General features: G+C 41.5%; 1 protein-coding gene across 2 annotated transcripts; it reads right to left on the bottom strand.

Moving 5' to 3' along the window:
- Positions 1–26,294: 26,294 nt before the first annotated feature.
- Positions 26,295–60,606, bottom strand: SH3BGRL2 (SH3 domain binding glutamate rich protein like 2). 2 transcript variants are annotated; one of them, XM_081941072.1, is made up of 4 exons: positions 60,359–60,606; positions 46,289–46,474; positions 30,361–30,441; positions 26,295–28,774 (listed from the first exon to the last, which is right to left on the bottom strand). In XM_081941072.1, exons 1-4 carry the CDS (start codon positions 60,401–60,403, stop codon positions 28,760–28,762), a joined length of 327 nt encoding a protein of 108 aa, XP_081797198.1. In that variant the 5' UTR covers positions 60,404–60,606; the 3' UTR covers positions 26,295–28,759. The 2 variants fall into 2 exon arrangements, with proteins under 2 accessions (XP_081797198.1, XP_081797199.1); XM_081941073.1 differs by lacking the exon at positions 60,359–60,606 and adding an exon at positions 58,740–58,796.
- Positions 60,607–72,089: the final 11,483 nt, after the last annotated feature.

Genomic DNA, 72,089 nt, shown 5'->3' with positions numbered 1-72,089 from the left:
TCAAGGCTTATCATGCTTTTAAATACATTCTTACAAGGAGGAAAAAAACTGTCATAAATTAGATGTGAGAACAGCTCTATCTTTTATTTAGGTTAATCAGCTGTGAACCGGTAACCTCTATCTGAATCTGTCCCGAGAGGACATTTCCAGAGTCAAAAAGGTTTCAGCTACCACCATTTCCAAGTGGTTAAGGGACTGCGTTGGTAAGTGGGTTCCTACCCGTTCGGACCGGTTCAGCCAAACTGGTAGTGGTTTGATGGCCTGGGTCGCTGGAACCAGCAGCGACCCAGGCCTGCCACGCCTCAGAACCAGTTCTCCTACACTGGCGCCATCTTGATTTTTGGTTCTGAACATATGCAGAACAATTTTCATTGCACAGTTATTTTTTTTCCATTTTTAACTTTTGTGCACGCACAAACCCAATTATGAGCAAATGCACATACGTGCAGAGTGCATGTCTGGCGTGCGCACGCGTGAAGCAAGCATGAACATGCAAAAATTTTGTGCGCACTGAACCAGCAGTAATGACGGGAGAAACCCATCCCTGGACTGCATGCTGAAGGCCTGAAACAGAAAACAATTTTCCACTTGAGTGACCCATTCTACCAGGAAAACAGCTACATTGTCACTACTTTGAGGTTTAGCATTGTGTCAGAAAATCTGGCCAGCAATCTTGAGTAACTGACCAGACTTTTGCCTCATATCACCAAACAAATATTTTCTCTTCTGCTGCTGTCGTTTTTCTTGTGTATAATTTTTATTAAGGATTTTGATTACAATAGCAAAAACTAATACAAACTAAACTTAGAAGAAGAAAGAAATAGTAAGAAAAAATGTGCTAAAGAAAAAGAAAAGAAAAATATAAAGACGTTATTTCCAACCTTCATTATAATAAGCATAAACATATTTAGTAATTTCTAGCTACTTTCTAGCTACTAAAAGATTATAAGCACATACGTACCTCTTTATCCCCTATTTCACCACTTATTTATAAGCAAATCCATAAAACATCAACTTTTTAATCGTGGTATTAAAAAGTTTGTAAAGAGTTGCCAGAACTTTGCAAATAAACTATTTATTTTAAGCTTAATCAAATAAAACAACTTTATATTCCTTCCTCTTACACCTCAATCTTAATCTTTAGTTCATTCATATTTGTCATTGGATTTGATTTCTTTTTCTTGATCTCATTTTAGAAATTACTTTAAAGTTTTAACAAGTCTCCTTTGTAGATCGAGTAAGAAAACATTTTCCAGGTTATTCTCTTAGTTCATTATTTCTATTTCCCTTTTTTTAAAACGTGATCCTGTTTCATTTGTAGATCTAATAAAGCAACCCCTTTCCATATAATTCTCTTGATCTGTCATTTGTAGTTGCACTTCTGGTACATTTTCTGTTTTGTCAAACAAAATATTTCTCCACATCTATCATTTCCTTATTGACATATTTTGGATATTGTCTGTCCATATAATCAAACTTCATAACTGACATTGTTGGTATTGTAATTACTAATTAATAGGTCCATCTTTCAAAAATTTACTTTAATATTTCCAGTTTTATGACATTTTGTATCTTTTTGTAAGTCTCAGAAAACTAGCACCAAAAATTGGCTTGAATTTTTTGTTGTACTTGAAATCATTAATCTCTTGTAGTGTCTAAAATCATAGAATTGCTTGTCTTTGTTATGAAGGAAGTCTGTTATTCATAGGTGAAGTTCAGGGGTGGGTTCCAGCCGGCACTACTGCTGGTTCACTCATGTGCACTCTTTGCGCACAAGCATGTGCATTACAATAAAAATTGTTCTGTGCATACGCAGAACTGAAAAGCAATATGGCAGCGGCGACAGCGGCGACCAGGGAACCAGTTTGGAGCCATGGCAGGCATGGGTCACTGCCGGTTCCTGAGACCCAGCCCGCCAAGCCACTACCGGTTCAGCTGAACCAATCCGAACTGGTAGGAAACCACCACTGGTGAAGTCACACAGAAGAATAAAGATTCTTTATCTTTAAACATAATTTAAGGGGGAAAAGCTTCATTTTCAAATGAAACTCCTCCTATGAATATATAACTTCCTTTAGATATGTCCCTGTGATAATGATCTACTTTTTATGTGCGTATAAACAACTTAATATCTCTCTCATGTTAAGATTAGCCGCTAGGCTTTTTAGCTTGACTGCAATGAAAAAGCATTTTACTTTTTTAAAAAGATGCATAGAAATTAGGTAAAGAAATCAGATAAGTTAGTTTGGAAAGAAGGTTTTGTTTAGAGGAGAGATTAGAGTCAGGAATTTCTGATAATATGGTTGGAGATTACAGACTAGGAAAAAGGTGAATAAAATGTTGGTGTGGGAGAGTGTGGAGGAGAAAGGAAAAATGAACAGAACATATCAAAAATTCTCATCAGCAAGGAGGTTTCTACAACAAGGGAATATCAACAACGGGGACCCTGGGAATGAGCCTTGCTGATGGTTTATCTTCTTAGATCTTGGAGATAAGGATACCCTCTCTCCAAGTAGTATTGACGTAGCCTTCTAGAATGGTTTAGCGAGATGGAATGTATGATTCTCTCAAAGTGACTTTATGGATTAGTGGGAACATGTGGTTGAGAATATTGCAATTTAGGGGAAGGTTGCATATTTTCAACCTAAATTATCATGTTGAAATTTTGTACGCCATTCAAACCTGAAGGATTGGACCCAATATGCCTTGTTTCTCCAAAAATAAGACCCAACCAGAAAATAAGCCCTGGCATGATTTTTCAGGATCCTCGTAATAAGCCCTACCCCCAAAAATAAACCCCATTTAAGATTGTCAGCCAGCCACATGCATTTAGTACCATGTTTTCCTAAAAATAAGACCTAACTGGAAAATAAGTCCCAATGCATCTTTTGGAGCCAAAATTAATATAAGACCCAGTCTTATTTTGGGGGAAGCATGGTAGAAGTCTATGTGATGAATTATAAATAAACATATAAATTGAAAGTTATCTTTATGGTAACCAATCTGTGATCGAGCATGCACAGATCATATGGCTCAACATTTAAAACAGTAAGAATGAAACCATACTCTAAACCATGAGTGTCCAATCTTTTAGCTTTCTTGATTGCATTGAGTGATGAGGAATTATCTTAGGCCACATATAGCCATTTTAACATTATTATGTCATTTATATTCATTAACTATATTATATATTATAGTATATATATACATACATATGTATGTATGTATGTATGTATGTATGTATGTACGTACGTACGTACTGTGTCACAACCCCTGGTATGTGTCACAATCCTGGTGTGTGTGTGTGTGTGTGTGTGTATTTGTGTTACAACCCCTGGTATGCCCAACACAAATGCATACCTATTTCCCTGGCTCAGCTGATAAGGAGGAGAGCCTGTGGCTTAGTGGCTAAGACTCCTGCCTAATATGTAATACAGCCCAGATTCAAATCCCAGTAAAGGTATGGCTAGCTGATGAGAGCTAAATAGCTTGAAATAGATCTATACCAGTCTCCCTTTATTTATTTATCAGCACAAATACAACATACATATATATATATATATATATATATATATATATATATATATATATATATAGATAGATAGATAGATAGATAGATAGATAGATAGATAGATAGATAGATAGATAGATAGATAGATAGGGAGGGAGGGAGGGAGGGAGGGAGGGAGGGAGAGAGAGAGAGAGAGAGAGAGAGAGAGAGAGAGAAGGGATTTGTCATTGTTGTGGTTAAATCTTTCTCCTCCAAAATATGCAAGTGACTAAAACCTGTAAGAGCAGCTAGTCAGGAATGTTCTACAACAGGCTTTGATTGCAGTATTCAAAAAAAAACTTCATTTCCCACCTTGTCACTCCATACTTAAAACTTACCAAAATCTGACATTTCCCATCCAGGGATGTGTCCTTCTGAGTTTTGAATTTTTTAGCATGCTTGGCTCTTTGGGCATAGAAATAGATGAAAATGATTATGAGACATTTTACCTATGAACAGTTTCTTTGGTCAGAAAGTACCAGTGTGAAATTGGGCCACGAGCAGGGGTGGGATTCAGCTGGTTCAGACCAGTTTGGGCAAACCACTAGCTCCAACGATCAGCTGAGAGCAAACCGGTTAGCTCCAATGATCAGGTGGGCCCTGCGCAGTATAGCGCAGGGGCCCACCTGCCCCTGCGCTATACTGACCTATATTTCCTTTGTCTGAAGCTACTAGGCATGGCAAAGAGGATTGCTGCGCCTCAGCTGTTTTACTCACTGGGGCTGCAGTAGAAGGTAAGTTTTTGAGCTGCTTTAAAATGCATTGTTCATTGCATTTGTGAACCGGTTGTTACACCGGTTGAATCTCACCACTGGCCATGAGGATAAGACCATGAACTAAGGACCATGAAAAGGTAGGGCCCTCAGGGCACAAAGGAAATAGGAAGCAGGGAAGGGATGCGTAGCTTCCTTGCCTACTTATCGTGGTTCTCATAAGTTCATCAAATGATTCCTGCCCCAAGTTCCTACATGCAAAGAGGAATGAATCCTTCTAACATGCCTAGCATGTTTTCCTAACATCCTAGCCAGAACCGGTTTCTCAGGTACATGTGTTTATTTAGACTTCATTCTGTGATTGTTAAATAAAAAGATTGACACCATTTTCCTCAGGCTGGCTGTTCTAGATATACTGAACTTCAACTTCTACCGATCCAAATGGACCAAGTAGTAAAAGTGAGCTGTCTGCAATAAAGTATATTAAAATAAATGTTAATCTAGTAGAATTAATTTTGCCTCTGGAATATTCTAGTATCTGAGAAGTGAGGAAAACTTCTGGGTCAGAGCAAGAAAGGTGGTTTAAGATAAGGGGAAAGAAAAAAGAGGAAAGGGAAACTTAGAACCAAAGAGGAACAAAATAAGGGAAAAGAAAAATAAGACACATAGAAAGCCGGGCATCATAGGATTAGTTTAAACTATAAAATATTCCATTAATTTGTTGTGTAAGTAACCATATCACTTTTGTTATTGTTAGTTGCGAACTCGTGTCTGACCCATCGCGACTCCATGGACAACATTCCTCTAGGCCAGCGATAGCGAACCTTTTTTGGCTTACATGCCATAATGCAATGTGTGACCCCCCCCCAGTGCGCATGCGTGCATGAGAGGTGTTCGCCCCATTTTCTGCATGCTTTTTTCGCCCTCCAGAGGCTTTATAGGAGCCTGGAGAGGGCGAAAACAGCCTCCCCTGCCCCCCCCCGGAGGCTCTCCAGAGGCTTCAGGGACCTTCAGAAGGCTTCCCTGAAGCCTCCGGAGAGCAAAAAACGACCCTTCCGGTTTGCTCATAGGGTCATTTTTAGTCCTCGGGAGCCTTCAGAGGGCTTAAACCGACCCTACAAGCAAACCAAAGTCCGTTCCCAAACTTCCGGTTTGCCCATAGGGCCGTTTTTTTGTGCTCTGGAGGCTTCAGGGAAGCTCCTGAAGCCTCTGGAGGGTCTCTTTTCGCCCTCCCCAGCTCCTATAAAGCCTCTGGAGCCTGGAGAGGGCGAAGAATGCCTTTAAAAGAGGGTGAACTCAGCTAGCTAGCACATGCATGCACGTTGGCCAGCTGACAGGACAACACCTCGCGTGCCCTGACAAATGGCTCCGCGTGCCACCTGTGGCATGCATGCCATAGGTTCGCCATCCCAGCTCTCGGCCTTTCTGTCCTCCACCATCCTCTGGAGTCCATTTAAGCTCACCTCTACTGCTTCGGTGACTTCATTCAGCCACCTCATTCTCTGTCGTCCCCTTCTTTTGCCCTCAATCTTTCCCAGCATTAGGCTCACTTTAAAAGCTACTAATTATTGCTATTAAACTCCAAGTAATATATGAAAATCAGCAGCAACAGGCAATGCATATAAATAATAAAGTGAGATTAGGAACCACAGTATTTGCTGTCCAAGCAATGAAGTCTTGATGTTAACAGAACCCCAAATTTCAGATTTGGTCGAAGTGTATATGACATTATAAGCGTTTTCCAAGCCGAATTACATGTCTGCATGTATTTTCAGATTTACATTTCAATACAAGTTTGTTTTAAACATAATCCAGGAATTCAGCCATTCTTCTTCAGAAGTAAATTGATTGTACTTTTCAATAAGATGAATAGAATATCTTTGCAGCAGTTACCATGCAGAGAGCTAATTCAGTGCACTTTGCAGGAATGTGACATTTTTGCAGAAATAGGATTTTTCTAAATTTAGAAGCTTGCCTTCAAAAGTTGTGGGTGCTTCACCGCTGGAGCTTTTAAAGAAGAAACTGGTTAGTCACTTGTCTGGAATGGTATAGGGCCGTGATGGCAAACCTATGGCACACGTGCCAAAGTGGCATACATAGTCCTCTCTGTGGACACTCAAGCCGTCGCCCCAGCTCAGTTCCACTGTGCATGCGTGCGTGCCTCCCACTGGCCAGCAAATGTTTTTGTCTCTACCACACATGTAGAGGGCGGGGTTCATGTGGGAGGTGCGGGGGAGCCACACACACATGTGCGGGGGCAGGCGAAGATGGGGGTTGCAGCATTTCCCCCCTCGTGGCCTGTTTTTGCTCACAGGAGGCTGCAGGGAGGCCTACTAGGCCCAAAATGGGGTACAGGGTTGTGCGTGCACATGCGGGGGCTGGGAGGTGTTGCACGCACATTGCATTATAGGTGCAGGCACACATGCACGCACTTTCGGCACGTGACAACAAAAAGGTTAGCCATCACTGGTTTAGGGTCTCCTCCTTGAACAGGGGCTGGAGTAGAAGATCTCCAAGATTCCTTCCAGTTCTATTCTGGTTGTAAGGAGTTGATTGTAAGGAGGTTGGAAAGGAAATTCAGCCTTTAACGTTTTGTTTCATTCTATTACAAATCACTCTCCAAAATTCAGGTTTACAGCAATGCAAGCAAATATAGAAGAATGATCCCGTCTAACCATGGTATTTTCAACCATTTTTAGAATACAAACTGTCCATTTTAGCAATTGATACAAGTGTAATAAGCCAGTCCTTGCTTACCCACTACAACTGGGACCAACAACTCCATCACTAAGCGCTGCAGTCACTAAGCAAAACATCACATGAATGCATCAAAATTATAACCTTACTTTGGCTGTCATTATTAAATGAATTACTACTGTAGTTAAAGGAAACATCACAAGATCATAACTTGTTATTTCACTTCCACATTATCCACTAATTCTGCTTGTGGGCAGCTAGCAATGAAACGTATGAATGATGATTGCCAAACATTACAACGGTCATAATTGCAAGAAGTGGCATAACTTCAAATGGTTATTAAACAAAGTAGTTGGTAAATGAAGACTGACTGTATACCAACAGTAAAATACCTTATATCATTACATTTAATACTCTTCTTCCAAAAGAATCTACTTTGTTTTTTTCATTTGACTTCACAGAGAAGTCCACGCCCCAATTCATTATGAGATCCCTTGTGTGTAAATTATGGATTATGATTTGATCTTAAATAACCAAAATGTATGCAAATTAGAGGGTACAACTTGCTAATACTTTTGTTGAAACTTGAAGTCAGTGACAGACAGACTTCATGCCTGCTTTTTTGAAATACACTTCAAGATTTAATGGAAACTGGTCTATAAGGCACATGCCTTCAAAGAAATTCTGAAGCTCAAGAATGCATTTTTATGTCCTGAATAGAGTTCTCTCTCTCTCTCTCTCTCTCTCTCTCTCTCTCTCTCTCTCTCTCTCTCTCTCTCTCTCTCTCTCTCTCTCTCTCTCTCTCTCTCTCTCTCTCCACACACACACACACACAACCACACACAGAGACACACTCATCCCTGGTTGCCCCAAATTTTCTTCTTCTCAAGAGTGTGATTTAGAATTCAGGAATCATTCTACTGATGATCAGAATAAATGTCCATTTTATTGCAAGTTGCCTGAAATTTTACCAATACAGAACTAGTGTCTATGCATTCCATCTCTAGAAGACCAGATAGACCAGTCAAGCGATTTAATTTCCGTGAAGGTAAGTATTCATTTCAAGCCTCATTTGAATTCTGGGAGAAGTTAAGTAAATCAAATCATTTGTACAAGTCTAGACAATCCTTTAATGCAGTTCCTTACTCCCTGGCTTCCTTCATTGCTTAAGAACAGGACAAAGCGTGTATTTAATGTTCAAGTGACAGTTACACAATTGCATGTCCAAAAGCTGGTTTTCTGATAATCTTCATGCAGATATTCTTGTCCAGCCTTTTTATATAAGATGATGCCATCATCAGACACCCTGGGAAAATTTTTGAGCACAACATCTAACGTCTTTAAAAGATGTGCAAACATAATGTACACACACACACACACATCCTGTTTCCCCGAAAATAAGACCTCCCCGAAAATATTGCAACACAGCAGGCGCCATGAGGTGACCACGTGTGGCACCTCCTGTACCTCAAAAAAATAAGACCTCCCTGAAAATAAGGCCAAGTGCTTATTTCGGGGAAGTAAATAAAATAAGACCCTGTCTTATTTTGGGGAAAACATGCTATTCAGCTGAGGCACAGTTTCACATTCATCTTTTTTTTTTTCTGGTCCCTTGCAAATTGCCTTCATTGAAAATAATTGTTTTTGGTAATGGAGATAAGATATCTCTGGTATATCAAGATCCACAGTCGCATTCCAATGTTCAAATATGTCAGTCAACCAGCTGACACCACTTTATGATGCTGATGAAAATGCCCATTTCTATCCAGGGCTGTACAAAATTACAAACATTGCAAGTTATCACCTAACGAAGCACTGGGACAAAGCTTGTGAGCGGATGTCAATAAGAGTAATTCTGAAACATCTGGTTTTGGTGAGCAATCTGTGATGACTGAATTGTATATCATCTGATGCTCAATGAGCAATGAACATATAAGGCAGAAATGACCTCAGGGTGAAGCATTTTATACCTATCTTTCCTCTGGTTGTGCAAGCTGGAAGTGGATTAACCAGTTAATAAGTTAACTGTCAGTCTAGTTGTGCCCTGCCCCCAAGCTTCAAACCAGGGGTGGATGAGCATCACTGGAAAAAAACCCAAAAAACGTACACACCAATGTTATAGTTCAATAAAACAATAAAAAAGATAGATAGATAAATAAATAAATAAATGAAATCCAGGGAAAGAATTGAATAATTGCAGTGTGAACTCTGGCAAATCTCAATTACACTTACTAAAAGTCTGAATTTTCTCCCTCAGTTTTCACTCTCCACACCATGAGTTCCCAACAGTGGCCCAGTAAAGAGTCAAGTCCTGCTACCAGAGTTTTTAATGTCAGTTCTGATGGCAGGGTAGAACGTTAGCACTCACCTTTCTCCTAGAAGAATGAAATATTATAGGAAATATTTTTTAAAAAGCAGAATATTATACCTCCCTGGATGAAAAAAGGAGATGCATGCTCTTGGAAAGCAGCCCCTACTTTTGTTAATAGCCCCAGAAAGACTGATGTCAACCTATCTACAAGACAAATACTTGGCCATCTTATCTACACCACAAAAGATCTTCACCCTCAGGGACATAATAGGATTAGCCTTCTACCCATCTTACATGGCACCTGGGAAGATTACATCTCCCAGAAAGATTCAACCAAGCCCGGGACTCAAGACAACCTATGAAGTTACCCCTGCATGGCCCCATGGGAGTCTGACAACCAATCAGAATACATTTCTTACATAGGAACAGGAAGCTCCAAGGTGGGCCCAAGAGAGGGTATAAATCTCTCTCTCTCTCTCACACCCCCATGTACTCATTTTGCCCAGGACCCAAAAAACTCATGTGGTCCTGTCCACCATTAAACCATCTTTCCAAACAGCCTCCATGTTTCCAGTGTCTTTCTTCCCACTTGGAACTGAACCCAGATAGACCTTTCTTCCAACAGCAGTGACTGCTACACTGAACCAAAGTAGAGACATTTCTTCATCCTTTCATCCCCTCTTGTGTGTTCTTTCTTCTACTCTCCTAAAGACTTACTGTATACAGTCTCTTGGTTATCTCTCAGTTCCAAGCGATACAGAAATCTTGATTTTATAGGAGCTTCTGGCTTGTGTTATATTTCATGAATGCCAGCTATAATTATTTAATTACTTGTTAAACTTACATGCCACCCATCTTGCTATTGAGAGCAGCTCTGGGCATCTTACAATGCAATAAAATAAGAATATAATATCCAGTTAGAAATATTTTTAAAAATTAAAAATACAGGAATTGCAGGCACGCAAAGTGGGGTGGTGCTTTCTTCTGTTACAGTCCAACCACTTCTAGCTTGCAACATCTCGACTGGGGCCTTTCACCAGCTAACAAAGATAGAAGAGCCAAGGTGGTGCAGTGGTTAGAGTGCAGTACTGCAGGCTACTTCAGCTGATTGCTAGCTGCAGTTCAGCAGTTCAAATCTCACCAGGCTCAAGGTTGACTCAGCCTTCCATCCTTCCGAGGTGGGTAAAATGAGGACCCAGATTGTTGGAGGCAATAGGCTGACTCTGTAAACCACTTAGAGTGGGCTATAAAAGCACTATGAAGCAGTATATAAATCTAAGTGCTCTTGCTAGTATCACTTCTGTCAATGATCAGATGAAGTGGTGGAGCTCTTCTTCCCAGGTGGGAAAATGCAAATAAATCAGATGAGCCTGGGATGGGATGAGGAAAAACTAGAATTTGCAATCTTACTCCTTCCCCTTAGGCCAGTATTTAAAAACAGGAACTGCTTAATTAAAAACACTCCCACTGGAATCAATTAAAATCCCCAAAGAACAGTCACCTTCTACTCTACCAACCACTCTGGATGCTAATGTCCTTGGTTCATTGTCAGTCGAAGCAGAGCATAAAAAGCACAACTTTCAATCAGAGCTCATACATTATCTGTGGCATTGAGCTACCTCATTGAGCTCTAACAGCCATAATCCCAGGGTTACCTGAAAGTACCTGGGAATTTGGGGATAGAGAACTTTGGTGAAAGGGAATATTTATTGCAAGCAATGAGTAGGCAAAGCTTGTTAAAAGCACATTAATAATGCTTGCCAGCTTGGATCTCCTCTAGATTTCCAGTCTCAGGATGCCAAATCAAAATACAGTGAGTCCTGTGGTCTAACAAACACAGTTGTATCAAAGCTTTATGAATCTTTTAGCTTATGCCTCACAATGAAATATGTGAATCCTAAAGGACCAACCTCTGGTATAAGAAGAATATCTATTAATTTCTGAGGTTGTCTATCTGTTGTTTTCCCAGCAATGTTGGGCAGGTGTGTGACAAAAGGGGAAGGATTTAGGGAAAACATCCATAAATTGTGCTGGTTCCTGATCATTGGCTTCAGATGGGGACAGTGGTGGGATGCATCTTGTTTAACAACCGGTTCGGTGAGTGTGTGCTTTGCACACACAGCGTTCAAAAACCACCCATTTTAAGCTTAAAAACGTACCTTCTATGTCAGTGCCAGTGACTAAAACAGCTGGCGTACAGCAATCTGCTGTGCCGCGTGAATCAGCTGAGGTAAAAAGCAGGGAAATATAGGACAGGAAAGGTCAGGGGCAGGTGGGCAGGGCCAACTGCTCACTGGAACTACCGGTTCACCCAAACCAGTCCAAATTGGCTGAATCCCATCTCTACATGAGGGCCTTCCCAGGCAGTGATGAAGATGCCAGACTGAGCTAGCTCACTTTCTTCTGCTTTTCTGTTGAAAGCAGCCCAAATGCACTTGGGTTCCTATTGGGTACAGAGAAAAACAACAGGACAGGGAGAGGGCATCAAATATTCTTCTTGAAGTTACCAACTTAATTTGCCTGGCTCATTCTTTCTTATAAAATTGGAGGCAAAGCATATGTCAGCAGAAGACATAGGAGCTGGAGACAGGTTCCAGTAAGACTATGTATTGGATGACTGAGCACTGTTTTAATAATAATCATAATTCTAAACAGAGACATGAGAACAACTCTGAAAGTCCACACCCTTCAGAAGACTAAGCTGTAGTATGCAGAATGAAAGAGACACTTTAGTGACAACTGCAGATCTACCTCTAGTGCCTTGCTAACCCTGACACAGAGATAGTAGTATATGGCTATAATGGTAGGTGAGAATGACCTTGGGAGACTGGAGAGATGCTGTTGAGGAAAGGGTCAGATAAGAGACAGCATAGCCCAGGGGTGTCAAACTGGTGGCCCGCGAGCCAGATATGTCATACACAGGCCATGTCCACCCAGTGCCGTGAAGGGGGGGAATGTTGCATAACATCACATGATGGCAACATGACGCAGTGTGTTTGACACCCGTGGCATAGCCCACAGTTAAATCATGGATGGGAGAAGAAGTTATGAAGAAACCCTCCCTAGTTTTTCAGACTGTAAAGGAGACCGGGGGGACTGGGGGGGTTGTTGAATTGTAACGTTCATACTTGCAAGATTCTGTCAACATAGCTTACAATAAAATAGAATTAGCTCATCAGATTGTGATTCCTATCTGGTTTCTTGTCAGTATGAAAATACCGTCCCCCCTCCTTTACAGCGCAAGAAGCTAGTGAGAGTTTCTTCTGAGCCTCTTGCCCCACCCACAATCTCACTGCGAGCTATACTGTCTCTAATCTGACTCTTCCCTTGGTAGCATCTCTTTACTCAGTCTCCGAAGGTCTTTCTCATGTACCATCACAATGGCAGTATTGATTTACCAGCTCTCCCATGACCCAGTAGTGGCCATAGAAATGACCCGTGAGAACCCAACTCAACTCTTCCAAATATAGACACATTTTCTATTGTCAGGCTTCATATGACTTCAGAAACTGTTTGATGTACAGCTTTACCAGGATATAATTGCCTATTAAAACCAGTAAATGCAGGTATCAAGTGGCATCTCTTTTTTATTTTGTAGATGTCACCACCATTACTGAAATTCAAGATAAGACACCTTTGATAGTCAGCAGTGTGAGCTGCTTATAAAATAACTTGGTCATAAAAAGGTAAAATGTGAAAACAACTCACCCCAATATATTTAATAATATATTATTAAATTGCAAAAATACCTGCACAGCCTTAAGTCATAGCATCCTGATTGTGGCTAGGTACCATAAGCATTTTAACCCATATTCACCTACACAGCAAGCCCACTGATTATAATATGGCTCACTAGCACACCCTACAGCATTTGTGAATTTATTTATTTTTATTTTTATTTAGTTAGTTAGTTTGTGAAACATGTACAAGATAACAGGTGTAAGTATAAACATGAACAAAGGAAATGAATACAAATAAATGGGGACAGTAGGACAGAGACGGTAGGCACGCTGGTGTGCTTATACACACCCCCTTTAGGGACCTCTTAGGAATGGGGTGAGGTCCACGGTAGACAGTTTAAAAGTTGGAGCTGTGAGGGTTTGAGACGTCAGGTAGAGCATTCCAGGAGTTGAGCACTCTGCTGCTGAGGTCCCATTGCTCCAGTATTAGGAAGCTGAAATGAATCTTCTGTTTTGATTTTGATTTTTCTATTATTTCTACTTCTATGCGAAACTCATTCTTTTTGATGAAACAGCTCATCTAATTTGAAGTGGGACGTTATTTTGTCATTTTGATTTTCAGTCATTAAATGTGTTTCCCTATCTTCTTATTGGTTGTCTGTTGCTCATGCCATTAGAAAATAGGAAGTATTCTGCTATTACATGAAGCAAAGGTCACTGGTCTCAGATTCCCATGGGGGGAAAAAAAAACATTTACAAAACTTTTTCATTTGGGCTGCGTTTACTGCCAAAAATAGCAAAAACACATTCTCTAGGTATAGGTGGAATAAAAGGGAAGTCAGGATACCAGTTAGCCTGTTATTTGAAGAAGAAGGTAAAGATAGTGACAATTGACAGCCAGAAGGATGAAATATAGAAGAGCTGGCTATTGTCCTAGGCCCTGGGGCAGGTTGAGAGTAGAGTCCTTCTATATCTTGCTGCTTCTGAGCCACAGAACAGTAAGGGGTCTCTCAGCTGTGCAGTTGTTGGCCAGCTTGTTGCCTTTTGGGGAGGCCAAATGGGCAGAGATGGGGGGGGAGATAAGAATTTAGGGGAGATAAAGGGGAGGAAACCCCTTACTTTGGAAGAACTGAAGCTCGAGCTCAAAGGGGCCCGTAGGTTAAATCTTATGATGAACATCTAAGGGAACTAGGTCAGAGGTGGGTTCCCACTGGTTCGGACTGGTTTGGCCAAGTAGGTAGTGGCTGGCCATGCCCCCAAACCAGTTCTATTGGCGGCGCCATAGGCGGCACTATCTTGCTTTTTATTCTGCACATGCACAGAAGCATTTTTTACTACTGCGCATGCACATGCAGTGCACATCAAGCACACATAGTGCGCATCAAGTGCATGTAGCATGCATTAAGTGCACATGCGCCTAAAGCGCGTCACTGAGCAAACCGGCAGTAACAGAAGCCGGAACCCACCCCTGAACTAGGTATGTCTATCCTAACAAAGAGACGGATTAGGAGTGGAGTGACAGCAGTCTTCCAATACTTGAGGAACAGTCATAGAGATGAGGTTGACTTATTCCCAAAAACACCTGAGGGCAGGACAAGGAGTAATAGGTGGAAGCTCACCAGAGGAAGATCTAGCCTAGAAATGAAGAATTTCCTGACAGTGAGACAATTAATCAATGGAACAGCTTGCTTCTTGAAGTGGTGTTCCATCACGGGAGGCTTTCAAGAAAAGATTAAACAACTATGTGTCCTGGATGGTATAAGGACTCCTGCCTTCGGTAGAGGGTTGGACTAGAAGACCTCCAAGGTGACTTGCAGCCCTATTTTTTTTTTAAAAAACTCCTTTTTTAAAACCTTGTAATTCCTTAATTTGGGGCAGAGTCAGGGCAACTGAGCTGAGTGCTTACTTCCTGACATCACGCAAAGTTCGCAGTAGGTTTTGTTTTTTCTTTGCGCCCTAGGAGGGAAATATCTGCTGTTACCCAGAATTGAAGTCTCAACCTTCCAAGTGGGAGATGAGGGTCTTAAGTATGTATATATCTTTTTAAAGTATTTGTGTATGAGTGTGTATACAGGGCATACCAGGTGCTTTGACAAAACACCTAATGTGTGTGTACACACACACACATACACACACTTTAAAAAAGAATCTTAAAGAAGGTTAGACATCTTCATCACCACTTGCCCCTGACTGTATGTTCAGGAAAAATAAGATGACCTTAAGTTAGAGCTAAATTGCAGTCAGAATGTCATCTCCCTTTCAGATAAGTAGCAAATGTGCATTTTCATACTTTAATTATATATTGTTTTGAAAGGGAGATGGGCTTAAGTGGACCCATAAGACGCCATAAAGATCTTCGGAGCCTCCCTAGTGGCATAGTGACACTAACTGGTGAATATAATACCCTGCAACTTCTTTGTAGCCCTCTAGATGTCAGTAACATGCAAAGAAAGGAACAAATAATACACCGATTACCGCTTTCCCATCTTGGTGTTCTTGAGGAACGGAAGAACACATTCTCCAAAGTGGCCCTAGGCTACACTGACCAGGAATTATGGGACTTGTAATCCACACTGAAGACGGGGATGGGCCTAATGCAGTGTCTTTGAGTAAATTGTGCAACAATTGTTATGTAAATTCTAACATTTTTTTTTTATTTATTTATTTATTTATTTATTTATTTAATTTGTCAATCATTTACAAGATAATAGGTATAAGAATAAACATGAATATGAATGAAATGGGTACAAATAAATGGGGACAGTGGGACAGGGACGGTAGGCACAATGGTGCGCTTATGCATGCCCCTTACAGACTTCTTAGGAATGGGGGTGAGGTCAATAGTAGACAGTTTCTGGTTAAAGTTATGGGGAGTAGAAGATGTAACAACAGAGTCAGGTAGTGCATTCATTGTTGTTGAATTGTCCAGAAACAGACATGTGCAGTTCCTTGAATGGCTTATTCATTCAGAGTGGACTTTTGTTTGTTGAAAGAAATGTCCTTCTGGGTTCGGCTCCAAGTGGGGAAAAAGACACTGGATACATGGAGGCTGCTTGGAAAGATGGTTTTAATGGTGGACAGGACCACATGGCTTGAGTCCTGAACAGAAAAGTTGATCACATGCTTTGAAATTGGGGAGAAGAAGAGAAGGAAGGCCTGAGATGCTGAGTCCCTGGTTTTATGCCCTCTCTGGCCTTTGATCTTGAGCTAGTATTCCTATTTGGTTGTCAGACTTCCATGGGGCCATGCAGGGGCAACTCTCTAGGCTGCGTTTTGAATCCAGGTTTGGTTCAGTTGTCAAATGCCATGTGGGGAGTTGGGTAAAGGGCCAATATTATCATGCCTTAATCCCAACCCCCTGGAGCTGAAGGGGAGAACTCTTTATTATGTAAAGGGACTGGCTTGGCCTTCTTAATGGCCCGTTGACAAATGGGTGGAGGCAGGAAGCTGCAGGGAGCTATTCGGTCTTTATAAAACATGTTTCTTTCTTTTCACATCCAGAGAAGTATTCTGCCTTTTCAATATTTCCTAGGATATTTCATTTTTCTGGGAGGGGGCTGGGTGATAACTTCCTACATGCTGAAGCCCTGCTGTGGAATAAATTCAGACAACTGTTTCTTCCTTTAACTAATAACAGGACCTCAGAAATCCTGAGTACCTGACTTGTCTGAAGGAATACATTGTTATATCCCAGTGTTGAACCTTTTCAGCACCGAGTGCCAAAACAGGAGCATTTGCGTTTGTGTGTCCCGGAAAACGGAAGAGCAGCTGCCTGGTGCACATGCACCGGGAAGATGATCTTCTGGTTTTCAGCACATACATGTGCACTGGCCAGCTGGTCTTTGCACACGCGTGTGCACCAGAAACTGAAATACTAGGTGGTTGGTGCCCATGCACACCGGAAACCGAAAGAGCAGCTGCCTGGCACATACATGCACGCTAGGCGGCTGCTCTTTCAGTTTCCGGCACTCTTGCGTGCGTGAAGACCACGCCAGAACCCAGAAGGGCGATGGCTCGCATGCCCGGAAAGATGGCTCTATGTGCCACTTCCGGCACACATGTCATAGGTTGGCCATCACAATATATATTGGCTATGCAGGGATGCAGATTCCAAGGAAAAAACATTTTCAAAATGCAGCGGATCTGCCTGTCAGAAGCACCTGCTGAGGACACCTTAAAACAGACATAGATAGTCCTTGACTTACAACCTTTTGTTTTGTTTACGATCATTTGAAGTGGACCCTTTGCTTACAACGGCACTGAAAAAAATCGACTTACCACTGGTCCTGGCACTTGGAATGGTCACAGCATTCCCCACGATCACATGATCAAAATTCAGATGCTTGGCAATCGGCAGTTGGTGATTGTATTTGCCACAGTGGCAGCATCCCTGGTCATGCGATCGCCATCCCCATCACCGTCCCTGCCAGCTTCTATCGAGCAGTCAATCAGGGAACCTGGATTCTGTTAGGTAAGGCTCCCTGTTTGGAGAGCGAGTGTGCAGAGAAGCGTAATGAGAGTGGTGTGGAAGAACACGCACAAACCAGCATACAGGGACACTAAATAGTAAAAGTAATAGTATTTTACTATGTGGAAAAATAGAGGTATTCAGAGTTCAATTTACACACGGTTCAGTCAGTCAGTTATCAATGTTCTCAGTTAAGGAGTGATTCATCGAACACAGTCCACTATCATATAATCAGTTCAGCACACAAAGTCGCTAACAGTAGCAAAACTCACAGTAACTCACGATAGCAATATCCACCGATCAGCATCTAACAAAATAGAGACCTAACGGTCATTCTGGCTCCATCTTATGGCTGCTTGAGGTAACAGCAACCAATCCCATTAGAGCAGTACTTAAAGAAACAGTACTACTATCCTGGCTTATATATTGCTGACCCAACCGTTAGCTTACATTCCTAACAGATTCATTTAATAATTTCATAATTCACTTAACAACTGCAGTGATTCGCTTAATAAGAGTAGCAACAGTAGCAAAAAAAAGTTATAAAATTGCCTTGCTTTGCAACGAAATTCTGGTTCTGGTTGTGATTGTAAGTCAAGAACTATCTGTAGACTCTTCCGTGATTTGTGCTAATAGCCTCTGCAGGATAATTTATATCCCACACAACAGTGTATTTGGGTGATAGCCTTTCCCAAAGGCAATAAAAACACACACACATACAAGTATGCTCTGAATCACATTTGCCTCTCAGATGCAGATCTCCGCACAGCCCTAATATAAACATGGTTGTTTCATGGCCCCATGTATTCGCTAATTGCATATTTTATGGTTACACCAATAAATTTTCTTTTGTTCACAAAACAAAAGAAACTCCATTTCCTCCAGGCAAAGCTAAAGGTTTCCCCTGTCCCAGCCAGCATGACTTTACGCCAAGGTGCCTGGCGTCTTACCTTCACACTGAAATGGTACCTATTTATCTACTTACATTTACATCAGGGGTGAATTTAACTTACCTTCGTTACTGGTTCGCAAATTTCAGTGCGCCGTGCGTGCCCACCTCCGCGCATGCACAGGACCTTCAATTTTCAACAATCAGCTGTGACACACAGTTTAAATTAGCTAGAAAGCAGGAAATCTGATGATTCTAGCTAATATAAATTGCACGTCACAGCTGATCGTTGGAAATACCAGTTCGTCTGAACTGGTAGCATTTTTTTACCTCTACTTTGGGCGAACCGGTAGCATTTTTACTACTGGCTTAGGCGAACTGGTTCGAACTGGTAGCATTTCACCCGTGATTAACATGCTTTTGAACTGCTGGGTGAGCAGGAGCTCACTTAATGGGAACTCACCCCCTCACATGTTGCTCTGGTTTTGAACCTGGGGTTTTGGTTTTGCAGATGACAAGCTCAGCATCTATAACCACTGAGCCATTGCACCCCCTCTTCCTTTGGGAATTCAAGCCATCATCTGGAAAGCCTTGATGGCTTTCATAATCCTGCTACACAGATAACTGGATGTGAGATTCTCTGATTGAAGTTAGAGAGTAATTGGATTTATTGTTGCTACACTGCCTTCCCTGATATAGAATAACATAACTGCTTGAATTACTGGATACTGTCACCAGTTTGGTGATGGAGTTGCAGTTCTTTTTCATGGCAAAATCATTTTCTGATAGCTTTTCAGCTGTCTAGCTTCCCTTCTTTCCCACAGAGAGGTAGAGCCATGTATTAGAGCCATGATGGTGAACCTATGGCATGCGTGCCACAGATGGCATGCAAAGCCCTCTCTGCGGGCACGCGAGCCAAAGCATGCACATGCACAGAGGGGAGGGGGCATGGGCAGGGGACAGCCACACATGTGCAGGGGTCACATGTGCATGCATGAGGGGTGGGCAGAGCGATGGGGGAGCATGGGGGTCATTTGGGCAGGTGCAGGGGGTGGGGTGCATGCAAGGGGTTGCACATGCATGCACAGGGGTGAGGTGCATGGGGGGGTGGCACACAGAATGCATTAGGGGGGATTTGAGATTTCCTCCCAGAATCTAATAGGTAATTTGACCAAGACTTTAGTCCTAGCCTGAAATGGACCCTGGATTAGATTACTCCTATGAAGCTGTCTGTGTACCTCAATTCTGGGAAGTTCATTGGTTTTCTGAAGCACTCTCAGAAATGGAATGCCAAAGGAGTACCTAATGCACTGTTAGAAATACTGTAAACCAAAGAAGGGAGGAAAAACAAGAAAGAATCCCAACTAAACTTGGGCAAGAGCCTGTATTAGGGATTACACTGCGGTAATAAATGCAATAGGGACATGGTGACCCTGGTGGCTAAGATGCTGAGCTTGTCGATCAGAAAGGTTGGCAGTTCGGTGGTTCGAATCCCTAGCACCACGTTACTCGTCCCAGGTTCTGCCAACCTAGCAGTTCGAAAGCACGTAAAAAATGTAGGAACCACCTTTGGTGGGAAGGTAACAGCGTTCCATGCGCCTTCGGTGTTTAGTCATGCCAGCCGCATGACCACGAAGATGTCTTTGGACAGCGCTGGCTCCTTGGCTTAGAAGCAGAGATGAGCACCACTCCCTTGAGTCATGAACGACTAGCATACAGTATATGTGTGAGGGGAACCTTTATCTTTATTTAATAAATGCAATAAAACACCAGGGGTCTTTTTTTTTCACTGTTATTGCATCTGCGGATACCGTCCAGCAACTTTCTTCAAATGACCCATTCTTTGCTGGGGAGGGTTGAATCACAGGAGCATCTGCAGTTCCCAGCCATCTGGTGAATAAAGCCACTCAGATTCTGAGTTGATTTTGGCAAATCCTATCAAGTGACAGAAGCATCTTCTTGCATGATTAGCTGGAATCCGTTTGAACCTTTAACTCCTAAAGAGGTAGACAGGTCCTTAAGCTTATTAACAAGCTACCTGTTCATTAGATCTATGCCCTCCCTGACTGGTAAAGCTGCCAGAGGTGTGACATATGGTTGGGACCATACAATGTTATTAGTCTCTCTAAGGGAGGGGGTGATTCTGCCCACCTTGAAGGAAGTGCTTCCCCCTCAAGAGGCCACCACTAGACACACCCGTCCTGGACAATTTTCATCCAGTCTCCAAGCTTCTATTCTAGAGAAGGTTGTTGAAAAGGTGATTATGCTGCAACTTCATAAGACCTTGCAGGAAACAGATGATTCAGACCTTTTTCAGTTGTTTTTCTTCTTAGACAGTCCAGTATTGAGTAAATGCATGCATCTCCAGCAATAAATTGCTCTAAGTAGGCAAAATAGCATTAAGTCATTGGAATTAGTGCTGAATCTAAATCTTCTACAGCCCTCAAATTACTGTAATTCCCTTTTTTGGCACTCCAGTAAATTCGCTGGGAATTACTTTGCTGGGCCCTCAACTTGATATAATGTTTCATCAGGCCCAAAACCAAGAATGACACATGGCAATTTTTCAAAGCTGAGGGTTTTTTTGTTAATTGTTTTGCCAGACTGAGGACATGATATCTGAGTTGAGTTGCCTCTTATTCTTCTGGAATGCACCCCTTTCCTTCTGGGTATCTACCTTTTCACTACATTCCATCATGTTTGATCCAGAGGTGATATTCAGCAGGTTCTGACCAGTTCTGGAGATCCAGTAGCGGAAATTTTGAGTAGTTAGGAGAACCGGTAAATACCACCTCTGACTGGCCCCGCCCCCATCTATTTTCTGCCTCCCGAGTCCCAGCTGATCAGGAGGAAATGGGGATTTTGCAGTAACTTTTCCCTGGAGTGGGGAGGGAATGGAAATTTTACAATATCCTTCCCCTGCCACGTTCACCAAGCCACACCCACCAAGCCATGCCATGCCCACCAAGCCACACCTACAGAACCGGTAGTAAAAAAATTACTGCCTCAATGCGGCGTGGCGTGGAAGCTATCAGCCTGTGGCACTGCTGAGGTGTTATGGAAGACCAGGATGCTTCAATAGCGGCCTTCAGCTCTTCTGCATTGTTCGGTCTCATGTCTCTCATCTTTCTCTTGGCAATGCCCCATAGATTCTCTATGGGGTTCAGGTCAGGCGAGTTTGCTGGCCAGTAATCCCATAGTCATTGAACCAGGTTTTGGTGCTTTTGGCAGTGTGGGCGAATGGAAAATGAAGTCAGCATCCCCATAAATCTCGTCTGCAGAAGGAAGCATGAAGTGCTCCAAAATCTCCTGGTAGACGGCTGGGTTGACCCTGGTCTTAATGAAGCACAGTGGTCCAAAGTCCTGTTGCTCCTTGGTCCAAAGTCCTCTTTTCTGATGACAGCAACTTTTGCCAAAAGCACCAAAAACTGGTTCAATGACCGTGGGACTTCTTTGCTTGATTGGCCTTTCCATTCTTCCTCCATACTCTGGGTCCTTGATTTCCAAATGAGATGCAAATGTTGCTCTCATCAGGAAAGAGGACTTTGGATCATAGAGACCGAACAATGCAGAAGAGCTGAAGGCTGCTATTGAAGCATCTTAGTCTTCCATAACACCTCAGCAGTGTCACAGGCTGATAGCTTCCATGCCACGCCGCATTGAGGCCGTAATTGCTGCAAAAGGGGCCCAAACCAAGTACTGAGTACATATGCATGCTTATACTTTTCAGAGGTCCAATATTGTTCTATGTACAATCCTTGTTTTATTGATTGCATGTAATATTCTAATTTTCTGAGATGGTAGATTTGGGGTTTTCATGAGCTGTACGCCATAATCATCACAATTATGACAAATCACGGCTTGAACTATCTTGCTTTGCATGTAATGAATCTATCTGATATATTAGTTTCACCTTTTAAGTTGCATTACTGAAATAAATGAACTTTTGCACGATAGTCTAATTTTTCGAGCTTCACCTGTATAGCCATGGTTGTGGAAATGCTGATGAAGCATCTGAGTGTTGAAGTGTGCTAAGCCGAGAACAAGCACTCTGCAAAGTATTCCAGGAAAGATTTATGCTATTAATTAAAAATTAATAATTACCCTTGATTCAACAGTCCGGAACAGATAATAAATGCGAGGAGGCTGGTGCTGGTGAATGCCTCATTACACTTAAAAGTCTTGGTTTGATCTCCCACTTTAGAGGTTTGGAAATCATAGCAACATTTACATTGGCACCCCAAGTTTGTGACAGCAGACTGCATATGACTCCTAAGTGATGAGATGTTGACTAAACTGTATCTCTAAATTAAAAACCGTAGATTGTATAAAAGAGCCTAAATCTGGCTTTGGTTGCACTTTGAGCTAAAGTGTGACTGGTGTTATCTTTTCTCTTATCATAGAACAGAATTTGTATCCTGCATCATGGATACAACAAAGGGTGATATCTAGTCTATTCCTTCTCTTTCTTACTAAAAAGGTATTTCAATATGCAAAAATCCAAGCCATCATGGGTTCTAGAGGCTAGTATCCAGTAGTGGGATTCAGCCAGTCCGGTTTGGTCAGGTTTGGGTTCAGGCAAGCGAGGGAGCCAGACGGAGAGCAGCAACAGCTATGCCGGACAAGTTGAGGAGTGACTGGGCAGGGCAGGGGGTGGAGGCAGGCAGAATGTTTACTACCAGTTTGCTCAAACCAAACGGGACTGGCTGAATCCCACCACTTCTAGTATCTATTGTTTGATGACTATAGCATAAGCCTATGGTGAGGAAGGAAGGAAGGAAGGAAGGAAGGAAGGAAGGAAGGAAGGAAGGAAGGAAGGAAGGAAGGAAGGAAGGAAGGAAGGAAGGAAGGAAGGAAGGAAGGAAGGAAGGAAGGAAGGAAGGAAGGATTGTTGTGTGCCTATGAAACTAAGAAAGGGGAAGGATATAATAAAACTAAATGAAAGGAGTCTGATTTTATGAAATAAAATTGATTTAATACATGCAGAGATGTTGAACTGTGAATAAAAGAGCTAAAGTGTATATCAGAAAATGACATCCAGGTGTTGTGGCTGTATATGGAAGTAGAAATTCACAGGTTGGTGATAGTTTTACCCTATTCTGTAGTGAAAGGAGGTAACAGAAGAACTATATTGAGCCAACTAAGGAGGAAATTGTTCTGTTAAGTAATATAAAAGGATGGGTGGGAATGAAAAAAGAACAAAGTGATTGAGCCATTTGGAGACCCAAGAATAAATGAGACTGGCTGCCGAGTATCTCAGAATAGTCTGAGTATCTGCTTAGAAAAAGTTGTTTGTTTTAGTTATGAGGTTTAAGTAAAAATATAGTATTCATTCAAACACATAATGAAGTACTATATAGTAATTTAAAAGCATTATTGGTTTGATTATGATGAAAAGTTCATAGAATGAAAATGAGGTTATAAATGGTGGGAGAATGTTGAAGAATGGGAAGCTTCCTTCATAGATGGTACATCACTGCAGGAATATCAAAACACGGGTGTAGTTTTTTTTCTTTAGTTTATTCAATGTGCCTTACAAATCTTTGGCAGAATTCTCATTAATTCTGTGTGAAAGGTAAAGGTGGACTGTATCTGGATGGGCAACCTGGATTTATACTGGGGCAGATATGCAGCCAGATTTTGGTACTTCAGCAAGTCATTGAGAATATTGGGGGGCGGGGTGGAAGGCGTATCTGCTAGTTTAGAGAAAGCACGTGAAGTGAGTAAGTATGAATAAAGGAATGCTTTGTTCAGATATGGAGTTGGTTCAGTTGTTGAAATAAGAACTGTTTTTAATGGAAATACAGCATGTGTCTGAATGAAATGCTTATTGACTGGTTCAGCACTCAGCAGGATTGTTTCATGTATAAATGGATACTTGTAAATGGACGGTTGTGGTGATGTTAGAGGTGTGTCCCTTGGAGACGTGAATGTATGCACACTTCTATGATTATATGTATTTAACTGAGAACCCAAATCTTGGCTTTTCCAAATGTTTCTCCCCTCTTTCCCTCACCAGGCAACATTCCTACACCTTTTTTTTGTACACTAGCCGATAACCCGGCGTTGCCCAAATATTTATTTATAGGGGGGAAATGTCTGGACCAAACGTAATTTCTAGGGGAGCCCCCTTGCAGAGTTCTGTGAAGCCGTTACCATGGCAATTCCACTGCACTGTATAGTAGAGGCCATTTTATGGCAGTACAGTAGAAGCCATTTTAAGGCACAACAGGCTATATCATCCCCCCCCCACTTTCTGCTACTAGCAATTTAAGCAGGACAAATTAAAAATAAAGAGATGTGCTTGCAGTCTTTCTGAAATACAAAATAAATGGAATTCAGTCTTTAAACTGCGTATAGAAATCCTATAATTGTCCAACCTTCACATTTGTGATGTAGGAGGTCCTTTCTTTTCTGCCTGTTCAGAATATTCCCCTTCTATGTTGGAGAAATTTGCTAAAGGGCGGACTTTTCTTGAAAGATTGAATACTGGAGTTAATCTTTGGTATATCTTAATATATTGATCCTGGAAATGATTTCAGAAAGAGGTGCAATCAATGCAGATCTTTCCATATTGGACTGTTTGATCTGAATACCAGATACCACCTGCAGTTAATTGAGTGCCTTTTGCATCAGTTGAAGCTTGTTGGATCATTGCAATTGACCAGCAGAGAGCACATGCTATAGCTAGAGACAGGGTTGATTATTTAAATTTCAAAGGAAAACAAGAAGAGGGGGGAAAAAATCAGCTATATTTGAAAACGTGTGAAATCCTTCCAAGAAAAGGTAACAGTCCACAAGGAATAAAGAGCATAAATATTTTGCATTGATTAAATTTGATATTTGTTAAGATGGATTCTATAAGTTTCTTTCATAGAATATATTAGACAACCTAATGCTTTTTATAATAATAGTTGCCAATTTTAATCTGTTTTGTCAAAACTATCTCACTGAAGGCACTTCCTGACAGCTAATTTAACACACACACACACACACACACACACACACACAGTCTTTCTCTGTGGTATTTCCCCACTTCCATTTAGCAGTAATAACTTTTACTTAAAAGTACTATTTTAAGGCAATCTTCTCTAAGTGATGCTCTCAGATTTACTGAATTTTAATTTCCACCATTCCTAGTCATAAAGTCTTGCTAACTGGGAATTTCATGAAATGATTCTGGGCACCTCTGAGGAGAGAGAGAAGAGAAAGACACATTAAAGTCAAACTCAGCAACTCCAAGCACCTGCATCCATGCACTTTCATTGGCAACTGAGATTTGATGCAGCTTTCTAGGAATGTTTTTGATACCACACACGTACACACACTCTAATGTTAACACTATTCATTTATTATCTGCAAAGTCATTTTGATTCCCCATGTAAGGAATATTGCCTTCCTGGAGAAAGGCAAGATACCAACTAAAACAAGTAGTTCATCTTCTATTCCCACCCCTGACATATTGGCAACATGTAAGAAGAGTTTCTAGGGATGCGGTGGCTCAGTAGCTAAGATGATGAGCTTGTCGATCAGAAAGGTCGGCAGTTCGAATCCCTAGTGCCATGTAACAGAGTGAGCTCCCGTTATTTGTCCCAGCTTCTGCCAACCTAGCAGTTTGAAAGCAAGTAAAAATGCAAGTAGAAAAATAGGAACCACCTTTGGTGGGAAGATAACAGCATTCCATGCGCCTTTGGCGTTTAGTCATGCTGGCCACATGACGATGGAGACGTCTTCGGACAGCGCTGGCTCTTCGGCTTAGAAGCAGAGATGAGCATCACCCCCTAGAGTCAGGAATGACTAGCACATATGTGCAAGGGGAACCTTTACCTTTACCTTGGCAAGTGCGCCAAGGTGTAGAATGCTTGAATGAAGCATCCCAAAAGAATAACTTTAAAGAACAGGTAATATGTACATTGTAATCATTAATAATTTTTAAAGAAAAAAGGATGGGAAATCTAATAGCAAGCAAAATGAAAGACTGAGCAATTTTTAATTTAAAAAAGCCGAACATTTAATTACAGAATAGCATTCACTAGTGAGTTTAAGTGATCTGATTCATACATGAAGACACTTTTTGCAACTGCATTCTTATAATATGCTCCCTCTTCCAAAAAACCCCGAATCCAAAGCAACAATAAAATCTAAATGTACATCATCTTATCATTAAAATTAGCTAAAATCTCATCCTATTTTAAGTATGACAAGGGTTTGCATGTATACAGTAGAATGGATAACACAGTGGATTCTTAAAAGCTTCCCACTCCCTTGGAATGCCTGTACATAACAAATACTTCAGAAACTTCCCTGAGCTTTGAGTGAGTAACTGAATACAGATCATGCTTACCTGGTTTCACTATTAAATATAGGCTTTCCCCTGGATGCAGCTATCTGGGCTGAAAAATCAGTGACCACCAGATGGCAGCCAAGGGCTAGGGTGATTTTTGTGGCGGCCGCCTTTTTCTAACATCTATGGCAGCAGTCCCCAATCTTTTTGGCACCAGAGACCGATTTCATGGAAGACAAGTTTGCCATGGACCGGGGAGAGGAAGGGGGGAGAATTGTTTTGGTTTCACTCACTTGCCCGCTGCTCACCTCCAGCTGTGCGCCCCGGTTTCTAACAAGCCATGGATCGGTACTGGTTGGGAACTCCGCCTGATCTATTGGTCATCCAGACTTTTTCACCCCTAATCTACTTAAACAGAATCCCTGAATTTATTGCCCTAATCAAGAGGCTCATAAAGAGGACATCTTGATGAAAGATAAGACATAACTCTTAACAGGTGGGAAACTCTGTGTATACAATAAAGTTAACACAAGTCATCAAGTCATTTAGTCCCAAAGATTACATGTTGTTCTAGAGTGCAAGACTGGGATGGAACACATCTGGATTTTTAAAATGAAACAGGTCCTGGGTGCTCCTATTACAAAGTGTGTCTGTGATGAAGGAGCTTCTCTAAACACACAGTGGATGCTACTGTGCTGGGACCAATCACAAGACATGCACATTTGTCAAGACAAACAAAAGAAGTTGCTTTCTGCCATGTCATCAGGACCCCCCCCCCCCCCCGCTCTCTCAGCTTCCCGTGTCATTTTTAAATAATTATAAAGAAGTCCTTGGGGTAATGGTAGATATGCCCAAACAGAACATGCCCAATTTTAAACCAAAGCATGCCTTTGACAAGAAGGCAGCCCATTTCCAAAACTAGCTTTTCTGATGAAGAGGCGTGATGCCTTTATAAGAATTTGGGAATCTAAATAAGATGTGTGCACTTGTCAGGGGCTAAATTTAATTAAATGTAATAGGACTTACTTCCAAACAGAATGCCCTGGCTGAGCTATTTCTCTGTAGTCCCCACCCATTTAGAGATGTGTATCTCTGGGTTGTCTGTTTTTATGTGCTTTAAAAGTGGAAGATACCATATTGTCTTCACCCAACACAATCGTATGAAATACCCCATTTTATAGGCAGATTCTTGAAGAATCCGTCCTTTCGCCCCATTAAAGTGAATTAAACATGGCTTCCGTCTTGTACAGGTGTTGCTCACCACGTTGCTCAAGTCCATGTTTTGAACTTGACTCTACAATTAATTGACAGCATTAACTGTTATGAATGCTTGACACTGAAGGCTGAAGGCAGAAGGCATATGGAAATACAGAATTTGGCAATATTGTTCAGAATGACACAGACCGCTGATACTTCTTTGCTACTTTGGTTGATCGGTTGATTTGGGATTGTTCTTGAACACCAGAATTTAGTCTCTCTTGGGTTCAGAGACTAAAGAGATCATTCTTAGATAGCCATCAAAGCAAAAACATCCTTGCTCGAATTAGGCATTTATGCAGAAAGGCTTATACGCTGTACGGCTGAATCCCAACCATATATTGATGCTCTTCCTTCTACCAGGAATACATATTAGGCCCACTTATGGCAATAAAAGCACATTAGCACATATAGCACAACAATGAGATGTTCTGCAAGGAGAATTATTGGAAATTTTTTGGTATTTTGGAAAACGAGAACTTTGTAAGCTCAAGATGTTTGTAATCACAATTAGAACAATAAGTCATCCCTGCAGTAATGATCAATTCAGCAAAGTGTAAACACTTGAATCTCTGATATTATATAATGCATGATCTGATTCTGCTGCCATTTGCCATTCCTGAGACTCGTAAGTCATCATTTAAATGGAATAATAGTGCATATCAGAACAATGATCCACAGGATTAACTACAGATATATTTGCAAAGAAAGAAGAGCACCCGACACAACCAATCACCCCATTTTTTTTTTGCATCCGTTGTCTTATTTTCACCTCTTCAGCAGCAAGCAAAATACCAATGGTGCATATTGGCTTGTATCACAGTGATCCACGAGGGAAGGTGTAGCGTGCCAAACATCAAAGAATTCATTTGCCCAGACAAAGTGCTTCTGGAATCTTTACGGAGTTTTCCTAAGGTTCTGATTCCTATTTTTTTTTGTAAAAAAAAATGTATATGAATTATTACAGTCTTTTTTTTTTTTTTGAAGCTTACAAAAGTAACCTAATGTGTACAATGTGAATTAGGGAAACAATAAAACATTAAAATAAATAATTAGAAAAGCATCATTATGGCAATGGCTTAGTAAAAATCATATAGCTAAATTTAAAAATATTGATCGGGAGAAATTAAAAATACAAGGTAACAGAAACTGCTGCCAACAAATCAAATACAGTTCATATTTCAGCCTTCTTTTCTTTTTATTACTGTTTTGCTGTTACTGTTATAATAAATTCTACTTTATTATAAAGTTACATTAACAGAACTTTGCAAGTCTGAAAGTACATATCTCCCGCTCAGGGGTAGGTTCCAGCAGCCGCTACTGCCGGTTTGCTCGTGGTCACACAGTATGCATAGATCTATAAAAATGCTTCTGTGTATACGCAGAAGCCAAAACCAAGATGGTGCCACCTATGGCACAGCCGGGAGAACTGGTTTGGGAGCGTGGCAGGCCTGAGCCGCTGCCGGTTCCAGCGACCCAGGTCACCAAACCATTACCGGTTCGGTCTACTACCAAACCTGTAGGAACCCACCACTGCTCCCACTGTCTCTTTTACAGCCTGAGAAACTGAGAAAGACTTTCTCCACCCATTGTACACCTATGGGTTATCTTAGCTGACTGTCCCTTGTCTGACTGCTCCCTAGGCAAAATTTCTTTACTCTCTGTCTCTAGATCTTTCTCACATATCATTACAAGCACACACCCTCCAAATCAATTAATGACAAAGTTCTTCTTTAAAAGCCAGCATTGTTGCAATGTTCCCTTCAGAAAATGATCTCTAAAACTGGTCTTACCACATAAGAAGTCTTGTTTCTAATAAATACCTGCTGAATATTCAGCAGAGTGACAAAGAGAAATTGTCAGATAAATAAGGGAACATGTAGCCATTTAGATTTATGTTTATCTCTCTCCATCTCTATCTATCCATCTGTCTATCTATCTATCTTCATTTGCACTAAATCTCTTTCAAATTTTTAAGGACACCCAACACAACTATTCCACTCAAATTCACAAAGGCAATTTTTCTTCTTATGGGGGTTCCAGATTATTTACCTAGAGAGATCTAACCAGGGAAAAGTTCCACTATTTTCCCACTGAGATCAATAAAGTCATAACAAATACCAGGTGAAAAAGGGCCAATTTATTTGAGAATCTATTAGATCTATTAACCCTCCCAAAAAAGCCAAATGAAAATCAGCTGAATTACGTAGAGCTAATGAAATGGGGCTAATGTGTGTGGATGACTAATATATGGCATCAAAAAGATACAGAAAATTTTAACACTTCGCTCCCATCTAGGGGCTGTCTGAATTTTTGCAGCTCAGTTAACCTTATAATTGTCTTCACTTCTTCATGACTGACAGCAATACCCTATGGAGGTTACCTGTTTCAGCCTCAGGTGCCTAAAATTGCTTACGCTGCTTCCCTATTTCACTCTGATTAAACAAGAAAAATAAAATACACTGAAACACCAAACGCAAACACTTTAAATTTTAGTTTATAAATATTCACCTGTGAGGCCAAACTAGACTTCCAGCGAAGAAATGTAAAGACGGTGTTACTTTCCTTGGATTCAAAAAACGAGTCGTAATCCTAAAGATAAAAAAAGGATTTTTGAAATGTGTACTTTTAAAATGTTCATCCATCAACACATTAATCAAGGAGAGAAGCAACTTAGAACTGAGGAGAAATTTCCTGACAGTTAGAACTATTAATCAGTGGAACAGCTTGCCTCCAGAAGTTGTGAATGCCCCAACACTGGAAGTCTTTAAGAAGATGTTGGATAGCCATTTGTCTGGAACGGTATAGGGTTTCCTGCCTAGGCAGGGGGTTGGACTAGAAGACCTCCAAGGTCCCTTCCAACTCTACTATTGTATTGTATTGCATTGTATTGTATTGTATTGTACATAAATATACGTTTGTGTGTGGGGGTGTTTGGGTGGGTGTGGGTGTGCCCTCCAGATGTATGATTAATTCCCACAATCCTTTGCCAGTATAAGTTAAGTCAGTGTTTCTTTTACTCTGGCAACTTTAATATGTGTGGATTTCAACTCACAGAATTCCCCCAGCCAGCCATACTGACTATAGAATTCTGGGACTGAAGTCCACATCTTCAAGTTGCTGAGGTTTAGAGACAAGGATTATAGGAGTTAGTCTAGTACAGCATGAAAGTGGTGTATATACTGGGGTGAAATCCTACTCAGTCGGTTCGGTTTGCCCAAACCGGTAGTAAAAAATATTTAACAAAGTAAAAAAATGTTCAGATTATCAGCTGTGCTGCACGATAGTAGGAACTTTTTTAAAACTATTTTTTTTTAGCATTTGGGGTTCGTTTTTACTCCCAAGAGGCTTCCCTGAGGCCTGCTAGGCCAAAAACGGGGGTGGGTGGGGGGTTGGGGATGTTGAGAAAGAAAGAAAGAAAGAAAGAAAGAAAGAAAGAAAGAAAGAAAGAAAGAAAGAAAGAAAGAAAGAAAGAAAGAAAGAAAGAAAGAAAGAAAGAGGAAAAGGCGAGGGAGGAAGGACCACAAACCTGGCACTAGACACAGCTTCACCTTGAAAGAGCACAGCAATCCACGGCTAGAAGGGACCTGGAGGTCATCTAATCCAACCCCCTGCTACAGCAGGATATTGTTAAGGTGAGTTTCTGTATTTTGACCCGCCAGTCACATGACTACATAGCCATGCCCATCCAGTCACATGACCACCCCCACCAAGCCACACCCACAGAACCGGTAGAAAATGTTTTTAGATTTCACCACTGTGTATATAGTCAAAAAATGCAATTTGATCAACCAGTTAAGATATATAAACAAATAACTAATAATGTCCCCCTGGAGATACAATTGTGCTCACTTTCCTAGAAAGCGCTTGAGAATTGGCTCTGTTCCCAGGTCTGGGCTTCATGTATTAATGTATTTGTAGGGCCCCTGCTGTATTTATTCAGTTTATTTCTTGTGTGTGTTTGTTTTTGTCTTCTGGGTTTTGTAGGCCATCTAGAATCTAATAGAATGGACAACTATAACATATTTAATAAGCTAAATTTAGAGTTGAAAATAATTCTATTTTGTTTATCCACCTAAGTGTCTGGTAGAAATACAACAGAATAGTTTGCAGCATTTGTCACAAAAAAATTACTGCTTTCCTTATGATATGAAAACAGGGGACTAGAAATTAAAAGGGAACAATTTAAGTTATAGGCCTTTGCGGACGATCTAGTGTTTGTGTTAGAGGATCCTATGAAGTCTGGTATGAAACTTATTGAGGAATTGACAGAGTATGGGAAAGTAGCGGGTTTAAAGATAAATATGACAAAGACTAAAATGCTGGTTAAAAATATGACATCAAAATCGAAAGAGGAGTTAACGAAGAAATTAGGTATCCAAACTGTCAAAAAAGTCAAATATCTAGGTATACATTTATCTATGAGGTGTGTGTCCATCAAAGAAGTTAACTATACTAATTTGATCAATAAAACTAAGAAAGACTTAGAAAGGTAGAAAAACCTACAATTGTCCCTGATGGGTATGAATGTATTACCAAAATTTCTTTTCCTATTTCAGAATATTCCCATTAAATTAGAAAAAAAAAGTTTTTTAAAGGATTTGAATCAATTGGTTTCGAAATTTATTTGGCAGGGAAGAAAACCAAGAATAAAACTCAAGGCTATGCAAGACACTAAGGAAAAAGGAGGATTTGGCGTACCAGATTGGGAACTTTATTATACTGCGGCCACTCTAACATGATTAAAAGAATGGATAATGTTGAGAAATAAAAGATTACTCAAATTGGAAGGTCATGACCTCCAAGTAGGATGGCATGCCTTCCATTGATATGAAATACAAATATTTCAATAGACACTACATCATACAGTCCCTGTTATTAATATGGAAAAAAATTAAACACAACCACCATACCAAAACACCCATTTGGCTATCTACGATGGAGGCATACATACACCCAAATTTAATTAATATGGAAAATATAGTTACACATAAAGAGTTATTGAACAGACAGGGGGAGATCAAAACTAGATTATAATTGGCATCACAAGGGGTATAAGTAGAATGGTGGTCCTACTTACAGATACAATCAAGGTTTGCACAGGATAGGAAGAAGGAAGGTATTGCCAAAGATTACACAATATTAGATAAACGTTTGATACAGACAGAAAACAGGCTGATCAAAGTGTTGTATAAATTTTTGTTGGAATATAAGCTAGAGGAGGAACATGTCAAAGAAACTATGGCTGCCTGGGCGAAAAATTTCGGTTATAATATGGAATTGGCTAAGTGGGAAAAACTTTGGATACTTAATCAGAAACTAACAATGGCTACGGCGTATATAGAAAATCTTTATAAGATGTTCTACAGATGGCATCTCCTCCCAGCACAGTTCTCCAAAATGTTTAAAAATCTGGCCCCAAATTGTTGGAAGTGTAAAAAAAACACCAGGCACTTTTTATCATATGTGGTGGACGTGAGGCAAAAAAATATTGGAAAATGATTCAATCATGGTTAGAACAAATGGTGGGAGACCAAATCTTGTTTAAATCAGAAATTTTTCTCCTAGGTATAATACCGGAGGGTTTAAGAAAGATACACTTTATCAAATTATAAATGTACTAACTGCGGCTCGCATAACTTATGCACAATATTGGAAAAAATAAAATACACCATCAGAGCTAGATATAATCAGAAAAGTGTTGGCCTGTGCGGAAGCAGATAGGCTCACTCTTGAACTTAAAAATAAAGGGGAATCAGAATATTTTAAGTCTGGAACAGATTTTATGATTGGTATAAGACAAGGTGACAAGACTGGAACGAACTGTAAATATTGTGATTGGACAGAAGGATAGACAATGTATTAAGTAGGCCCGTGATGGCGAACCTATGGCACGCGTGCCACAAGTGGCACGCGGAGCCATTTGTCAGGGCACGCGAGGCGCTGCCCTGTCAGCTGAGTTCACCTTTTTAAAAGCTATTTTTCGCCTTCCCCAGGCTCCAGAGGCTTTATAGGAGCCTGGGGAGGGCGAAAAGAGCCTCTCCCGCCCCCCCGGAGGCTTCAGGGACCGTCCCTGAAGCCTTCGGAACGCTTAAAACCACCCTCCGAGCAAACCGGAAGTGACTTCCCGGTTGCTCGGAGCGTCATTTTAAGTGTTCCGAAGGCTTCAGGGACCGTCTGGACGGCGGAGGGAGGGTGGACTCTATAGCCTTCCTGCCATGCGTCCCGCACAGGAATCCGTCCCCTCGGGGCTTTGCGCAGGCGTCGCAAGGATTAAGCCGAAAGGGAGGGGGACGGGGAAAGTGAAGGGGGGTTTGTTGTCCTCCTTCTCCTTCTTTCCCCCTCCGGCTCGAACACGGCGCCGGGACCCGGCAGGCAGTGAACAAATCGGAGCCTGCCGACTGGAGGAAGAGGGTGAGAGGCGGGTCCTGTGAACGGCGGCAGCAGCGGCGGCAATAGTCGCAACTCGGCGGCGGGCCGCCCCGGCTGGGAGACAAAGGAGGGGAAAGGCGGCAAGCAGCTGAGTTACGACTATTGAGCGCGGCACCACGCCGCCTGAGGCAGGGATCGAGGCGGCTGCGTGGCGTGCCTGGAGTGGCATGGCTAGAGGAGGAGGAGGAGGAGGCGAGGGCGGCGCGGCCGAGGCCTGACGGCTGCGCAGCCGCCTCGATCCCTTGCGCCGGTCCGCCCAGCCTCTGTGTGCTCGCCAGGGCCCGGCCTTCACATCGCTGCCGCCGCCGCCGCCACAATGGGCTCGGCCAAAGGGAAGTCTGTCAGGCCTCGGCCGCACCCGCCCTGGCGGCGGCAGCGATGTGAAGGCCGGGCCCTGGCGAGTGCGCAGAGGCTGGGCGGAGCGGCGCAAGGACGCCGGGCCCGAGGCGCCGTGCGGCGGAGGCGATCCGGGCCCGGGCGATGGAGACGCACGTCTCGTGCCTGTTCAGGGACCGTCCCGAGGCTTCCCTGAAGCCTTCAGAGCGCTTAAAACGACCATCCGAGCAACCCGTAAGTCACTTCCGGGTTGCTCGGAGGATGGTTTTAAGTGTTCCGAAAGCTTCAGGGAAGCCTCCGGACGTTCCCTGAAGCCTCCGGAGGGTCTCCGGGGGCCGGGGGAGGCTCTTTTCGCCCTCCCCAGGCTCCTATAAAGCCTCTGGAGCCTGGGGAGGGCGAAAAAAGCATGCAAAAATGTGCGTGTTGTGCGTGCATGCGCACTGGGGGGCGCGTTGCATTATGGGTGCGGCACACCCGCACACGACCCCCCTGCGCTCCCCCCACTTGTGGCACGCGAGCCAAAAAAGGTTCGCCATCGCTGAAGTAGGCTAATAGTTAATGGTTGAGACCAGCTGCATATAATGTGAATGTATGGTCACTTCAACTTCGCGATACTGCATTGTTTTAAATGTAAACATAATAAAAATATATTCAAAAAAAACCCCAGGATAAACAATAAATTAAATATTTACTTTCCTTTCTAGTACCACTGCCCCAAAGATCATTACGGATCAAAGGACTATAAATGGATGCTTAATCTATTCATCTATTCCACTACCAGACTGGATATAGAAGCGTAAATAATTAATCACTCAAACCCACTTATAACAAGGTAATTATATGTAGATTCATTGCTCATACATTCCTTGTTTTGCCATTTCACTCAAACACTCTGACTTCAGAGACACCCCCATGCCAACACCTTTGAAACAAGTTTGACAACTTCTTCTGGTTTCACATTTGACGTGGAAAAGAAAGCAGAGTTCATGATTTCTGATTGTAATGGCTAACTCTTCAGGCCAAACACGACAAACCAGCCCTACCCTGAAGCTCTGCTGAGTGACTTGGGTCATTTACTCCCATTTAGCCAAGGCTAGGATGGGATCTCCTGACTTGAAATAACAAAACACAAAGCAAAACCTTAAAAGAGCTTTTTAACATGAAAGCTGAAACACTAAAAGCAGGTTCACCAAAGCCTGTGTTATCATGCAGTCTTGATTTATTTTAAAAGGAATCTGATACGTCTGTTCATTGCCCTGAAATCATGATCTGTCCATTTTAAAATCTTACATATCTGTTTATTACTTATTTATTAAACATATTTATAGCCATCCATTATCCTGATGATCTCACATTTCAAATTACACATGTACGAATAAAAAAAGATCTATTTTAACTGGGGTAAGAATGAAATGTTTTTATTGAGTCTTTATTGATTAGCCCTTGGGCCATATCAAAGTGCAAAGTTCCAGAAACAAATTACTACTGTAGGAAGTTATCACCTAGCCCTCTCCCAGAAAAATGAAATATCCTAGGAAATATTGATAAGGCAGAATATTATATTTTCCTGGATGTGAAAAAAGGGAAAAACACATTTTAAACACAAAGTAAATTCCTACAGCTTCCAGCCCATCCCCACTTTGTCAATGGGCCATTAAGAAGACCAAGCTAGTCCACTTTACATAATAAAGAGTTCTCCTCTTCAACTCCAGAGTGATGGGATAAGGCAGGATAATATAAGCCTTTATTCAACTGACCACATGGCATCTGAACTCAATCAAACCTGGATTCAAACTCAGCCTAGAAGGTTGCCCCTGCATGGGCCCATGTGAGTCTGACAACCAATCAGAATACATTTCTTACACAGGAACAGGAAACAGAGAGGTGGGACTGAACAGGTTATAAAAAGCCTAGCAAGCCCCTCCATTGGCCCTTCTTCTCTTCTCTTCCCTTCTTCTCCACCAACATTGAAGCATGTGATCACCTTTTCTGTTCAGGACTCAAGCCATGCGGTCCTGTCCACCATTAAAACCATCTTTCCAAGCAGCCTCCATGTCTCCAGTGTCTTTTTCCCCACTTGGAGCCGAACCCAGAAGGACATTTCTCCCAACACTACTAAAATTTGATAAAAGCAATTTAAAATGGAATTTGATACAATACAATTTAAAATGGAATTGGAAGGAACGTATTTCTGCAATTTTATTTTACCCATAGTAGGATATTGCTAGTTACTTTAAAAAAAATGTTTTACTTCTGTTGTTATGCCACATCAAGTGGAAGAAAAACATTTCCTTGACATAACATTCAAATTCACATGACCCTCGTTTTTCTTTATCTCATATTAGCAAAAAATTAGCAAAATACAGAAAAAAAAACTCTCCACACCTTAGCAAATCAGAGGCAAAGCCAGTATTTTGCATAGATTGTGTCCAATCACAGTTACTGCTTTACATTTTTCATTAAGTCTATTGATAACTAATTGCTTTTGGTTAAGTATATGATGTAACTCCCATCTATCATGGTTTATAAAATGCAGTTTATGGCTTAGCATATGTGAATTCACTATTTATAGATCATCCAAGATACTGTATCTTTTGCATAGCCATGGGTTTGTGTTATGTGTGAACCCAGTCAATATTAGTTCACTGCAGCAGGTCGCTTTTTTCCTCCAAATAAAATAAGTCTAAAATGGCTCTCCCCTTGTGGAAACAACAGGTGTCCCATTTTCTTTGTCCATAAGCTTTTTTTCCCAATTGCAAAAACTATCACAAGTTTGTTTTCAGTGAACCTCAAGTTTCAACAATGAAAGTTCATTCTCCTCCATTAAGCCTCATCAGGATGAGTACAGCTCACTAAACAGTCACTTTATTGTAGCCAACCCAGCTCACAGGGCTGTTGTTGTATGGGCAAAATAGGGGAAGGAAGCAGTAATATCTATGTTTGCCATCTTGCATTATTTATAAAGTTACAATGGCGGAATAAAAATCTAATAAATAAATCAACTATTCTGCCAGTTTCTCATTCTGTCCCATGTTACAGGAAGTGTATAAATTTAAGAAATAAAATAAAAATAAATAATCCAAATTAATTGTGGCAATAAGGTTGAAGATGCACACTTATGCTAAATTTCTTCTAAATGCCCAGCATTGTTCAATAGCTCTTCTTCTCAGGCTAGCCCTACTATAATTCAAGATGTAATACTGGAATTACTCCTTTCTCACATAAATTAAAGCACTGTCTTAATCATTTTAACCGCACCCCTTAAAATCTGGTATTACTATAAAGAATCTAGTGCATTAATAACATATAATTAAAATAGTTTGTGTATGTTGTTGTTTGAAAGGCTTCTTCTTGTATTTTTTAAAACATAATTAATCTGAAATGAAGCAATTAATTCCTGTTATCACTCCATTCTAACAGGAAAAACTTGCACTAATTTCTGCTAGAAAAAGAGTTGGATTGTAATTTAGCATTATTTGATAGTGATCCCTCCTTCCCTCGCTCCCTCTTCCTCTTCCTCTTCCTCCTCCTCCTCCTCCTCCTCCTTCTCTCTCTCTCTCTCTCTCTCTCTCTCACACACACACACACACACACACACACGAGGTCCATATGCATTATTCTCTTTCAGGGTCAGAATATTGTACCAAATGCTGACAATGACATTAAAGTAAATTAAATATTTAATAAAACATTTAAACATGTAATAAAAGTTATTACATCCAGAAGAAAAGAGAATAGGGAAGGAAATTAATGTTAGTTCACACCAATACCTTTCCCTATACATTTTCATTCTTTTTCAAATATCTTTTGCACATTGCTTCATAGATTGCCTTTTATTCTCTATAAACTTTTCATTTCTCTTCCTTTGAGAATTTTCATTCAACTACTTTCTTGGTTTTGCCCTTCTTCTCAAACTATTCATTCTTCATATACTTGTTAAGAAATTCATTCTTTCTATATGACCAAATCATATACAGTGGTACCTTGGTAGTCAACTGCTTTGAAACTCATCAGATTTGCTACTCAACACATTTTGACATGAAAATTTTGTCCCGGTACTCATCATTTGTTTGATATGCAACACATAAGCTACAACTTGTGAGTGTTGGCTGCCTGCTGACTCCTTAAATTATTTCTTCTGGAAAATTCTGTTCAGTATTCATCGTTTTAGTATTCATCACGCATCTCAGAACCAATTAACGATGAGTACCAAGGTACCACTGTAGATGTCATACTGTTTATTAATTTTTATTCATTTATCAGCCATTCATTTTTGACCTTTTTTATTTTACCACGTGTCTCTTAAGTGGTCCATTCCCATTGCGTTCAGCTTGCTTTATGTAATTCATATACCATATATTCCGCCGTATAAGGCGACTGGGCGTATAAGACAACCCCCTACTTTCAGGCGCCCGCGAGCTGGCTGAAGGCCTCCGTGCTGCCGGGCTTTCGTTGTTTGAGTTCAGCGCCTTCCTCCTCCAGACCTCCAGCTAGACCTTACTAAGCCATCCCAGCGCTCATCCATCTATGTGCCCACACAAGGAGCACCAAGGTTATCGATTGAAAGGCCAATGTCTGCACTGGTGGCAGCGTGGCTTTTTGCTTGGTGGCGTTTCTTTTTCTTTTGTTTTGGTTTTTTGGTATACCCGGCGTATAAGACAACCCCCGATTTTTGAAATATTTTTGGGGGGTTAAAAAGTCGTCTTATACGCCGGAAAATATGGTAACATACAACTCTTACTTCCATGTAATAAAGTAGGAAGGAGAATACTCTGGTAGACAACAATTTTTGCTTTTAACTTTCATTCCTTGCATCAGACCACATCCTGTACACCATATTCCTATTATGGCTTACATATCTAAAAAAATTATTCATCAACTTGTTCTAATTTTTCATCAATTATGTGTTATTTGCAATTATTTCATCTTTCCTATCAAACAGAACCATCTTAGTTTCTGTTATATTAATTTTCAGGTCCATGCTGTTTGTGGCATCATACAACCTGTTAGATTGGGTGAATGAAGGCACACTCAGGCTTCAGAGTAACAAACAGCTCTTTATTAGCACAAGTCAACTATGTACAATCCAGCGAAGGTTCAGTCTGACAGCAGCCCTTTTATAGGGAGCTGTCAGACCCTTCGACCAATCAGATTGAATCTTTGTTCCCGCCGGAACAGAGGACCTTGGTGAAAACCATTAGTACTGTTTCTGATATCTAACACAACCTATTTAACATTCATTATAATTCATTCAGGTTTTCAGCCAACATTATAATTCATTCCTGAACCTCTCGCACTTCACTTCTACCATACAAAAAAACCCCAAAACTGAAATCAAACTTGTTCAAAGCCATTACATTAAACTAAACACTAGAAAAATCATTTGACGGCTTAACTGGTATAAACAAAGCCAAGGACCTAGCTCCTTTGGCAGGTTTTATGTTCCTTTTGCAGTTTTTATGCTGTGAATAAGCTGCACCTCCCTATTTCTGCAATAATCCGCATTCCACATTTACTAAGTCACTCTTCAAGCAAGAATACTGGAGCCTCTTTGAAGTGATTGGCCCTATGTCTCTTAAGCACTCTAACAAAAAATAGCACCAAAAATAGCATCATTTAAACATGTCCTGTTGTACATAAAAAGTGATGTGATGTGAAGGAGGAGAGTACAAAAGCAAGTAAAAAGATTTGTAGACAAGAGAGGAACAGGGGGAACTCATAGGAGTATGCAAATTCCGTTTTTATGCTTAGGCACCCAAGTATTAAAAATAAAGAAAGAATTTCCAGCATCCTTTTAATTTTATCAACAGTTAAGATGCCAAATAAAATATTTAAGTGATACACACAGTCCTTAAGATTACACATTGAGTAATTGTTTAAAAAATAGGAATAGTCTAATAAAAAATACAGAAAGGGTATCAAAAACAAATTAGAAAAAAGAAAGAACTGGGAGAGGAGAAAAAATGGAAAAGGCAAAATTGAGAGTGCAGTCAATAAAACTTCAAAAAAGAAGAAGAATAACTTTCAACTTTCTTCAGTACAGATACAAATATATAATGATTTTATAAATAAATCAAATCATAATGTACAATACTTCTTAAATCAATAAAAGAATGTTGTCCTTTTTTCTTTTTCTTTTTGGGACTTGTCAAGGTAAGGATAAAATGGGATGCCTCTGGGAGGGGGTCAAATTATTCTCAAAAGCACCAGAGGGCAGGACAACAAACAATAGTTGAAAACTAATCAAAGAGAGAAGCAACCTGGAATTAAGGAGGAAGTTCCTAAAGTACAATTAACCAGTGGAACAGCTTGCCTTCAGAAATTGTGGGAGCTCCATCACTGGAGGTTTTTAAGAAGGATCTAGACCAGAGGTGGTATTCAGCCAGTTCTGACAGGTTCTGGAGAACCAGTAGCAGAAATTTTGAGTAGTTCAGAGAACCGACAAATAGGCTGGCCCCACCCTCGCTGCCTCCCAGCTGATCTTCTTTTGTTGCCCTGAACAGGAGAACGGATCTGGAAAGCAGGTTAGTGGGGTCGGAAGGGAATGGGGATTTTGCAGTATCCTTCCCCTGCCACTCCCACAAAGCCACACCACGCCCACAAAGCCATGCCCACAGAACCAGTAGTAAAAAAATGTAAATCCCACCACTGGTCTAGACCAGGGGTATCAAACTCGCGTCGTCACGGCTGTGTCACGTAACGTATCAGACTTTTTTTCCCCTTCGCTAAACCAGACATGGGCATGGCCAGTGCATGACGCATCCGGCCCAGGGACCGGGAGTTTGACAGCCGCTTATCTGAAATGGTATAGGTTCTGAGCAGAAGGTCAGACTAGAAGACCTCCAAGGTCCCTTCCAGATCATTCTATTCTAAGGAGGCAAATAGGAAGCAAGGAAAATGCATGTGGCTAGTTGGCCCACTCATCCCTGCCCCAGTGAATGAACTTCTGCTCCATATCAAAACTTAGGGCAGCTGCTTACCTAAGGAGATTTAAAAAAATCTGCTGCTCCAGCCAGATGTACTTTGGTTGGCTCCTGGCCAGGGAGCAGCTGGAATCTAGCAAGACAGGCTAGAATCTACTCGAGACAACCTTTCCTCACAGTCCCTGCATACTACAATTAATGTACTTGAATTCACTTGCCTATAGCAATTACCTTTATAGATGCTAGCAGGTGTACAAATCATCAAATGATCTGTTCCCATTATAGAAAATAGGAAATGGTGAGAAAAATCATTTGGCAAATCATCAGAGTCAAGCACCCTGCTTCTCAGATAATTAGTGCAAAGGACAATTAAGGCCTGTGAATTTAAAAAAAGGATTCTTCTCAGTACTGTTTGCACGTGTTGACTTTTTCACTAAAAAAAGATAAAGCTGTCTAGAATGTTGTAAATTCTTAAAGAAGGACACTTGCCTGATTTTTAACCTATTTACTGTTTTACTCTGTCCACCAACAGCCTTATGCTCCGAAGAGGAGCTTCCTTCTTGGAAATCTAAAGAAATTGGAAAGTCTGGTCTTCATTGCTGATATGTAAAATACCTTGGGCTAAAATATTTTATTCTGTAGCAACTCCTGCAGTTAAGCAGGCTTTTATGCAAATCAGCTAGTAATACCTTCCCTCCACAGAAGACATATTTTAAGTTTAACCTTGCAGGAATTTATTTAAGTACACTTTGAACCTTTTTTTAAAAAAAAATCCTCATGTATATGATAAGCTGCTGCCGTCTTAGCTTTTCCATGTTTATTTCTACAATTTATTGTCCGCCTTTCTACACAAAGGATAGACTGTCTGTCACTGGCAGAGGGTTACACACATTTTTTTTAAATTGGGGGAAATGGTTAAAAATGCAGCTGGTTGAAATATATATGGAAAAATTGGCTACATTACCCCCAGGATATGTTCAAATTACCTCAGGTTAAGAACCACTGCCTTAGACCAGGGTTGTCAAACTCAATTTCATTGAGGGTCACATCAGGGTTGTGTTTGATCTCAGGGGGGTGGACCAGGGGGGATGGGCTTGGCCAGCTCGATGTAACTCATCAAGGCTCCATTTTTGGTGTGATGGCCTCCTGCAGGCCTCTGCCAGCAAAAACGAAGCTCAGGGGGGCCCACATGCGGCCCGCTTGGGCTCCGTTTTCACTGGCAGAGGACTGAAGAAGCCCGTCACGGCCAAAAACAGAGCCTGGGAGGGCTGCACGCGGCTGTTCCAACCTCCGTTTTCACTGGCAGAGTCACCGTGGGCTGGTCCTCCACGGTTTCCAGAGTGGCCCCGTAGGCCAGATCTAAGCACTCCACGGGCCCGATTTGGCCCGTGGGACTTGAGTTTGACACCCCTTCCTTAGACCATTGCTTGCCACTCCTGTTATACAAAATTCAAGGCAGCTCTTAAGGAGCAAACAAGTAAGGTACAAGAAAAGTTGAATCAAGATGCAAATAGCAAAACGCTAAAAACAAGGAAACCAGCGAGGGGGGGCACTAATCCACCTGACCACTAGATGGCAGCAAGGAGTTCACATTTACTGTATCAATTTGGTTTTTAAATCAATTGTCTAAATGGACAATTGTAAGAGAAAGAAATGACGGAGGACCCACTTCTACGACCCACTTCTACCCTTAAGTTATTGCCTGAGTGGTTAATAGGAGTTCTATTACTACAAACAATCTTCCTCCTAAGGCAAACAAAGATGACTATTGTTTCAGAACAAGTGAAAGAATGGGCAGCTGCTGTTTAATCTTGCCTGCAAATTATCTTTGGCTATTCTTATGTACATCCCACTAACTATCTACCTCTGGGAGCTCTTTCTGCCAACCCCATCTTATTCTGAACAAGGGCGTGCATTGTGTATTGTTATGATTGTAAAACACCACCCGCAGCCTATTTATCAGTTGGCAATCCGCCTCTTTTGTAGGATCAGGAGTTTTCCACTGAACTCTGTGTGCAGCTGTAACAAACACACCAAAGTAAACTACTCCCACCAAAGCAATTCTTGACAAGTATTTACATGCCCGTGAAAGGAATTTACATTTCCCCCTTTCCTGAAAGACAACCATTTGTAAATAAATAACTTGGCTTTCTGATACTTTTACTTCCTCCAGGGTCAATATGCTGCAGAGGTAATGCATTTACTACTATATTATTTTATTTATTTATTTCATTTTATTATTTTATTGGCTGCCCATCTTACCACATTATTGCTACAGGTTTAGTTAGTATTGAAGCCCCTCATAATCTGTGAGGAACCAAATCTGAAACTGTGGGGTTCTTGTATTAATCCTAAAAAGTCTATTGTTTCTATTAGAAAACCAGACTACTCAGTGTCCATTTAAAGTAATAGTCCCAGGAATACAAAGAATATAAATATAAAGAATATGTCTTCCTTTAAAAATAAATATTTCATCTTTATGGCACTAAAATTTAAGCAAGAGCTCAAAAACGTATAAAAAAATGCAATTGTTTTGTCAATATTCACACATGAGGTAATATTGTGTCATTGGTAGGCAGCTGCTGACTGTTATGTATTTATCAGAGAAAGTAGCATCCTCAGGGTTTCTGCTCAAACACTAGAAAAAGATAGCGGTTTCATTTTTTCCAGAACATACATACGGTACTTGAGAACATACAGAAAAAGAAACGTTAACAGAGAAAAAAATAACATTTTTACAGAAAGCTACTGGGAGATTTTTCAAACTAAGTTTCATTGTTTATAAAGCACTGTTGTTAAAGGATTGCTTTATTAGGAAAGTGTAGCACTTGGTTTCTGTTTAGAAAGACCAAAAATTATTTTATATTTCCCATGACCTATTTATCACAAAACCGAAGCTATCATTTCTAGTCTTCAATTTTCAAAGCTCAGATTTTTAATACAGAATTGCCAAGCAATTGTAAATGGATTAAAACAGATGATTATGAATTCAGATATGCTAGAATGGTTATGCAAAAACAGGATTGTTATGCATAGTACATAGCTACTGTCAGATATATCCAGATGTTGGCTCAGTCCAAATTTTAATTTTTTTATTTTTCATTTTTATTTTTACTGCACATTCAACCATGCCTGAATATCCATATAAATACTCACAACATAGATTCACTGAATCAACAGTACTGTTTGGTTAATAATTCAATGAAATGTTGGCAACTGTTGCACTCACATTAGCCACAAAAGTGCAACCCCCCTCCCCCTACACAGACATGAATACACCCAGTAACACAATTATTAACACTATTTCATCATGATGTGCTTTTAATGATTTTTTTCAGTGCTAAATAGGAATTCTATTAATGGATCATTTATAATAGTTTTTTTTAATGTTCATGATAAGCCTTTTCAACCTTTAAAACTCTTAAATTTATTTATTTACCTTGCCTGAAAATCTTGCCCATTAACAAACGGAGCTTATTTCTATTATTTGAGTAACTTCTTCACATTGCAATTCAGCCTTTCAGTTTGAAGTGGAAAGAGCATTTCTTTATTCCAATATAAACAATATGGCTCAATTGCTAGAAATATTAATAGAAGTGACTTCTATTAATAGAAATCACTTCCGGTTTGCTCGGAGGGTGGTTTTAAGTGCTCCGAAGGCGTCAGGGAAGCCTCCGGACGGTCCCTGAAGCCTTCGGAACGCTTAAAACGACTCTCCGAGCAACCCGGAAGTCACTTCCGGTTTGCTCGGAGGGTGGTTTTAAGCATTCCGAAGGCTTCAGGGAAGCCTCGGGATGGTCCCTGAAGCCTCCGGAGGGCCTCCGGGGGGGCGGGGGAGGCTCTTTTTGCCCTCCCCAGGCTCCTATAAAGCCTCTGGAGCCTGGGGAGAGCGAAAAAAGCATGTACAAATGGGGGGGGGCGTTGTGCGCGCATGCGCACTGGGGGATCGTGCATTGCATTATGGGTGCGGCATGCCCGCACACGATACCCCCCCACGCTCCCCCCACTTGTGGCACGCGAGCCAAAAAAGGTTCGCCATCGCTGGCCTAGATAGAACCAGCAAACTTTATCCCATCATTACTGGAAGGAAGAGACAAAAACAGACATCCTTTCATAACTCCTTGGGAGATGATATTTGAGCAGCCTGGCTCATGCATAATCAATCAGAGTGTGGCAACCAACTTATTTCCACTATCCAAATCACTGTTCTAATGTATGAAGAGTTAGAACACAGGGTAAAATCAAACAGAAAATTCTCTAACAAGATGAAACCTGACCCAACAAAAAATGTATACTGACCTACTGGTGAACAGATTACTCTTCATAATGAATCAGATGAAGACAAATGATTGGGAATTGCCCTGTCTTTATTTTATGGAGAATAGATGTTTGACATATTATGGGAGCACGAAACACTGGGAATCTATATATTTGGATACAATCAAAATTTCTTAGAGATTTCAAGAAACAGACATGCTTCTCTTTCCGGTTGATTTCCACCAAACAAGGGCTTTTTAAATTTCATCTAAGGCTAGAAATATGTCAGAGATGGAAAATCAATCACTAGATGTTTCATTATCCCATAATGCCTTGGCATAATCCGCAAACTCCTCCAGAGCACATGGGAGAGGATCTAATCACCATGGTGCCTTCCATATTCATGCTACCTCGAGTTATTGTCCAATACACTCCTCGTTTTTCTTCTTTTAACAAAATGGAGAAACCACAAACTTTTGAAAGTTACTTACTCCACAGTACTCATCATTGCTGAAGATCTGGGGAGGCAATGGGTTGCCTTGTGCAGGCAGTTTGTCTTGAGGAATATTTTTATACATCCACCGCCTTTGCTCTTCTGACATGGTGATATCCACTTCTTCAAAGTCAATCTTGTTGGCTTCCAGAAATTGCACAATGTCTTGTTGCCTCTTCTTTATCTGGAAAAGAAAGCCAGAATTTGTTGCCCAGGCCAAATGTACAAGTCAATCATGGCAAAGTTTCCACTGTACGCAAAAAAAAATCTTTAAGAGGCTTTCAGTCAGCAATAATGTAAATATTGTTTTTTCTTGATCATAAAAAGTCAATTTACCCATCTGAGCAAGTTCCATCATCTTCACCAACCATTCCTCCATTGTGCATGGTACCACATTTTTATACCTTTGTGCATGCAATAATCTCACTGAAGTTATTATGCACAGAAACAAAGTTTTTTTGCAGCTGTCCATACATTCGAAAAGAAAAACCTCTGGTCTCAATTGTATATTAATGTCCTGATCCTCCGAATCAGTGTATTTTAATCCAAATTTTTCTAGTTTTTTCACATATCCACAAAACATTATGAAATATCCATTCTTCTTGTTCACGTTTTCAATATAAATTGTATCAAGTGTCCTTATACATTCTAGACAATTTTTATAGACACTGTATAAAAATTATCAGATTTATAGGGGATGCAGCAGCACAGAGCCTTAATGACACTGCAACTGCTGACCAGAAATGGTCTGCACTCTGGCAGTTCGAGCCCAGGTCCATGAGACCAAGGGAGTTACCGATCTCGATCCCTAGCTCCTGCCCACCCAGAAATTTGAAAGCAGGCAATATTGCAAGTAGATAAAGGAGGGGGGGGACACTTTGCTATGTTCATGTGTGCAGAGAGTGGAAGCTGACACTGGACCTGGCATCATGACCCTAGGTTAAGACAAGACCAGTGGAGGGACCTGGGAGAGCCAGCAACCCATGCACCACTAGCTAATTCATTGGTGTCAAACTCGATTGCATCATGTGACATATCATGACATATCGTGACATTTTTTGCCTTTGGGGAGCTGGGTTGGCGTGGCCTGCAGGTGACACATCCAGCCCCTGGGCCACCAGTTTGGCAGGCCTGAGGTCATTGGTATAAAGCTTATTTGCCCCCACAATGCACCAAGGTGCGCAAGCATCAAATGGTGCTTGCTAGCAATTTAGGCTGTTAGGAATACAGCCTAGTAGCCTAGCATTTATGGATTTCCTTGATATTGTATGCCATACCCTAAATAATAGATCTCAACTTTATAATATAATGTAAATTTCAATCCTTTCAGCTACAAATTTCCCCATTGGTCCATCTGTGTATTGCAACTCAAAATTTTAACCCACTTTATCATACATTCTTTTCACTTGTTCCTCTTTGTAATTTCAAATTTCAAAAAAAAGCTTACATATTTTAACAATTGCATCTTCACTTGCACATAATTCTACACTTTTTTTGTGCAGTGTCCTCTAGGATTTTAGGAGGTGAAATGAGGTGCCTTAACAATTGTAACTTTAAGGGGTCATTTTTCACTTCTCAATCCCTAGTCAAATTCCTAGTCAGAAAAAAAGAGCCAAATAATTGGCCCAGTTCACTCTGGGAATCATAAAAGGATACTGATGTAGACCCTAAACCACACAAGCCTATTTGCACCCATTTTAAAAATTCTTCTAATTCCGCTGTTAGTGTTTTACAACAACGTTCTGTAAAATCACATTCTCCAGACAGGAGGGGGCTGTATGGATAAGAATTCAGAGATAGCATGGCCCTTTTAAAGTTTCCAGAAAAAGTGCAATTTAAAAAATAAAATAAAATAAAACTTGGATTCAGGAAAGAAACGTAATAAAACAACAGACACTGAAGTCATTTCTCCAACACATAATTTACTCAGTGGGATATACAGAGGACTATCAAAACAACAATGTCTATTATGAAAGCTTTACTAAGGACCTCCAAAAGGGGGGAGGGAAAAGGGGTTCAATAGCACTTTGCTATAGCAACCGCTTCAATATGAACATCTCAGGAGAGGGTGTTGATTTCCCAGGGCAGATGTTCAAAGGTACTTCAGAGGCCAGTTGGGAAGATGTATTACAATATGCTCTACAGTTTTTGTTTTAAAAAAGCATCTGATGAGACTAATTTGCTAACTGAAGGACAGTGTATACAGCTGACACACATGGATAAATTGTTCATCTTTGATATAGGGATCCCACTGAAAAGCTCAATGTCTGGAGGACAACTCAATTCTTAGATGGTCCAAACTGACCATTCCCTACACACCGTTCCTGCTTCTTCAGGAAGAGGAAGGAAGATATTCTATGGCTATTTTAACCCTTCATACTACTTTAGCTTCCTTGCCCTTGTATTGACAAAAAACACTTTTCGTTTTACAATTCATAAAGAATATGCTTTCAGACGACCCACAGGAAGGAACAATGTTGTTGCAGTGAACAACATCAGTTCCAGTCAACAAGACTAATAGTTAGGAACAATGAAGTCTAATAACATCTGGAAGGCCACATTTCATTAACTCTGCTCTCCCCTCCACTGAAATAGTAAAACACAAAATGATGATTAAGAGATTCATAAAAAACAATTTAAAAATGCAGTATACAACATAGGCTCATGGATACGCCGAGAATATTAGGTTCCAAAATAACCCCCCCAAAATAAGTTTGACTTATCTGTGACTTTATAAGGTAAAGAGCTTTACACATAAATTAAAGTAATTATGCTAAAGAAGCACATTTTATTAATTTCTGAGTAAACAAAGCAAAACAAAATAAACACAAGACTCCTTATTTATGTAAAGAAATATATTATTCTTTCATTACTAACAACTAATTATTAGTAAAAAATTAATTTGTAATGTTACAGATTTTTAGATCCAGCTCAGCAATACTCTAAAGAAGAACATGCCTTTCTCAATTCCCAGTATTTTATATTAGATGGTATCCAGAATGCGTTTTTTTGTTGTTTCAAATTATTCATTTTATTAAATGTTCTACTTTTTCAAGAAAACATAATGTAGCTAAACAAGTGACATTTTTCCATGACTAAATTTGTAATTCTACCCAATGAACTTTGTGCAATCCAGAAAATTTGCAGACAAGAATTTTTGTTGTTGTCTAGTTTTCCTTTCATTGTACTCACACGTGAAAAAAAAGGGAGAAATTACACATATTGCAAAATTGTCAGAATAATGGGAGGTGGAATCCTGCATGATTCCCCCGTTACTAGGACTGTACAATCCTTTAAAACAGGTGCTTTAGAAAAGTTCGGAGTGCATACAAAGCACATCATTCTGAAACAATCAAACCATCGAATCCTTTCAGCGAGAACAAATCACAAGTGGAACAGCTTGCCTTCAGATGTTGTGGGTGCTTCACAGGGGGGGGGGTTAAGAAAAGACTGGCCAGCCACCTGTCTGAAAAGGTGTAAGGTCTCTTGCTTGGGCAGGGGGTTGGTCTAGAAGACCTCCAAAGTCCCTTCCAGCTCTATTCTGATGGATTGTTCTTTTGGCCCAGTTGTTCAGTTAATCCTGACTATTTCCACAGGAGCATACATTCACAGGCACTTTGTTTCACTGTGCCCTAATACAAAGCAAAATAGCCATCGATGCAAGCGGAGGCAGAGATTGCCAGGAGCAATCTCTGAACAACCGTGGAAGGCTGAAAGGAGGAACAGCTGCTTTAAGTGCTTAAAAAGAAGGATGCCCTCTAATGTTTTAAATCATTCTTTCAAAGAATTTGCAGGTCTTTGTAGATTAATGGTGCCGAGTAACTGAGAAAAGGGGGGACGCAAAAGAACTAAGAAGAAAAAGTGGGCATTAATCTGTCAAAACCAGGTTATGGTGCATTTACCACAAGGCAAAATCACTGTACAGCATATTTTACAAAAATGTTCTAAATGCTAGCTGTTTATAGATAGCTTAGGAACGCCTTGTTGGTGACCAGATGACAAGGTGTAACCTGATTGACAAGCAGGTAACCTGAGGATATTTAATAGAGGTAGAGAACTGAATATACAAAAGCTAAGGCAGTATCCAGACCAAATAGTACATATTCTAACCCCAAGTGTAGCACTATGCTAACATCGTTTGTTTCAATTATTTTTTCCCACAAGTCACAATGACTAAGCTCATATATAAGATACAACCATAAATCATGTTTTACAAATCACAATGTGAAGCTGGAACTAAAACATTTTGCTGTTCAGTATTCGATGAATCTAGAAATTAAGCTGAATAAGGCAGCCAAGCACTTGAGACTTGCAAATTTAGCTAGCCCGTTTGTACAAATGTTATTTTTATATGCTTAATGGTTAAAAAAAAAGACTACCTTAAACCCCTCAGTTCAAGATTTCTGATACATAAGATTGAAAAGCTTTTGCTTTAAAAGTGCACATCTGACTGCATGCTCTATAGCAGCGATGGCGAACCTTTTTTGGCTCGCGTGCCACAAGTGGGGGGAGTGAAGGAGGGTCGTGTGCGGGCGTGCCACACCCATAATGCAATGTGCGACCCCCCCAGTGTGCATGCGCGCACAACAGGCACGACCCCCCATTTTTACATGCTTTTTTCGCCCTCCCCGGGCTCCTATAAAGCCTCTAGAGCCTGGGGAGGGTGAAAAGAGCCCCACCCGCTCCCCCGGAGGCCCTCCGGAGACTTCAGGGATCGTCCGGAGGCTTCCCTGAAGCCTTCGGAACACTTAAAACGACCCTCCGAGCAAACTGGACTTCTGGTTTGCTCGGAGGGCCGTTTTGAGCGTTCCGAAGGCTTCAGGGAAGCCTCTGGACGGTCCCTGAAGCCTCTGGAGGGCCTCGGGGGGGCGGGGGAGGCTCTTTCCGCCCTCCCCAGGCTCCTATAAAGCCTCTGGAGCCTGGGGAGGGCGAAAAATGGCTTTTAAAAACAGTGAACTCAGCTGGCTAGCGCGCGCATGCGCGCTGGCCAGCTGACACGACAGCACCTCGCATGCCCTGACAAATGGCTCCACGTGCCACCTGTGGCACGCGTGCCATAGGTTCGCCATCACTGCTCTATAGTTTAATGGACTGCTCGCAGAACATACTTTAGTCAAATTTATGGAGCTGCTGAAAACGACTATTTTCTGTTGGCATCTTGCATCCTTGGTTAAAAAGAACAATTAGCTCAGCCACCAGTAGTAGGTACAGAACAGAATTTCTGCATGCTGCTCTTTTTTCCCCCCCAAGAGCTAAATCTGGAGCACGATCAGCAGATGGATGACAAGAGTTGGATAAGCAAACGCCAATATTATTAAGCAGTTTAAAATGACTCAAAATGTAAATCAGCCAGTCAGGGATTGGGAAAATAAGACCAAAAACATGCCAGCTGTTGCTTAACAGAGGAGTCTTGAGTTCTGGCTTAGAATTTTGAAATATTCTTTGGTTAAAGCAAAGCATATCTGAATTCTAGGAAAAGGATTAAGAATGCTTTTGGGGAACAGCATATTTATGCTGTGTGATCAGGAAAACATATTCAAAATATATACTTTTCTGTACTGAATATTTTGTAAACCACACAATCTGATCAAATTTGTGTTATCACGTTTCAAAAAACTGAGAGCCAGTTTAGTTTTAGTTAAGATGCTGAGCTGGGAATCAAAAGACTGAATTCTAGGCCTCCGTTAGGCATAAAAACCAGCTAGATAACTGATTTAGAGACGCTCTTTTTCAGCCCAACTCACCTCACAGGGTTGTTGTTACGAGGGAAATAGGAGGTAGGAGTATTAGGTATGTTTTCTAAGCTTCCTTAAAAATATTTCTTTTCTAAACATATATCTGACGCCTTTATTTCTGATTTTACAATTGTCCTATCTGTTCCCATCTTCCCAAGGAATGCCAGTATGCAATGAAATTACATATAAAGGAAAATCTTAAGTGATTAGAGACTAGAGTAAATTGGTCACAGAACATTACATTACTCACACAAGATGTATCTGTACATTACTAAAGCTCTTGTTGTCAAGACCTTTAATTAGGTGAAATGGTGCATCCTAGGGCCATGATGTCGAATCTATGGCACACGTGCCAGAAGTGGCACGCGGAGCCATCTCTCCGGGCACTCGAGTTGTAACCTGATGCTCTTCCGGCTTCCTGCCAGCTGGTCTTCACGAGCGCAGGAGCGCCGGAAACCGAAAGAGCAGCTGCCAGGTGTGCATGCAGGTGCCAGGAAGATAATCTTCCGGTTTCCAGTGCGCATGCTGATCTTCGCATACGCACCAGAAACTGGAAGACCAGAGAGCTGGTGCACATGTGTGTGCCAGAAACCGGAAGATCATCTTCCTGGCACGCATAGGCGCATCGGGTGGCCGTTCTTCCGGTTTCCGACACTTGGCGGCAAAAAAAATCACCAATACTGTCCTAGGGCAATAATTTTTGAACCAAGGTACTTCAAATGGGTTTACAGAATGTCTCCAAAATCTGGGAGCCATGATTTCTGAGGGATTCAATTTGGGGAAGTTGTGGCTGCCTTGATGTTGCTGGTTGCTGCTGTGCTGCTGCTATGGTTGTGTAATCTTCATTTTCAAAATTCTGTGACAGTTTACCAGCAAGCCTTGTAATCCCTCACTTTCTCCACCAACCAGGGGAGTGGAGGGGAAGATTTCCAATGCTTCCTGCCAGATTCCCACAAAGAAAATCAATGGGGAAGCTAGCAGGAAGTTGAAAGTCACTTCTTCTCTCACTGCTTTTTTGCCCAACATTGGTTATTCCATTTCTCTGTTTAGGGAAGGAAATATATTTGCAACAATGGGGAATAGGTTGTCTAATTTTATACAAAGATGTCTCATTCTATGTGGGAACGAGATCGCCATGGTATATGTGCAGATCAGTTTTCCTGATTGGAACACATATATGGAATTTGGGACTGAAATAAATTGAGTAGTGAACGTGGGTTGAGCTGGATGCCCACTGGGAGGGCCCCATTTAGAAAACTGTGTTAGCAAAGTAGATATCGAAACCATCTTAACAGAGACTTTCCATTCTGAGGCAGTTACCAGCAGCCTAGGAAACACGTGGTTCAAACCGTTAAGAAACTCATATTGAAAACACCGCTTAAGCAGGTAGAGCTAAATATAACCATATTAGGCTAAATGCTATATGTAACGAATGATATATCAGAATGCTTTTGTTTCCTTATACGCTCTTAATAAAAGAGGGGTTCAGAACACGCCATGGGCTCACTCGCCTCGAGGAAAACCGTGTGTTTGTCTTCATTCCCCCTGAGTGGCCCGCCTTGATGTGGTCAACCCCGGTACAAGACCTGGTAAAACCGCAATTCTACATATTGTTCATTCTGAAGAGTGCTCTACATTCAATATAAGGTAGCAATGGAAATCAAGAATGAAAGATTTAGGATTAAAGTCCTGCATTTTGCTAGTATTATCAGAGTCTATTACTCCTAAAAATACTGAATTTCTGGTACAAACTGAAGTTACTGGTAACTTCTATCACACATTAAAAATGAATTTCTGCTGTAATCCTCAATTCGCTTATGTGGAAGAAAGGTCCCTGAATAATGTAGAGAGCATTTCTAAATTAAAAAAAAAATCCCAGAAGGGCAAACCGTGTTAATCCACAGAAGGAAAATATATATTTTATATCCTATTACACATTTTAAAAAATGGTAGAAACAGTCACACACCTGGAGTCCATTCTATCAGATGTGCAAAAATAAGCTATAATAAAAGGGGTTGGCTTTCAAATTAATTGAAAATAATAATAATAATAATAATAATAATAATAATAATAATAATAATAATAATAATAATAATAATAATAATAATAATAATTTATTTGATTAGCCGCAACCCTCTCCCGAAGGACTCGGGGCGGCGTACAATCAAAACGGATAAAAATACACATAAGACAAACATATATACAAAAAGAACAGAGACATATACATATGTGCATGGAGGAGAGTTGACTTATAAGTGAAAGACAGTTAAAAACACAATTTAAAAAAGCTTCCACTTGTTTTTACTCAGTAAACATAGCACCTATAATAAAAATGCAAAGGAGATTCCATGACCCTTACATGTTCATTTATTTATATATTATACAAAATAACATTGTACTTGAGTAATAATAAAGAAACTGAGGTTAAGGGAAATAAATCCCTTCTGTTAAGTGAAGAGCACTCGCAATTCAGTAATTTCAAAAGTCTGTTGAGGAAGTAAAGCTTATTTTTCATACAAATGATCATAATATTTTATCGTTAATTCTGAGAATTGTTTCAGTTCTATCTTGAGGAATATACAATAGAACCTCTGGTCATAATTCCTTCCATAAGTTTGATCGCAAATCGATTTGGTTGTGACCCGAACCTACTTTTGGAAATTTGGTGCTTACTAAAAAAAATGGCGTGAAAGGGGAAATCAGCCGCGGGGAAAAAAAGTAATTTTTTGGGATTTGGTCATGGTCAGAAGTGTTTGTGACCAGCGGTTCTACTGTGCAGTGATATCTCAGTAGTCATCATTAATTGGTTCCAGAAGGCATGATGAGTACCAAACAATTTTTTAACATTAGGTAAAAAAAACCCAATTTAGTGACCATTCAATGTTACAATGGCACTGAAAAAAGTGACTTATGACCATTCTTCACATTTACTACAATTGCAACATCCCCGTGATTATGTGAGTTACATTAGAACGCTTGACAACTGACCCATATTTATGACGGTTGCAGTGTCCTAGGGACATGAGATCCCCTTTTGCAACATTCTGACCAGAGAAGGCAATGAGGAAACCATATTCACTTAACAACCATGTTACTAACTTTACAACTGCAGTGATTCACTTAACAACTGTGGCAAGAAAGATTGTAAAATGAGGCAAAACTCACTGAACAAATTTCTCACCTAGCAACATAAATTTTGAGCTCAACTGTGGTCGTAAATTGAGGACTACCAAGTTGTGGCCTGTAGTGAGTCACAAGGCAGCCGTCATCAACAGGTTCTAGTTTGTGCATTGAATATCAAACAAATGATGAGTACCGGGACAAAATTTTCACATCAAAATGAGTTGAGTACCGAATTCGATGATTTGCGAAGTAGTTGAATATTAAGGTACCATTGTATGTGGATAGGTAGTGGGGAAGAGACTTTTGTTGTATTCCATAGCATGTATACTTTGGGATCCTTCAAGTTTCTACTTTTTAACAGCAGTGCATTGCCATCCCGGGGAAATAAAATGTCTTCTACCTGCATGCCATACCGTCTCTCTCTTTCCTATCTGAATCAAATCAGGGTTTAACAAATAGCTGAGTGCTGAAAGCCCAATAAACCTCAATCCAACTCTGCCATTGAAATTTAAGCTATTACTTGCTTTTGTGGCCAATTCCAAATTCTGGTACTTAACTTCAAATACTGGGAGAGTTTGGGTGCCAAATATGAACATTTTCCTGCATCGGCTTATACTTTTAAGTTCCAAAGAGGAGGCTGATGTCAAAATCACTTGCATTTAATAACAAATAAGATATGACATCGCCTTTGTGGAAAACTGTCCCCATAGCAGTAGTTGAGGCCAGCTTCACTCTCATTTTGTTCCAGATGAAAACCTACTTATTAGTTGGCAAGTTTAATCTAATCTTATTTTCTGTATTTGGTTCTCCTTGGATATATATTTTATTACTATATTTATTACATGTTGGAATAATAGCCATTATTGATGTGTTAACAAAGAAAATTCTTGCTTGTGTTACATATTTACTAGTACTCTTTGTACAGGACCAGTGGTGCATGCAAAACACATTTTTTTCAGATGGTAGAAGGTTAAGTGTAAAACTATTCTCTGGGTAGGTAGATATTGCATGTTCTTCATACAATTGCTGATTTAGCATACTGTACTCCTCAATAATACAAATAATGCAAAATTATTTATACATGGTGCAAAGCACAGGGGCTAGGTTCATACAACATGATGCTAAGTTAAAATTAAGCAAACTGCATAATGTGTGAATCTAGCTTTTCCTGGGGAGGGAATAGCAGAGGTAGATGGGGTTAGCTCAGATGTCAACATGTGAATAATAGCTTTCCCCCTCCTGCTGTTCTGACCTAGGCATCCTGAGAAAGTATAAATCACAACCTTAGTCCCAAAAACCCTCTTTTATTTATATGGCTGTGAATTATGGTCATTCACAGCCCGCAAGGCTTCACAAACAATCTGTGAAGATTCTGACAGATGTCTGCTTGAGTTGCCAGTCTTTCAGATGAATGTTGATAAACACCCACCTTATCTCCCTTGAAATGCTGCCAGAGACGTAATTGCCAAATTAGCTTTGCAAGGCCAAACTTAGCAAAGAGCCAAACAGAACTTTTCAAAGCTTGAACCGACCAGATGAACTAATTGCTTCCTGCAAAAGCTCACATCCCATTCGCTCCTCTTTTATGTCTTATAGGAGGGGCCAATCATCTCCAAGCCTTTCTCCCGAGTTGACCCTGTTTTCTTAAATTATTCTTGCCTTCTGGCAGCTCTGCGCATGCACACATTGGGAACAGGCTCCTGCTGTTCTTCTGCCTCACTGATGTCAGACACCAGAGGCTCCAGAGACAGCAAATAACTACCAGATGGCCTTGGCCCCCACTCTGCTGCTGATGCAGAACCCTCATCTGCGCCTTCCTCAGACTCTAGGACTGGCCTATGTTCCTCCCCAACCTCCTCACTGTCCGACACTGCTGCCAGCTCCACAGCCTGCCGGCGGACCACAACATCTGCTTACAAAATTGGAAGTCCTTTTAGTAAAGGAAATAATTAAGGGGTTCTTTTTGCAACTGATATATGACAGAGTATTAAGAAAGAGTATATAAAAGACGGAAAATTGAAATCCACTCTTCATTATTTTGTGACAGCTTTGCTTCTACTGATGGAGTACTTTGGGTGCACAGTAATCCATCATTTGTGCATTAACTAAAGGGAAGAACAGAATGGTGTAATCTGATACTATACATGATGTTATAGGCAGTGGTATATATCAAGGTTCCCCAATTATTCCCACTATTGGGCCATAACCTGTTTCGAACAGACCATGTATGCAGTGGGCGAGCGTGCATTGGAAGCTCCATTTGCCAGAGTGGTGTGCGTGCCCCGGTGCTTAAACAAATGGAGCGGGACATGCTCACACGGGCACCTGACGTTCGCATGGAATCTCCCCTCTCCCCACACCAGTTCACCAAGACAGAAAGATTGGAAATCTCTGGTCTAGATACAATAATAATAATACAATAGTAGAGTTGGAAGGGACCTTGGAGGTCTTCTAGTCCAACCCCCTGCCTAGGCAGGAAACCCTATACCGTTTCAGACAAATAGCTATCCAACATCTTCTTAAAGACTTCCAGTGTTGGGGCATTCACAACTTCTGGAGGCAAGCTGTTCCACTGATTAATTGTTCTCACTGTCAGGAAATTTCTCCTCAGATTATGGTTGTTGCACTATTACTGCTGCAGAATTGCCAGTAACACTTCTCAGACCTATTGATTATTGAGAAAGGAACAGTGGTGTTGAAAGTGCTTAAGGCCACACCACTTTTCACAGTGTACCAACTAGAAAAAAATATTCTAGCATTAAGTTTATGTATACTGTATACACCATCCCTTTGCTTTGAGCAAGTGAATAATTTGCTTATTTTAATAGTTCAACCATTCAATTTCAGATATGGCACCCAGGAAATGAGTAATAAACTTTAAGGGAAGGAAGGATTTCCTGAATTGCACAAGGCAAATAGGCACAGAGCCAAATATAAATTGATGTATGCCTGCTCAAATATAAGCTCTGCTAAGCCTAGTGCGACTTAGTACAAAATCCCAGGTTTTTTTTATTTGAGACAGGGACAGCATCTTCAGTCTTGGTTATTTTAATCATTGTTTTTAAATATGTGACACAGATTAAACATTTTGATGATGTATTACTATAAACCACTTGCTAAAAATAGACTTGACAGTTCTACTACGAGAGGCTTTTGTTGTGAATGTTCAGTGACGGCTCATTATACAGGTTCTAAAAAGATCTAATAGTTACTCAGCAGGCTCCTGAAATGGATAAATACTAATTATTGGCTGTTAACATACAGCTACCTAGCATGCCAAACCACACTGTACTTCAGCATTTGTGACATGAATGGATGGAACGCAAATATCACACAGCTATCAGATCTATCAGAAACTTCAGAGTCCACAGAGGCAGCACCAGTGTGTTTTATAGAAAGCAAAGTTCAGTATCTACAACACTGAAGGAAAAGCAGTTATGGGTGGAGAAAATCTCCTTCAATGACTTTCATAAAAAGCCCAGGCAGGTCCATATTTATGCTTACCTTGACCTGAATATATAACTCAACAGAGTTCTCTAGAGATAGCAAAATTAGTTATAGCAGCAGAAAGTGTAGGGATTATAAACTACCTGTACAATATATCTAAGAGCCTTTCCTAACTTGGTGCTCATTAGATTTCAAACTGCACAACACCTGCAGGAGGGAACGCCGGAGATGGCCATCTCTGTACAAAAGACAGTAAACTTCAAAGGGTTAATGGGGGTTCACTTTGTTCATTATCATATATAGAGACACCAATCCTACATTCTTTGAGTGACAATCCTTACAGTGCCAAAATATCACCCTGTCTGTGCAAAAGGGAAATATCTAAAGACTAAAAGTATATTGAGAGAGAAACGGAAGGACTGACAAAGAAGATGATATTAGTGGGGACCCCGCAAAAAATTTTTTTTTTAAAAAAATAGTGGATATGCTAACCACATGCAGCTGAAATTTTACACACATTTATAGAGGAAGCATAACTACTTAAACAGCACATGCTGCAAAGCAAAAGTGTTTATTTTCAAAGAGCTGTGGGTGTTGGTTTAATATGTGCTTTCTAATCATTTTAGTGTAAATCCTCCCACCTTCCTTCAAGAGATTGGAGTTTAATATCAAGATTTTAGCAAGGCTTAAATTTGACTTGCATCCAAAATACAACTTTTTGAGTTTTTGTGTGGGTTGAAAAACGCTATCGAAGCAGCAATTTTATAGTGAATTAAATGTGTTTACAAACTGTGCATATAATTACAAGCTGTGTTATGAGCTCAAATGAGCTCTGGCATGTTGATGGCGAGGGGATTGTTTATCCTTGGGTGTTGGACGATATGTGTGGTAGGTTTTGTGTTTAAATTCTGTACATTGCCCAGAGTCACTTAGGTGAGATGGACAGGCATATAAATCATATAAATGCATAAGGGCTTCTGATACACCTACTGGTCCCATTTCTACATATGGACTCCTTTTTCAAAAAATAAAGTGTTATGCATTATGTAATTAATTATTAACTATTAATTACTTCATTTTACAACGGGGGTCACTCCAATTTTTCGGAAAGGGTAACAAGGACAGTAATGCTTTTGATGTATACTTGTTTTCTTTCACCCTTTCAGATTACCAAATTAAAGGAAATGGGCTAGCAACCAGTAAACAACATTATTAATAAATTACAACATGCATATTCCAGCCCGCCCAAATCCAGAGATTCTGCAAACGAGAGGCTGCCGATAGGACCGCTCGCCTCGTCTCTCTCTCTCGCGCGCTCTCTCTCTCTCTATATATATACCGGAAGAAAAGGTTGTTATTAGCCACGAAAAACAACTACGACGCTTTCCAGAATTACGGACTTTGTTGTCCACAGCAGAAAACAATCTCTTTCTCTCTTGGCTCCGCCGGTTCCCTACTGAAAGATTTCGCGCGCCTTTTGCTTTCGGTCGGGTCGCGATTTCGACCTCGGTGCATAGATGCTCCGGGAAGGGGCGGGGGAAGTCTGGGGTCTGCATAGCCCTCCTTGTCCCGGGTGCGATGGACAACTCTCCTACCATCGTCCAGCCACATGGGACGTGCGGGACTAAGCAGTGATGGGAATTGTAGTCCGGCCCAAGGTATTTGAGGACACCCAAGAGGCAGGGGCGATGAATGAATTCCAGTGGCTCCCTCGCCTGATAGTTGGGACTTTCGCGCTCCCCAGCCTCCCTTTTCCACTCACCGCCACGGAACCAGTGGAAGACGCGACGAAAAGCCGAATGACCATCGTCCCTTCTTTCCTCCCTCCCTACATGCGCTTCGAGGCAGCTCCCTCTGCCAAAGTCTAGAAGCTGCGAGCCTTCCGCGCTTCCGTGTCGCGCCGCTTCGCCTAGTCTGCCTAGCCAGCGCCTAGCCTGCCTCGCTCCTGTAAACCCTTCCGCCCTACGAGCCCGTGATCGCAGGGCGCGCCGCAGATAAGCAGGGCTGCGAGTGACTCTCAGATGCGGCAGGAATCCTAAGATAAGGGGGGGGGGGAGAATGCAGGGTGCAGAGGTGTCTGGGAAATGTAGTTTTACGGGCCCTGGCATAAACTGAAGCTGTCCGACTCCAACTGAGGAATCCTTCCCTTTCTCTTCCTTTTGAGAAGGGTATATACAAATAAATAGGAGGCACACACCATCACTTTGTTATTGGGGGGAAGATTGCAAAATCATCTCAATGACAAACCAGTGGGATGAAGAATGAACTGAGAACAGTAGGATAAAGAATCGACAAGTATTCAGCTATTTCACTGACCCCCTTTAACAGATGTTTATGGAAAGACAATGTGCAAAAAAGGGATGGGGGGGGGGAACCAATGCAAAGACAAAAGCTATTGAGTAGTTGTGCATTTTCTGTAAATACTTACAGCCTAACATTGTATGAAGGATGCAATTAATTTCCCTATTTTAAAACCTAGGCTAGAAGAATCCAAAGCAAGATGGAGTTCATTTATTTGCACCCCACCATTATTGTATTTATAACTAACTCAAGGTGGTGACATATATGATACACCTTCCTCCTTCTATTTTCCACATAACAACTACCCTCTGAGATGATTTGGGCTGAGAGAGAATGACTGGCCCAGCTGGCTTTCATGGCTAAGGATTAGTTGATGGATTAGTAGGTGTGTTACTTGCAGCTGTACAAGAACTAAGAAAGTTTGCTTTGAAAATGGAAATTCTTGATCTTCCACACAGATCTACCCTTGATTCACATTACAAACCAGACTAATCCATCCCTTTGGCTATAATTTGTATTTGGCTCCTAATTCAGGTTAATGCACTAATGTTTCCATTAGTGGCTCTTTCCTTTCATGCTTATCAGATCCTTCCTCTTGATCTTTTGCTTTTGGGTTAAAGGTGGTGGTTGCCTTTTTATTTATTTTCTCCATTCCTTTGGGACTATTTTAATTTAGATTTAGGACCTTTGTTTTTCTTTGTTCCTTGGTGTTGTAAGCCCAAGACCTGAAAGTTAACATGAAAATATCTTGTGTTTGTGACCCCCTTTAGTACATTAGCCCTGGCAATATTGTAGCTCCACTTGTTTGCTAATCTAGGGCTTATAATTTTATATATGCCCTTTTTCAAAATATGCAGCACAAATTATATTTTATCTAGTTTAATGTTTATATTTTATTCCCTCTCTTTTTATTCATTATTCTTTCAACTGACTTGGACGTTTAGAATATATTTGTGCATTGTCATACTCACTATGGACTTCCCCTATAAATGTTGAATAGAATAGAATAGAATAGAATAGAATAGAAAGAACAGAACAGAATAGAATTCTTTATTGGCCAAGTGTGATTGGACACACAAGGAATTTGTCTTTGGTGCAGATGCTCTCAGTGTACATAAAAAGACAAGATACATTCAACAAGAATCATAAGGTACAGCACTTAATGATAGTCATAGGGTACAAATAAGCAATCAGGAAACAATATAAATCATAAAGATACAAACAACAAAGTTACAATCCTGCAGTCATAAGTGGAAGGAGATGGGTGATAGGAACGATGAGAAGACTAATAGTAATAGTAATGCAGCCTTACTGAATTTGACAGTGGTGAGGGAATTATTTGTTTAGCAGAGTGATGGCATTCGGGGGAAAACTGTTCTTGGGTCTAGTTGTCTTGGTGTGCAGTGCTCTGTAGCTTCATTTTGAGGGTAGGAGTTGAAACATTTTATGTCCAGGATGCAAGGGGTCTGTAAATATTTTCACAGCCCTCTTTTTGACTCGTGCAGTGTACAGGTCCTCAATGGAAGGCAGGTTGGCAGTAATTGTTTTTTCTGCAGTTCTGATTATTCCCTGAAGTCTGTGTCTGCCTAGTTGGTTTGCAAAGCCAAACCAGACAGTTATAGAGGTGCAGATGACAGACTCAATAATTCCTCTGTAGAACTGCATCAGCAGCTCCTTGGGCAGTTTGAGCTTCCTGATGCAGAAAGAACATTCTTTGTTGTGCTTTTTTGATGACGTTTTTGATGTGAGGTGTCCATTTTAGGTCTTGAGATATGATAGAATCCAGAAATTTGAAGGTGATTGGTGATGAACAAAAGTTTGCTCAGCCCAAGTTCAGATTCTGTCTAGGGAACTTCCAACTTTTTGCACCTCCATACTCTACTCTAGGATCCTATTCAGATCATTGGACAAGACTAGCGGTGGCTGAGAGCAGTTTACGCACGATTCCAAACAGATCATTAGCAGTCACATTTCCTTTCTGCTAGATAGGTGGTTTGTATCATCTAGCGGCCACTAATTTGCCTTCTCTGGAAAGCTGTTTTCACAATGATGGTTTAATCACATGAAATGCAAAATAGGTTATTAATAGTTGCACTCGTTGATTATACTTTTAAATGATTTGCCTATTGAAAGCAGGGCAGAAAAGTAGCACTAGAACAATGGCTAAAGAACTACTGTTTTTCAATTTTAAATCATAAATGTAGCGTAGTTATGCAGCAATAACAGTTATAAGACTACATAAAACAAAGGGGAAACAACTGCTGGGGGGGGATCTCTACCACCTTAACAAAATGGATAGGAATGGAAATCCAGCAAATGCCTTCTACTACCCACTTGGAAAAGTATTTTTAAAGTATCAATAGAATCTGTGGAAAGGTCATTCAGGTACAATGTAAACTGCCACTGTAGAAGGATTCATTCATTCATTTATTAATCAAATTTATACACTAGCCATCTCACTATTTACGTGACTCTGAGCCATTTATAAGTAAAAAACGTAAGAGAGGTTATGTGATCCAGACACTTGGAAGAAATCTAGTGGGGCTCACAGCAAACAGCATCTTTGAATAAACGTAGCTTTACATTTGGCATCCCTGTCCAAGTAGTGTAAAAGGCAATCAGACAGTGAATCTGATTATCTCTTTCCAAACACTTGAAGAAATAGAGAAAAAGAACTGAATTTTATGAATATGCTATTTGTCTGAGTCCATTTTCTTTTTTTTTTTTTTTTTTTATAATAAAATTTTATTGGTTTTTCAAGATTTATAGGGAAAAGGGTAAATGGACAGGTATACAAATTTTGGCAGTTGCAAAGTGTGTGAGGCCCCCCTCCCTCCATACCCATAGTATACATTTAATATAATGCATTAGTATATAATTGATTACAGTCAGCATATTAGTTCTATTATTAAATTCAATCAAATTAAACATTACAGTATAAAATCCAAATATAATTCCATTTTCACTTTCGGTCAGTTTATAATAATATGATTTTCTTGTTTATTTTTGTGATCTGAGTCTTCTTGCTATTGCCCCATCTCCCTCCACTGGCAGAGCTCTGGCCCCTCCCGTGTCCTGCGTGTCCGTTGTGGTATCTGGTGGTTTCTCTAGGAATGTTTTATTTTTTTCCATAAAGGCCTGCGCCTCTATGGGTGAATTAATTCTAATTCTTGTCTCCTCCCAGAATATCAGCATACCTTCAGGCATCAACCATCTAAACCACACCCCTTTCTGGTATAATTTATTCGCTAATTGCGAATAATTTTTTCTTTTTTCTCTAATCTTCTTAGGGATCTGCTTCAGAATGGTTATCTCCATATCATGATATATCAATGCTTGCCCCCTTTGTACACCCAGAATTTCATCTCTTGTGCTTTTTCTAAGAAATTTAATATGAACCTCCCTGGGTACATTGTGTGTTCTAGCGTAAGCTGAATTCACTCTATAAACCAGATCTATATCCCACCCCATCTGTTGTTTTTCTTTGTGTGTGTAGTCAGCCAGAATGTTTGTCATGATGTCCCTTATATTTTCCCCATCTTCTTCTATAACATTTTGAAATCTAAGATAATAGGACATTCTCTCAAATTCTAATTTCATCTGTTGGATGTCAAGATCTTTGTTCCCTTTCTGCACAGCTTCCACCCCCCCCCTCACCTCCTCCACCCCCCCTTCCACAAGATCCAGTCTCTGTGAGTTCTTATAAATTTGGGCTTGATTTTCTTTAATTTCATCTTTCATTTCCCTTAGCTGTTTCTTGATTTCCTCCTGGCCCTGTAAAATTTGTTGAAGCATTTGTTGAAAGTCCATCTCTATAGTCTTAGGTTGCATCAGTTCTGTTATCTTGGACTGTGTGGCTGGACTGGATGTTACAGATGTTGGAGCAGATGTGGCAAAGCCAGATTTCCCAGGAGGTGGTCTTTTGGATGCCATCCTTTATAACATTAGAAGTTCAGTCCATATATAAGATAAACAGTTAGAAAAGAAGGGTAGCCAGGTGAGGTCCGGGAGCAGAAGAACCAGGCAGAAGAGAATCTCTCTAATAAGTCTGGCAATAGATGAAAGGTTTCCCCTAGAAAGTTCAAAAAGACCAATCCACAAGAGATTCCTCTGGGAGACACGGAGACAAAGACCGGAAGCCTGAATTTTAAAGGTGGAGTCAGGTTTCACAGTTCATAAAGACAACGGAAGTGTGCCATCTTGCCCTGCCAGTTTTGGGCACAGAGGCATATCAAAGTTTTAAAAAGTTCCAAAGGTCCTCAAATCTCAGTAAATAGTGAAATTAAATTGCAAAGAAAATCATCCAACCTGGGTGAGGCTTCATTCGTTGGCTCTCCCCCCTCCTCCTTCCCCGGGGGCTGAGAGCAAGATTATTCCTCGCCGCTTATCCAAGGGGGGGGGAAACCCCCCTCCCTCCAGCCGCGCCTCCAAAATACTCCGAAAGTTATTTAAAGAAAGCTAACTAGTTCTTTGTGCAAAATAGGGCATGAAGAGAGAAGCAGCCTCACCGCACCGCAGCTGCTTCCTTCACTTGCTTCATTCTCCCGACGGCTTTAGCGAGGCGCGAAGCGCAGAAACGCGAGGCGCCCTCCGATCTAGCTCCCCGGTGCCTTGGGCGCGCGAGAGACCTCCCGCCGGCCGCCGCCGATGCAGGAGCTCCCCGCGATGCCGCCCCTCCGGCAGGACCCCTCTGAGGGGTGTCCTGTGCCCCCCAAGGAGTGGGGAAGCCCACCGGAGAGCCGGAGCGGGCAAAGAGCTGCCCGTCGCCGCTGCCGCCGGAACCGGAACTCCATTTTCTTTAACATTAAAAAGAGACAGCTAACCTAATCTATTTCCAAGTTTTGTTTACTTATTTCAGACCAAATGCCCCCAGGAATAGCCAGATCTTTTATCACTTTTCAAATTCAAATTCAAATTCAAATTTTTAATTTGTTAGCCGCTCCCTCTCCGCAAGGGACTCGGGGCGGCGTACAATAAAAATATACATACATACATATAGACATACAGATCCACACATATACATACATATACATACATGGAGGAGGTAGTAATCAAACATACATCACATTAATAATAATAATAGAAAATTAAAATTAGCCATTAAAATATCCCATGATAAAATACAATTTAAAAAGGACTGTCAGGAGGAGGATAAACTACGGTTGAGCCAGGCCAGATAATTGAAAGAGGTGGGTCTTGAGCTTTACGCGGAAGGAGCGGAGATCGGAAGTAATCCTGATGTCAAGGGGGAGGTCATTCCACAGGGCTGGGCCCATCACAGAGAAGGCCCTGCTCCTGGGTGTCGCCCCCCGACACTGTTTAGCGGACGGCACCCGGAGAAGTCCCTCTCTGTGTGAGCGGATTGGTCGTAGGGATGTATGGGGCAGGATGCGATCCCGCAAATAACTAGGTCCTATGCCATGGAGCGCTTTAAAGATCGTAATCAAAACCTTGAAACGCACCCGATAGACCACAGGAAGCCAGTGCAGCTCGCGCAGGAGAGGTGTTACATGGGAGAACCTAGTCCTCCCCATAATCACCCGCGCGGCCGCATTCTGAACCAACTGTAGTCTCCGAGTGCATCTCAAGGGAAGCCCCATGTAGAGAGCATTGCAGTAGTCCAGGCGAGACGTCACTAGCGCATGGGTGACTGTGCGCAAGGCATCCCGGTCCAATAAGGGGCGCAATTGGCGCACCAGGCGGACCTGGTGGAACGCCCCCCTTGCCACGGCTGTTACATGGTCATCCATGGACAGCCAGGCATCTAGGAGGACGCCCAAATTGCGCGCCCGTTCCATGGGGGCCAGTTGCTCGCCCCCAATGGCCAGAGATGGAAGCAACTGGTTGAACCGGGGGGCCGGAAGCCACAGCCACTCCGTCTTTGAGGGGTTGAGTTTAATTCGGTTGTCATCCATCCAGAGCCGTACTTTTGTGAAAGTCCAACATGGTTCCAGTAATCTAAATGCTGTTCCACAGAGCAAGTGAATAGACAAAGAAGATCCAGTACCCCTCTATTATTTTACATTTAAATTTTAGACTTACCATCTTTGTACATAGGCATTTAAAATTATCTCTCTTCCACCCTATTCACTAAATATTTCTCAAAGTGGCAGTTTATTTTGCAAATGTTAACTTAAGACATGTCTATAATGCTAAATCATCACAAAAGTACTTACTAAAATAAAACAACCTGGCAATTTTGCTGGACTCCAATGAGATCTATAAACATCCAGTTATGAAACACAACTAAACTTATTTTTATAAGCATTCATGCCATTCTAATAATTAGAAAGTGTCAGGGATTTCAATGTTGATCCAAAATTGTTGAAAATAAAGGAAATAAAGGCACTAGAAATGTTTGATGTTTCTATGCCATAAAGCTTCCTTATACATACAGTATATACAACTTGAATGAAAGATAAAGGTATTCAGTATTAGTACTCCAAGAGATTCCACTTTCCACCAAATGTTGGGGTGATATAGGTTTTCCTGTTATAAGCAAAGCCAATTTTCATCTTCCTAGTATTTCCTTTCTAGGAAATATTATTGTAAGAGACTACACTCCTCCCCTTGGCCTACTTAAGCCAAGTGAGTCATTTCCATCTATCATGTATGCTTTCTTAGGGCAATTCTAGCTTCTAAAATTAGGACATTCAGGTTGCCAACTCCCCATTGTTGGATGAGCTAAGACACCTCCATCCAAAATAAAGAAGACTCCTCACAAGTATCTTAAGGGCAAATCAGACAATAATACATTGTACAATAATACATTTCCTCCAATAGGTGTTTTCAAAGTTATTTAATTACCAGAAAGCAATAGAGTGATCCAGAATGTGAGACACTCATGTGAGAGAGGAAAGGGAATTTAACACCCTCCACATCAACTTTTCATAGAAAAATTCATATATGCTCAAGATCATATGCTGCTTAGAAGTAAACTAAAGAATGTAAAAACAGAAAATTCATATCCAAGTATGTGAGAAAAGGAAAAATGTGATTTTGAATAGGAGAAAAGTAACACAGAACCGTGGATATTTGTCTGTAGAGGGACCAATGAGAAAGCTTTCTTTTTTTACTGTTTAATTTAATTTAATTTAATTAGCACTTCTAGACCGCCCCCTCTCCCAAAAGGGACTCGGGGCGGTGTACAGTCCATATCAAAAACATCATACATAATAACAATTAAAAATTATTAAATGGATAAATACATAAATAAGAGGATAAAATAGACAGAACTGTAATTGCTAAATAAATAATTTAAAATATACAAAGTTTAAAACCCCAGTGTCTTATAAAATTAAGTCCCCTAAAAAACCAGTAGGAAATATATATGCCAGGAGGTAGACGTTAAGAATTATGCCAGACCAGCCAGTCGGAACAGGTGAGTCTTCAGTTTCTGCCGGAAGGAGCGGAAGTCAGTGGTGGTTCTAATGTCGGGGGGGAGGTCATTCCAGAGGGTTGGGCCCATCACAGAGAAGGCCCTACTCCTTGGTGTCGCCCGTTGGCATTGCCTGGTGGACGGCACCAGGAGAAGCCCCTCCCTGTGAGAGCGAATTGGCCGCAGGGATGTATGTGGGAGGATGCGATCCCGCAGGTAACTAGGCCCTATGCCATGGAGTGTTTTAAAGATGGTGGTCAAAACCTTGAAACGCACCCGAAAGACCACAGGTAGCCAGTGCAGCTCGCGCAGGAGCGGTGTTACGTGGGAGTACCTAGTACTCCCCATGACTGCCCGCGCGGCTGCGTTCTGGACTAGCTGCAGTCTTCGTGCGCGTCCCAAGGGAAGCCCCATGTAGAGAGCATTACAGTAGTCCAGGCGAGACGTCACCAGTGCATGAGTGACCGTGCTTAGGGCATCCCGGTCCAGAAGGGGGCGCAATTGGCGCACCAGGCGAACCTGGTGGAACGCCCCCCTAGCCACAGCTGCCACATGGTCGTCCATTGACAGCCGGGCATCAAGGAGGACGCCCAAATTGCGCGCCCGTTCCACAGGGGGCAGTTGTTCACCCCCTATGGCCAGCGTTGGAGTCAGCTGACTGAACCGAGGTGCCGGTAGCCACAGCCACTCAATCTTGGAGGGGTTGAGTTTGAGTCTGTTGTCCCCCATCCAGACCCCAACGGCTTCCAAACACCGGGACATCACTTCGACAGCCTCGCTGGGGTGATTTGGGGTTGAAACGTACAGCTGAGTATCATCAGCGTACAGATGGTATTCAACCCCAAAACCACGGATGATCTCTCCCAGCGGCTTCACATATGTGTTGAACAGGAGGGGCGAGAGGACCGACCCCTGTGGCATCCCACAAGTGAGTGACCTCAGGGTCGACCTCTGCCCCCCTGTCAACACACATTGCGACCGGTCGGAGAGGTAGGAGCCGAACCACCGTAAAACGGTGCCTCCGACTCCCATCCCCTCCAGCCGGCGCAATAGGATACCATGGTCGATGGTATCAAAAGCCGCCGAGAGGTCCAATAGGACCAGGATAGAGGAACAACCTCTATCTCTGGCCCTCCAGAGATCATCAACCAGCGCGACCAAGGCTGTCTCTGTGCTGTGCCCGGGTCGGAAGCCGGACTGGCGTGGGTCTAGATATTCGGATTCGTCAAGGTGTCGTGGAAATTGCTGTGCCACCACATTCTCAACAACCTTCGCTAAAAAGGGAAGGTTGGAGACTGGACGATAATTAGCCAGCTCCATTGGGTCCAGTGAAGGCTTCTTGAGCAAGGGCCTCACCACCGCCTCTTTCAAGGCAGTTGGTAGGAAGCCCTCACCCAATGAGGCGTTCACCAGGCCTAGAAGCCAGCCTCGTGTCACCTCCCAGGATGCCAGTACCAGCCAGGAGGGACACGGGTCCATTGAACATGTGGTGGGTCGCAGCTGTCCACGCAACCTGTCCAAATCCTCGGGGGCAACAGAGTCAAACTCCTCCCAGAATGGTCTCACAAGACTCACTGTTGACGGCTCGTCCGGCCCACTGGAGGGGGCCCATCCGCTCCGGATCTGAGCGACTTTGTCCTGCAGATATTCCCCAAACTCCTCTGCTCTACCCTGCAAGGGTGCCCCCCGCGTCCCCTGTGACAAGAGAGAGCGGGTCACCCTAAACGGCAGCAGGGCGGTTATCCGCGGATGCAATAAGAGCGGCACAATGTCTACGTTTGGCCGCTCTCAATGCCACAAGGTAGGTCCGTAAATAGGCTCTTACCTGTGTTCGATCAGACTCGGAGCGTGAGGATCTCCACCTGCTCTCTAGACGTCTCCTATGGCGCTTCATCACCCTCAGCTCCTCGGTATACCAAGGAGCTCGGGTGGATCGCTGCCGCAGGAGAGGTCGCAAAGGCGCAACCCGGTCCAAGGCCCCAGCCACCGCCGTATTCCAGGCGGCCACTAAGTCCTCCGACCGAGCGCGGGTCAGGGCTACAGGTAGTGGCCCAAGTTCCGTCTGGAACCTATCCGGTTCCATCAGGTGCTTGGGGCGGTACCAGCTTGGAGAGGCTGGCTCCGCCTCCTCGCGGTGGGGGGTAGCGGAAGGGAAGTCGAGCCGGAGACATGAGTGATCTGACCATGACAGGGGAGTAATGACTAAGTCCCCTATTCCCAGATCACTCGTCCAGCTATAATTGAGCTATAATCCAACCCAAATTCTTATTTCTGTAATTTATAATCTATTCACTTTGTTTCTACCATAGAGTTAAAAAAAACTGCTTGGGGAAAAAATGTTAATTTGAGAAATCTGATACATATATATTTACAAGTGTATCCAGACATGTACACGTCTCACAAGCTTCCAGTTATTCTTGGCTTGAAAGACTTTGTGTAAAAGCTAACAAAATGAAACAGAGCTTTTGGCGATCAGTTCTGGATTACAGACAGCAGAATGTCAATTAGAATGTAACTACATAAATCTAAGGAAATAAAATCCTTCTTTAAAAAATAATAATTTATTGGTTAGAAAACCTAGCAGAAATTTTCTCATGAACATACAACATCCTTCATCATTTTTCATTTTTCCTATTAAAAAAAACATAATTCCACTACAATATGCTATTCTTCCACAGAAGCAATCTTTAAAAATCTTCAGTTCTATAGAAACCAACTGTTAGAACAGCGGTCCCCTGACCATTTGGCCACAGGCTGGTACCATTCTATGGCCTATTAGGCCTATTAGGAACTTGGGCGCACAGCTGGAGATGAGTGGCAGGCAAGCAAGCGAAGTCATCCCCTCCGGTCCATGAAAAAATTGTCTTCCATGAAACTAGTCCCTGGTGCCAAAAAGGTTGGGGGCCGCTGGGTTAGAAAATCTGAAACTTGTCAATTCTATATTTACATTAAATATTTGCAAATATATTTCTTAATTGTATTTAAGATCAGGCCTGGAAGAATTGTCTAGTCATAACTCTCAGAAAGATGGATAGATGGATTGGTGAGATCTTTTAGACAGTTGAATTAGTTCATCAACAATGCGAGAAAATCCAAGTTTGGATCCTCTAGACGTGTGCCACAGGTGGCATGCGGAGCCATTTGTTAGGGCATGTGAGCTGTTGCCCTGTCAGCTCCAGCATGCCAGCTAATTTTGGCCTTCATTTTCAGCCATTTTTCACCCTCTGGCGGCTTCAGGGAAGCCCCCTGAAGCCTCCAGAGGGTGAAGAATGGCCCTAAGGGCAAACCGGAAGTCACTTCCTGAACTTCCAATTTGCCTGTAGGGCCATTTTTCGCCCTCCTGAGGCTTCAGGGAAGCCTCCGGAGGGCCTCCGGGGGGGGGGCGTTTTCACCCTCCCCAGGCTCCTAGAAAGCCTCTGGATCCTGGGGTGGGTGAAAAATGGGTCCATCGCACTCCAAAACCGGAGGGGAGGGCAGAGGTCATGCGCATAGAATTATGTGTGTGGGGACACCCACCCATGACCCCCCTGCGCTCCCCTGCTTTTGGCACATGATGGGAAAAAGGTTAGCCATCACTGTTCTAGACATTTACAATGTTGGTATATATAATTGTGCCTTATCCTAATCTCCTCCTGGTTTGTCTACCCTGTTTCCCCAAAAATAAGACCTCCCTGGATAATAAACCCAACCGGGCTTTTGAGTGCATGCACTAAAATAAGCCATTCCCCCCAAAATAAACCCTCCCCCAAAATATTGCAACACAGAAGCAGCCATGAGGAGACCACACTTGCCGCCTCCTGCACCTCAAAAATAA

The sequence above is a fragment of the Natrix helvetica genome (genome assembly GCF_964273705.1).
Source record: "Natrix helvetica genome assembly, chromosome: 2".
NCBI lineage: Eukaryota > Metazoa > Chordata > Lepidosauria > Squamata > Natricidae > Natrix > Natrix helvetica.
Note: the sequence above shows the minus strand (reverse complement) of the source record. Positions and strands in the feature narration are given on the sequence as shown.

Coding starts and splice junctions, on each gene's coding strand:
- SH3BGRL2 (XM_081941072.1), bottom strand. CDS start 60,403: ATGGTCATTCGGCTTTTCGTCGCGTCTTCCACTGGTTCCGTGGCG. Junction 46,475..60,358: donor CTTCCACTGGTTCCGTGGCG/GTGAGTGGAAAA, acceptor TTTCTTTTCCAG/ATAAAGAAGAGGCAACAAGA. Junction 30,442..46,288: donor GCAATGATGAGTACTGTGGA/GTAAGTAACTTT, acceptor TTTTATCTTTAG/GATTACGACTCGTTTTTTGA.